This window comes from Stomoxys calcitrans, chromosome 4, assembly GCF_963082655.1.
Source record: "Stomoxys calcitrans chromosome 4, idStoCalc2.1, whole genome shotgun sequence".
NCBI lineage: Eukaryota > Metazoa > Arthropoda > Insecta > Diptera > Muscidae > Stomoxys > Stomoxys calcitrans.
In genome coordinates this window covers 46,286,645-46,355,550 of record NC_081555.1, presented here as the reverse complement: position 1 = coordinate 46,355,550, position 68,906 = coordinate 46,286,645, and the positions used below count along the sequence as shown (strand labels likewise).

The window sequence follows — 68,906 nt, the reverse complement described above, 5'->3', positions numbered from 1 at the left end:
GTCGGTACAAAAACCAAGCCGTATTTTTTTGGGGATCAAAGGATGGCTCATGGAGTACGTGTGGATTGTTGCCTGTCCAATAACGCACATTTTGCTTATTGGCGAAGTCATTCAGCCAGAAATGAGCCTCAGATGATTTTTCGATGATAACGATGAGGCCACTAACTCCGAATTTTGGTAGCAAATTTTAACAATTTCGACTCGTTTATAGACGTATATTTCCATTATGAACTGGCAAACCTAACTAAAGAAAAATGTCAAAAACTCGGCAAAAAATATAAGAAGGTCTACTTTTGTAACGCCCTTGAAAAACCCCTAGATATTTGAAAAATATAAGAAATCTATCTCGGATTTTGCAAAAATTACGTATTAGCAGTATTTAAAAATGTAAATACGTCATCAGGATGGATGGAGGATGGATTTCTCACAGTCTATTCCAGAAATACGTGGTATGTCTACGATTATGTTTCAATGAAAAATGAGATGCCATAAAGTCTGTAGCACCCATGATTGCATTTGCAAATAATTTTTTGCCATATATTTTTATTTGGACAAAGCGTGGCCAAGGTGGCGTATGACGTATGGTATATCTGGGAATAATTACTCAAAAGTAATCATACACCCCTATGTCCCATGCTGTGTCAGAGGCTTCCGCCAATTCACGAACTAAATGGCGCCTGTTTGGAACTGGACCATAACCAAGCATTTCTGCCATACATTATGAGGAACGCATGGTAATTCATAATGATGTAATTCTATTTTAAAGTGCTGCTAATACCGTGACATGCCTGGCCGTATCGAAATCCTTCGACAGGTCAAGAGCCTCGAGGACTAATATCAGCAGTAATGGTGAGCAAAACGGTCAATATCCTATGGAATTACGAAATCCATGTTGTTGCTCCCTCGAATCCATTCCTGGCTTTAGTTGGGGTGCCATTTTTCTAATTTTCAGATATTTAGAAATATTGGGTTGCCCAAAAAGTAATTGCGGATTTTTTAAAAGAAAGTAAATGCATTTTTAATAAAACTTAGAATGAACTTTAATCAAATATACTTTTTTACACTTTTATTCTAAAGAAAGCTTAAAGTAACAGCTGATAACTGAAAGAAGAAAGAATGCAATTACAAAGTCACAAGCTGTGAAAAAATTTGTCAACGCCGACTATATGAAAAATCCTCAATTACTTTTTGGGCAACTCAATATATGAGTGGCCAGAAACAAGTCGGATTTTAGTCCTAATCAAAGTAGAGATTCCGTGAGGGCCCAACGCCCACCACCGAGTACACCTCACAGAAACAGATGAATGATGGATACAATCCCGATAAACTTAACCAAGGTCCGGATTTTTTTCATTCTGGCGCCGACGAGAACTATAGGGAGCCAACGCGGGATGTGCCTCTTTTAAGACAAACTAATGGTTAATCAACCGTCAATTTATTGAGCATTCCGAGAGTGGCAAGACAAGGAGGAGAGCCATGCGTTGTATTCGTGATCTCCGAGCCGATGAACAACTACCACAATTCGCCGAGGACGAATTTACAAATGTCATCTGCAGCACCAAGTCGTCCAAGGCGCTGGGCTCAGACGAAATCTCAACACTGATCCTGAAGAACCTGGATGTAACGCAAGTCGAGTAAATGACACTGATCCTCAACCTGTCTCTAAGCACTCTCAACGTTCCCGATGTGGGGAAAATGGGCAGAGTGGACCCGCTACTGAAGCGTGGAAAGGGCATGAGTAAAGGAGAGTCGTGCAGACCGACCTCTCTTAAAGAAACTCTCCACACGAGCCTAGTTGGAGAATTTTCATTTGCTAAGCGCCAGCACGGATCCCGTAGATTACATAACACGTCGACTGCTTTGAACGCCATCACTACGTATATTAACCGTGGTCTGAATTAGGTCATGCCTATTTTAGACCTGTGGACCTCTCGAAGTATTTTGATACGGTCATCTGCAGCGTCAAGTCGTCCAAGGCACTAGGACCAGACGGAATCTCAATACTGATGCTGCAGAACCTAGATGTACCGCGAGACGAGTAAATGACACAGATCCTCAACCTGTCTCAAAGTTACCAATGTCTGGAAAATGGGCAGAGTGATCCCGCTACTGAAGCGTGAAAAGGGCCCGAGTAAAGGAGAATCGTGCACACCGACCTCTCTTCTCGCGCAAATTGCCAAGACTCTTAATGAACTTCTCTTCACGAGCCTAGTTGGGGAATTTTCACGGATTTCGTAGATTCCATAATACTACGACTGCTTTGAACGCCAATACTACACATATAAGCCGTGGTGTACATTTGGCCATGCCTTTTTTAGGCCTCTGGACCTCTCAAAGGATTTCGATATGGTCAGATATGTCACATTTTTGGTTTTCAAAAACCACCGGTTTTTGGCAACTCTAATCCAGACCTGTCAGAATGCTGACCTACATACTCATTAGTTCTCATGTGGGCCAATGTCATCAGGAGACAAAGATGAGACGTTGGAGCATTTCCTTTGTCATTGCCCGGCTTTCGCGTCTAACAGACGTCTGGTATTGTTTCCCCACCTAGAGCACAACAAGCCGATTACTGGCTTAGGTGTATGTCTATAGTGGCAGGGGGCAGATTAATATCTGCATCCTCTTTTCAACCTAACCTAAGATTATAGTCGTGCGAAGGTTATGGGCTGGGCGGCTTTAGCAAGGACTAAAGGTATGCAGCACGCGAGGCGTGAGTCTACTTACCGTTAGTGGTGATTTTCTCGTGAGTTGTAAGTATCACGTGAATCTTGAGTGTCTCGCAAGCGTGCGTAAATAAAATGCTTGTCTCGTGAGAAAAAATCACTTATGTGCACATCTCTAGTAGAGACCATCCCAATTAAATTGATAAATGGTATCGTATGACATCTGTTTAAGTGCCCCGCCAATCCTATTCGACCTAATACCTCTTAACGCACCCCAACTTAGTCGCAGAGTAAGGTTAGGTTTAAATGGCAGTATGCACTCAAACTCACTTAGAGGTTTTCGTCCATTTTGATACCACAGCAACAGGAGAAGGAAGATGACTTTTAGTTTCCATGGTAAAACCATTCAGATCGCTTTAAAAAATGTTTACATCCGCCAAATCCGAGAAGTCCTTAAAGAAATGAAAACATAAAGTGGAACTCCTTCTGCCTGACAATGCGGGACAGCCATACAGCAGATGTTCTATGGTCTTCTCTTCCATGACGTCCTTACAGTTTCTGCAGAAGTCTTTACTTTACAAAGCACTAGACATCTTCAAGTCTATATTGGGCCACATAGTTTTAAAGTGTTCACAAGTCGCACTTTGGATCCATCTATCATTCGTTGACCTTCGGGCCTTTCCCTAAAAACCCAGCTTACATGTCGCTAGAGGCTACCCACAGACTCTAGTTTCCCATGGAATGTGTTAGGTAGGTTTTTTAATTCAGAAATACGTTCTTCAGGGATTAAATGACTGCCTGGCGTTCTGAGACGATATTAGTAGTTCAATTTCATTCCCCTTAAAGCTGCAGTTAGGTCAGGGCTGCCAAATTTGCCGATTTTTCTGCATTTTGCCGATTTTTATCTGCAAATGCCGATTAAAATTGGAAAGATATGTATATTTTTTTAAAAAGTTATTTTTATTTTGGGCAGATAAAGTTGGAAGAAATGCCATATCGTGATACCAACCGATCTTCAGATTCGGCTAAAATTAAGTGACCGTTTTAATAAAATTGCCCTAAATACTGGTCTCCTGATGACATTTTTTGCCCGGCACGGGATAACTGTGTGTAACACAGAAGCTGGAACTTTGAGGTCTAATCTGTGTGGTGTTCTTTGCTGTAGCGAGAAGTTTAGCCACAGGTTGCGGATAGTGGAATGCTCCATACGGAGTAGCTGTAACTGCAGTCGCGAACAATCAGCGGTCTCGAGCGGAGAGTCTCAGTGAGAGGTCGGGTGGCACCGGCTCTTGTACAAATACTGAGTGCCTACAACGCTCGATGTGATAAGGCGAGCATCATTGGTTTAAATAACCAATGGCCACTGTGTTCCCGCGGCGATCTGGCCTTTGTACCGAAACGAGCTTGCTCACCTACAGGAGCTTGACGAGGATCGCCACCTCCACATTGAAATGTGGTTACAACACAACAACATTTTTTGTTCTCTTTTAAAACCTATATTTTTCCCTATATATACTCCCTATATACTCCAAATCTGAAGTAATTTAGACATAAGTGCCATGAAAATCGATTGTTTAGACTTCTGAGTTCATTTGCCACGTATTTTTGTATATGGCCATAGTTGGAGATCACATAAGGTGTATTTTTACCCGGGTTAAAATGTATCTATTATGGCACCAAACGTCTCCAGGGATCTTTGACCCAAGATGTGTTTCTTCATCATAAAGGACGAAATCGACGAAAATCGTTCATCTTCATATGGAATTCTGAATAATAATTACCTTTGTGTATCTCCATCCCACAGGTATATACAATGTGCTGATACAAACAGAGTATACCTTCCAAAGCCAAAGAGCCAGTCTATCAGACACTGCATGTAAATCAACCAGTGATACATCATCAGGACATGGCAAATTTAAGGAGTCAACACTTTTTATCTTCCAAAGGATTTTGGACTCAGAAACAATTTTCTCAACAACCCCTGACAAATACATATCAGCAAGTGGCTCTAGTGTTTTCTCACTAGACATTGTCCAGACATTCTCGCAGAGTCCCTCGATCTAGATATTTAACAGAACCCAGCAGACAAATGAATGCAGCACAACACACTGCTATAACTACTACACCAGATGATGGTGTGATTGATTGAACATCATCAGAGGACGGACGTGTAAAAGTAGGCTCCTTTCAAACGGCAAAAAAATAAGGTAAACAAGCCGAGATTCCCCTTGTTTCGCACTTCAAAACACACCCCTTCAAACTCGTCACTGGATTCATAAGGAAGAACCTCTTGTAAAGTTCGTGGTGAGCCGATAATTTGTTTTCTTTTATCAACAAAATTTTCATAAATATTGTCACTCAAAATACAAAACAACGAGTAGACAAACACCGACACAACAAATAAGCATATCAGCTGACCTTATCCAACCAAGTTTAGTGATGGTAATCTACCGATAACAACAAAGCAAAAGTTATCGATATCTAATCTACTACACCAGAACACGTATGTATACTGAGCCGGCAGCCTCTGGCGATGAACCTGAACATTAATTGCGCAATACCATGGCAGCCGGTTGTACGCACCGGATTGACCCGATGGAATCCTCATCGGCAAGGGCTGCCGTCTCAGTGTACGTGTTCGTCTTTTTTCGTCATGGGAGAGGCACATCCCGGAGTGTCTTCTCCGTACGCTTCTGGTCCGTGCCGGGATTGAAAAGAACCCCGGACACTGGTTCTGTTCGGTTTGCCAGAACCGCCTTCATCATCGGTCGGTGTCGGTGAGGTGTAACCGGTGCTTGGAGTGGGTACATTTCCGTTCTTGCTCTAGCCTAACTTCGCTACGAGAGTATAGTCATACTGGCTATGTCGCTAGGTGCTGTGCGAACATAGTCAGCAGTGGGTCACAAGCGTCGCCGTCGTCGCCTTCGGCGTCCTCGTCGTCGGACTATGTGACCCCCCCGACCTCTCCCGTACGGCAATTTATGCAACGACAGCACCCTAGCCCTACTATTGCCAGACCAGTGCCGGGAAATGTATCGTTCCTGCAGTTAAACTGCGTGGCAAGATTGATGAGATCGTAGATTTTATGAGTCGGAAGAGCATATCGGTCGCAGCGATCCAGAAGACAAAGCTGACTAACACCTGCAGCTTGCACAGTTGTCACGGCTACAATGTGCTACGTAAGGATCGCTCAAGGAATGGAGGTGGGGGATTGGCCTTCGTTATACACCATTCCGTGCAGTATAGACCTATCTCGCCTGCGCTTGACGCTAGTGACCCATACATGGAATGTATGGGGGTAGCAGTCAGGTCTGGTACTGCCGAGATAGAGATATACAACGTGTATATACCGCCGGTTGGTAGCTGTGTCCCGATTAATGGCCAGGCCTACAGCCCCGACATAAGTGGGTTGCTATCTGGCCATGGTCGTCTGGTTCTGGGGGATTTTAATGCACATCACTCGTCATGGCATTCTCCCCTAGGTAACGACCAGCGTGGCATGGCTTTGGCAGAGCAGATAGATAGCTCCACGTTTTGCACGGTGAATGAGGATGCCCCCACTAGGATTACGAGGAGGTGCAGCAGCTCGCCAGACATCTCAATTGCATCCCCTGATCTCCTGAGTGACGTATCCTGGCAAGCCGTCATCTCTTTGGGGTCAGACCACCTCCCCATAATCCTCACCATCGACCGACCACCCGACTTCATAACCTCTGATCGCCGGACGTTCATCAATTACAAGAAGGCCAATTGGACCGGCTTCAGAGAGTATACCAATCGCCGCTTCAATGAACTGCCACCCCTCTCTGATGTGCTTGTGGCCGAGAGGAAATTCCGAGACATCATCAACGCAGCAGCCGCTCGCTTTATACCAGCCGGTCGAATACCGCAAGTGCGACCCAATTTCCCGGCGCAAGCAGTGGTACTCGCAGACGAGCGTGATGGGATTCGTGCTATGGACCCCGCTAACCCCAGAATCAGCGAGCTGAATCTGGAAATAAACAGGGTAGTCAACGAACATAAGCGGAATTTGTGGCTGGAACACTTGGAGCAATGTAACTTAGGCACCGGTGCAGGCAAACTGTGGGCCACTGTTAAGTCTCTCTCGAACCCCGGTAGACGGGACGGCAGGACCTCAGTCACTTTTGGCGAGATAACCGTGACTGATCCGAAGAGATGCGCCAGGTTGTTCAACCGTCGATTTATTGTGCATCCCGAGAGAGACAGGGCAAGGAGGAGAGCCATTTGCCGTATTCGTGGTCTCCGAGCCAATAAACAGCCATCACAATTTACCGTGGGCGAAGTTACGAATGTCATCCGTGGCGCCAAATCTTCCAAGGCGTTGGGCCCCGACGGAATCTCTACATTGATGCTGAAGAATCTGGATTCACCTGGAGTTGAGTACCTTACCACTGTCCTTAACCAGTCATTGAACACTCTTATAGTTCCCGATGTCTGGAAAATGGGCAGAGTGATCCCGCTACTGAAGCCTGGAAAAGACCCGAGTTTGGGGGAGTCGTACAGACCGATCTCCCTTCTCTCACCAGTGGCTAAGACGCTTGAGGCATTACTCCTCCCGAGCCTCGTAGGAGAATTTCCATTCGCCGAGCATCAACATGGATTTCGGAGACTGCACAGCACAACAACAGCTTTTCATGCCATCACCACACACATTTGCCGTGGCTTCAATCAACCCAGGCCATGTGATAGGACGGTCCTCGTGGCACTGGACCTATCGAAGGCATTCGACACGGTCAGCCATCCCAAATTATTTGAGGATATCGCCAACACGTCCCCCAGCCAGGCCTGAAACGTTGGGTCGCGAATTATCTGTGTGGCCGCCAGTCATTTGTGGAATTTAGGGATAAGAAGTCAAAACACCGTAGAGTGAAACAGGGAGTTCCCCAAGGTGGGGTGATATCTCCGGCTCTGTTTAACCTCTACCTATCCTCCATCCCACCTCCTCCAGACGGCATAGAGATCGTATCATATGCGGACGATTGTACGATCATGGCATCAGGCCCCCCACCCATTGTTGACATCTGCAATAGGTTGAACGTCTACCTCAACGAGCTTGCCTCATATTTCGCTGCAAGAAATCTGAAGATATCCGCCACCAAATCTTCAGCCACACTGTTCACTACAAATACGCGTGAGGTGAATACTGAGCTGACTGTGATGGTCGATGGAGAAATGATTCCGACCATCAAGTGTCCCAAAATACTTGGCGTCACATTTGTCAGCTCTTACACTTTCTCCCCACATGCCACAGCAATCTGCAATAAAGTCAAAAGTAGAAACAAGGTCCTCAAGTCACTCGCTGGCAGAACTTGGGGTGCAGACAAAGAAACCTCGTTGACCACGTACAAAGCAATTGGCCGGCCTGTGGTAAGTTATGCAGCGCCAGTGTGGTCACGTCAACTTTGTGACACGCAGTGGAATAATATTCAGATCTGTCAGAATGCCGCCCTCCGAACTGCGACGGGCTGTCTCCTCAGTTCTCATGTGGACCACCTCCATCAGGAGACAAAGATCCTACCAGTGTGAAGACGAAACTACATGTTGTCTAAGCAATACCTTTTGGGCTGTTATCGCAGAAATCATCCAAATCGTTATCTTGTGGATAGATACCCACCGCGCAGAAGCCTTAAGGTAGATCTACACGATCTAGAGCGTGAGGTTCAGCGCTACAAGAGAGAACCTCTAGATCAAGCGGCATATCAAGCGGGTCTGAACAACATTCATGCAGACACGGTTTCAGACGCGTTAATTGGCTACCGGGTGAATGTAGTCCTTGGAGAACGACCGCCACCCATTGCACCCGAAGAAATCGACCTCCCCCGGCAAACCAGAGTAGTTCTGGCTCAATTACGTTCCGGCAGATGCAGCCGCCTCAATTCCCACAGAGCTAGGATTAATGCCGACGTGCAAGATGTATGTCCCGATTGTAACAAGGGACCGCACGATACACGTCACCTGTTTAACTGCCCGGCCAGACCCACTCGACTCAGACCCAGATCCCTGTGGACGCACCCCATCTTAGTCGCGGAGTTCCTGGGTCTTGACACTCAACAGAATCAAGCAGACGAAAGATAGTACACAATAAACTGCTACAACAACAACAACATTAATTGCGTCTACCTTTTGAAACCAAAACAGAAATAACTTACGTCTACTGGCATAGCTCAAGTAAAAATCTTAAAGAAATAATTTACATTTTTTTGTATGTTTGTATGTACTTTCTTATACTCGCATTTAGAGCTATAAGAAGTACCCCAAGCATAAGGCAATTTATTAAAATTTCATACTTAGTAAAAATATAATGTGAAAACTTGTGCACTTCGAGCTGGAAACGTATTGGGCCACGCTTGGCTATTTAGGCCAATGCTGTGTTATGTATGAATCAATACAATTTAGATTACTCACAAATCCGGCTACCGGCATGTAATTATAAGTGCGACTTGACATACTTTTAACTGTGGTGAAACACAAACATTCGGTATGGTCAATAATGATTGTTACAAAATTAAAAACATATAGTATTTCCGACTAGTACTGGTGCTGGTACATATAGCAAAACTTAAACGGCTACTCCTCCATCGTACGCATAGTCTGCCTTATTGTGCATCACAAGTCGATTGTCAACAAAGTAGAAACTGTCTGAACGCGTTTCAAATGGATTTGATATCATCTCGGCAACTGCAAGAGAAACAGGAAAATATTGTGGAATCAATGAATTGATAAAATTAAAAAATAATAATAAATACACCTAAGACAGTATAGGTTATCAAATTTCGGATGGGGAGCCTAGGTGGGCCGCCCCACCCTAAAACCTACCAAACATATATTTGGACCAATCACGACAATATGGGACTCAAATGAAAGGTATGTAGGATAAGAAAACGTATATAATATCCAATTGTCGGACCAAGTGTTAGGGGAACGAACCAAAACACCCCTAAATCGGACATATTTATCGACAATGGCAATATGGGACTCAAATGAAAGGTATTTGCGAGTAGAGTATGAATCCAAATGTGGGACCACGTTTCTGGGAGTCCACCCTTTCTCCAAAACACCCCCAAACAGGACTTATTTACTGACCATGGGAATATGGGGCTTAAATAAAAGGTATTTGAGTGTAGAATACGAATCTGATATCCAAATAAGGGGCCAAGTGTTTGGGGGCCGCCTCTCCCCAAAAACATCCACAAAGGAAACAAATGTACGACCATAGCAATATGGGGCTCAAATGAAAGGTCTTTGGGAGTAAAGCACGAGTCTGGGAGTAAAGCACGAGTCGAGAAAAGTGTCTATGTGGCCATCCCACCCCCACAACACCACCCAAATAGAAAGTATTTGCTGACTATTGCAATATGAGGCCCAAATACGAGTTTTTTTAGAGTAGAACACTGAGTGCCGGCCCATCCCCCAAAACGCCTCCCAAGCCGGTCAAGTTTACCGACTATGGAAATATAGGGATAGAATGAAAGGTATTTGGGAGTAGACCATGTTTCTGTTTCAATGATCGGAGATTTTCTTTGCAAATGGAAAAGGAAAGCCAGAGATAGGAACACACACCAACCACTATGGGAAGCGTTTCGTCTTTGGTTAGAAGACTTTTCAACCATATTAGGTGTGATGGTTTTAAGGGTCGTGCATTGGTATGTTGTATTTGAATCGTATTAATTGCAAATGATACAATTACCACATTAACCACGCTCGACAACCCTGTCTATTAGCTGTACTTTTCCCCAATGTATGTTGTTTTTTTTGGGTAATGACAGATTTTTTGTCTACGACAATTACTCTATTTCCGTGATACACATGATTCTGTGCATCTGTTAGAAGTTGTATTGATGGCTTCGAACGCTAGACAACGGCAAAGGCTCTCAATATTGCTCCGTGTGTCCAGGTTCGAATCCCGGCCGGGCTTTTTTGTCAAGTTTTTCGTCTATTAGGGCAAGGATTATTAAGTTTTACAATTTTGGTTTGTTTCTCTTTCGAGACGAGCTCAATGATCGGAGATTTTTCTTATTTTTGTTCCGTTACCATTGGGTTGCCCAAAAAGTAATTGCGGATTTTTTAAAAGAAAGCAAGCTAAAAGTAACAGCTGATAACTGACAGAAGAAAGAATGCAATTACAGAGTCACAAGCTGTGAAAAAATTTGTCAACGCCGACAATATGAAACATCCGCAATTACTTTTTGGGCAACCCAATACATTTCATGTGGTTGGGGAGCCCTAAGTTTTTACCTTTATTCAGTTTTAATGATAGTTTAGTAGTTTTAAGTTTTTCACATCCGGTTGTACATCGTAATTTACTGGAATACATAAATAATTGGCCGATGTGGACTTTCTTTGTATTGGTATAGTATAAATAAATAAAATAAACAAATAACTAGTCCACAATAAACTTTCGTGGCGACGCGTTAAGGACGTGGGCAGCGAACGCTAACACTGTGGAACAGCGAAAGGGTCAGTAGGACGACCAAACTCCCAAGGGCAAATCCGGATCGAGAAAAGACGAAGCTATTACTGAAAGGAAGTAAGAAAGAGGTCAGTATAGTTTTCGGCATCATAATGGGGCACATAGGACTACCCTCTCACTTATGCAACATCAGTGTGGAAAGTGATAGCATGTGTAGGGAATGCGGAGAAGATGATAAGACGTTGGAGCATTTCCTATGTCATTGCCCGGCTTTCAAGGCTAACAGACACCGGCACAAAGGTGAGAACACAATACCAGATTGAACCAACATAGGGACGGAGTATGGAAATCAAATAAGGATTTTGTAAGTAGCACGAAATTCGACTAAGATTTTCTTTTTTGACGTTAGTTTTTAGTATTTAGAGTTTACAACAAGCCGATTACTGGCTAAGGTTTATGTTCATAGAACGAAAAAAAACGAAGTAAGTCCTGATTCTGCTAAAAGTGTGCACAAAATGCATTTAGTTGTTGTTGTTGTTGTTGTAGCAGTTTATTGTGTACTATCTTTCGTCTGCTTGATTCTGTTGAGTGTCAAGGCCCAGGAACTCCGCGACTAAGATGGGGTGCGTCCACAGGGATCTGGGTCTGAGTCGAGTGGGTCTGGCTGGGCAGTTAAACAGGTGACGTGTATCGTGCGGTCCCTGGTTACAATCGGGACATACATCTTGCACGTCGGCATCAATCCTAGCTCTGTGGGAATTGAGGCGGCTGCATCTGCCGGAACGTAATTGAGCCAGAACCACTCTGGTTTGCCGGGGGAGGTCGATTTCTTCGAGTGCAATGGGTGGCGGTCGTTCTCCAAGGACTACATTCACCCGGTAGCCAATTAACGCGTCTGCTACCGTGTCTGCATGAATGTTGTTCAGACCCGCTTGATATGCCGCCTGATCTAGAGGTTCTCTCTTGTAGCGCTGTACCTCACGCTCTAGATCGTGTAGATCAACCTTAAGGCTTCTGGGCGGTGGGTATCTATCCACAAGATGATGATTTGGATGATTTCTGCGATAACAGCCCAAAAGGTATTGCTTAGACAGCATGTAGTTATGTCTTCGCACTGGTAGGATCTTTGTCTCCTGATGGAGGTGGTCCACATGAGGACTAAGGAGACAGCCTGTCGCAGTTCGGAGAGCGGCATTCTGACAGATCTGAATATTATTCCACTGCGTGTCACAAAGTTGACGTGACCACACTGGCGCTGCATAACTTACCACAGACCGGCCAATTGCTTTGTACGTGGTCAACAAGGTTTCTTTGTCTGCACCCCAAGTGCTGCCAGCGAGTGACTTGAGGACCTTGTTTCTACTTTTAACTTTATTGCAGATTGCTGTGGCATGTGGGGAGAAAGTGTAGGAGCTGTCAAATGTGACGCCAAGTATTTTGAGACACTTGATGGTCGGAATCATTTCTCCATCTACCATCACAGTCAGCTCAGAATTCACCTCACGCGTATTTGTAGTGAACAGTGTGGCTGAAGATTTGGTGGCGGATATCTTCAGATTTCTTGCAGCGAAATATGAGGCAAGCTCGTTGAGGTAGACGTTCAACCTATCACAGATGTCATCAATGGGTGGGGGGCCTGATGCCATGATCGTACAGTCGTCCGCATATGATACGATCTCTATGCCGTCTGGAGGAGGTGGGATGGAGGATAGGTAGAGGTTAAACAGAGCCGGAGATATCACCCCACTTTGGGGAACTCCCTGTTTCACTCTACGGTGTTTTGACTTCTTATCCCTAAATTCCACAAATGACTGGCGGCCACACAGATAATTCGCGACCCAACGTTTCAGGCCTGGCTGGAGGGACGTGTTGGCGATGTCCTCAAATAATTTGGCATGGCTGACCGTGTCGAATGCCTTCGATAGGTCCAGTGCCACGAGGACCGTCCTATCACATGGCCTGGGTTGATTGAAGCCACGGCAAATGTGTGTGGTGATGGCATGCAAAGCTGTTGTTGTGCTGTGCAGTCTCCGGAATCCGTGTTGATGCTCGGCGAATGGAAATTCTCCTACGAGGCTCGGGAGGAGTAATGCCTCAAGCGTCTTAGCCACTGGTGAGAGAAGGGAGATCGGTCTGTACGACTCTCCCAAACTCGGGTCTTTTCCAGGCTTCAGTAGCGGGATCACTCTGCCCATTTTCCAGACATCGGGAACTATAAGAGTGTTCAATAACAGATTAAGGACAGTGGTAAGGTACTCAACTCCAGGTAAATCCAGATTCTTCAGCATCAATGTAGAGATTCCGTCGGGGCCCAACGCCTTGGAAGGTTTGGCACCACGGATGACATTCGTAACTTCGCCCACGGTAAATTGTGATGGCTGTTCATCGGCTCGGAGACCACGAATACGGCGAATGGCTCTCCTCCTTGCCCTGTCTCTTTCGGGATGCACAATAAATTGACGGTTGAGCAACCTGGCGCATCTCTTCGGATCAGTCACGGTTAACTCGCCAAAAGTGACTGAGGTCCTGTCGTCCCGTCTACCGGGGTTCGAGAGAGACTTAACAGTGGCCCACAATTTGCCTGCACCGGTGCCTAAGTTACATTGCTCCAAGTGTTCCAGCCACAAATTCCGCTTATGTTCGTTGACTACCCTGTTTATTTCCAGATTCAGCTCGCTGATTCTGGGGTTAGCGGGGTCCATAGCACGAATCCCATCACGCTCGTCTGCGAGTACCACTGCTTGCGCCGGGAAATTGGGTCGCACTTGCGGTATTCGACCGGCTGGTATAAAGCGAGCGGCTGCTGCGTTGATGATGTCTCGGAATTTTCTCTCGGCCACAAGCATATCAGAGAGGGGTGGCAGTTCATTGAAGCGGTGATTGGTATACTCTCTGAAGCCAGTCCAATTGGCCTTCTTGTAATTGATGAACGTCCGGCGATCAGAGGTTATGAAGTCGGGTGGTCGGTCGATGGTGAGGATTATGGGGAGGTGGTCTGACCCCAAAGAGATGACGGCTTGCCAGGATACGTCACTCAGGAGATCAGGGGATGCGATTGAGATGTCTGGCGAGCTGCTGCACCTCCTCGTAATCCTAGTGGGGGCATCCTCATTCACCGTGCAAAACGTGGAGCTATCTATCTGCTCTGCCAAAGCTATGCCACGCTGGTCGTTACCTAGGGGAGAATGCCATGACGAGTGATGTGCATTAAAATCCCCCAGAACCAGACGACTATGGCCAGATAGCAACCCATTTATGTCGGGGCTGTAGGCCTGGCCATTAATCGGGACACAGCTACCAACCGGCGGTATATACACGTTGTATATCTCTATCTCGGCAGTACCAGACCTGACTGCTACCCCCATACATTCCATGTATGGGTCACTAGCGTCAAGCGCAGGCGAGATAGGTCTATACTGCACGGAATGATGTATAACGAAGGCCAATCCCCCACCTCCATTCCTTGAGCGATCCTTACGTAGCACATTGTAGCCGTGACAACTGTGCAAGCTGCAGGTGTTAGTCAGCTTTGTCTCCTGGATCGCTGCGACCGATATGCTCTTCCGACTCATAAAATCTACAATCTCATCAATCTTGCCTCGCAGTCCATTGCAGTTTAACTGCAAGAACGATACATTTCCCGACACTGGCCTGGCAATAGTAGGGCTGGGGTGCTGTCGTTGCATAAATTGCCGTACGGGAGAGGTCGGGGGGGTCACATAGTCCGACGACGAGGACGCCGAAGGCGACGACGGCGACGCTTGTGACCCACTGCTGGCTATGTTCGCACAGCACCTAGCGACATAGCCAGTATGACTATACTCCCGTAGCGAAGTTAGGCCAGAGCAAGAACGGAAATGTACCCACTCCAAGCACCGGTTACACCTCACCGACACTGACCGATGATGAAGGCGGTTCGGAGAAGGCACTTCGGGATGTGCCTCTCCCATGACGAAAAAAGACGAACACATACACTGAGGCGGCAGCCCTTGCCGATGAAGATTCCATCGGGTCAATCTGGTGCGTACAACCGGCTGCCATGGGATTGATGCATTTAGTAGAAGGGCAAAGTTGTACTATATGTTACAAATTCTTGCAAAACCAGGCAAAAGTTGAAGCTTATAGGGGCCGTTGTTGCTGTTGTTATAGCCATATTTTTGTACGTTGAGGTGGCGATCCTCGTCAACTCCATAGGTGAGCAAGCGTTAACGATCTAAGAAAAATCGAAAGTTTGCCCAACGGGAACATTATGACCATTGGTTATTTTAAGGTGTCAATAACTCGTTTTGCCATATCGAACATCATAGACAGTCAGTATTTAAGTATTAGCCGGTGCCGCCCGGCCTCTCACTGAGACTCTCCACTCCTTATTGCTGATTGAGTATATGAAGCATCCCACTATCCGCAATTTATGGAGGCGCCGGTATCTCTCAGCCCGTGTAGTATTCAAAGCCACCCCGTACCAGTCATAGAAGACTAATGGGGAGATCGATTTATATGCGAGCTTAATCAGGTTACAGACCGATTTGGACAATACTTATAATGAATGTTGGAAGTCATAATTGACATCTACGTGAAAAATTCAGCACAATTTAATAATAATGGAGTCTTCTAGGGGCTTAAGAAGTTAAGTCCAAGAACCCTTATAAAGTGTGATTTTTTAAGAGCTAAAAAAAGTTAAAAAAAAGCACACAAAATTCAGAAAAATGCATGAAATCTTTATTTGAATCGGTAGTGCGGTCCATATAATTTAATGTTTGAAGATTATTTCATGTAAATGTTGACCGTGACTGCGCCTCAATGCAATTTTGACATACTCTTTCCAACATTTCAATGGTTCAATGTTGTCTTCCAATGCGTCAATTGACAATCTAAATAGACATGAGCTTTAACATAACCCCACAAAAAAAAGTATAAAGGCGTTAAATCGCACGATCTAGGCAGCCAATTGACCGGAGTTGAAATAAAATATTCACCGAACTCGTCTCTCAATAAATCCGTCTGTTGTTGTTACGCGTCTGTAATCATTGGTAGTTTTGCAATGCTTCTGGCTGATTTTCACTCCAAAATCGACAATTCTGCTTTTTTACGTACCCATTGAGCTTAAAATGGGCTTCATCGCTCAATGGAAGAATCGCGCGATGAACTTTCTTAAAAGAGCACGCATTTTGATAATAAAATTCAATAATTGAACGCTTGCAAATTCGTTTGTAAAACGATTCATGGTTAAATTATAGACCAAACTGAAGATGTTTGGCAGTGAAACAAATCATGAAACGTGCGTGAGCTGTTTAAACCAGTGTTGCCAAAAAGCTTAAAGCTAAAAACTCACCCTTTGTATGGGAACTTTATATAAATCTGAACTGATATGAGTCATTTGCAATACCCAACGGTATATGAAAAAGAAGTATAAGTGGACGCGCCCAGTAGCTCACAGCTAAGCTTCTTGTGACAGCGATGAACACCACACAGATCGGACGTCAAAGTTCCAGCCTGTGTCCCGTGCCGGGACGCGTTCAGTAATTTTCAGCTGACAACGATGAACACCACACAGATCGAAACCTAAAGTCCCAAAGTGTGTGATGCCCGAGTTGGTACATATTAATCAACTACTAGTGGAAAAAGGAGGGTCAAGAGGAGATTGAATTTGTTCTACATTCCAGTCGCAACTCGTTAGGACGGAGTTAGAGATTTAGGTCGGAGACGGTTTCGATTTTCCCCTACGATCCGCAGTGGCATCGGGCTCTGTATAATTTTGCAGGATGGTCGAGAAAGAATAGGTAACAATGACGGTGCTTATCGCTACAACAACGAGAAGAGTTACTGAATGCCTTGCTCTATCTTAGGCCTTTCCCCTGTATGTGCGGTGTTTGGCTGCGAAGAACACGCATTGACTGAGAAACCCGGCGCTTCTTGAAATTTGCGCTTTCTTCTCTTCTACTGGGTGAGGGTGTGGAGTCAGGAGGTCGTTTCTTGTTGACGGATTGGACGTCAAATTTTCGGAAATCGATCTCTGGGCTACTGGTGCCACTTCTTTTCCGGGAGCTTCTGTATACTCATCAGAGTAGTATTCATTGCGTTCTTTGGAATCAGGGAACAATATAGGCTTCTGGACGAGTGTAGCAGGTAGTGCTTTGCTGTCCAAAAGGCACTGGATATAATTTTAATATAGGATATACGTGAACAGTCAGGCGGTGTCGTCCATAGGGCGAACACAACCACGGATGTTAGTCGCATGGACTCAAACCTGCCTAAGCTAGCCAACTACCATTTACATCAATATCCAGAAGATATTGAAGATCACAGCTAAAAAGTTTTTTTTTACCCCTTTGACATACAAAGGAAGTCAATAGCATTTACACATGGTACATTTATGCAATTGTCTTGTACATCTATATTTCAATTCCTGGTGCTAAGATTCGATGCAAATTTCTTTCTTTAGTCTTTTCATCGAAGTTTCGGTCTTACCATTCTCTCATTAAAGGATGCAACAGTAAATTTGCCCATGAACTCCATTAAGGAACTGGGGCAAACATTGAATGATAGACTGTCAAACTATTTCATTGTCAGCTTGTGGTTCATACATACAAATATTTAAAATCGTTGACTAACTTCTTTAAGTTTAAGTTTGGAGTTAAAGGACCAAAAGCAAAAACAAAACATCGGCATAGAAATCTACAAGTTCGTTGCGCTCGCCTGATAAAAAAAGGATCGTTCGGGTAATTGATGAACTCTGCCCCGGGCTTTGCAAAAATGTCATTGTTATGCATTCACATGGACTCCATTTACCTGTGTTGGATGCTGGTAAATAGTTTTCATAGGCCGCGTCACAGACTACGCGCCCTATAGATAAGCAACTTCGATTACGAGACTCTTTACCCATATAGGCCTTTAGACAATTGAGTTTATAACCGTAAATAAATAGTAGTAAGCAATTATAAGGAAGTAATCAGGGACAAAAAACAAAACCAGCGCGTTTCACAAAAAAAGCAGCCCTAAGATCCTCGGCCTGAACTTGCAATTGATTGACCCAACTATTGTAATGTTGAATCTGGAAATCTGATAGGGGAAATCTGAATCTCAATCGCGGTTGGTACTTATCCTTATGATTATAAACGCCTTTTGATGGAACTTCATCTGATGGCTGGGAAGAAAAGAACCGGTGTGCTGTAAACTGAGGTGGCAGCCCTTATCGATGAAGGACTCCATCGGGTCAATCCGGTATGTACCGGTCGTTGCTCAGCCCGGTGTGCTAAGTCCTAAGTGGAAAATTGAGATTTCTTCAAATATTTTTAAGCTGGGGCCATTGATGTTTCCAGAATTTCAGGGCTAGGAGTTATTCTAGGATTCTAATCTATAATCTGCAATAGCTTCCAATGCATGTTGTATAAGAACCAAATACCTTTTCTTCGAGTTTCATATTGTCCCGATGAAACTCGCGTACTACATTTTTGTTTGGTCACTTTTTGGAAGTCAGACTGCCTCTGAGTCTGCCCCTAAAGACCATTTACTCTCAGACTCTTATATCCTTAAATGGGTATCAGATTTAAATCCCACTTCTAAATTCTTGACATTTGTTAATGTGTTCAACAGATTACTTGACCGAATTTATTTTTTGCTAGATTTGTGTTTTTGGGCCACTGGCACTTCCATTTCTGAGATCTGGAGATTTTTTTTAATGATAAAAGGACCGCAATTTTGTTAATCTTATTTGTTAAGACTTGTTAAAGCTGAGCCGCACCGTAAAATCTCCTTTTGCAATATCGCAAACAAGAAGTACTTAATTTGTTCCTTATTGATTTGCAATGAATTACAGTATTGGGTCGACAAACCCTTAGAGATAAAATAGCTTCAGCCTTTTTGAGTCCATAGTTGACAATGAAAAACGTCCAAGTTCAAAAATATCTATTGCTGCTCCAATTTTGCAGGTCATTGTCTAATTAGAAATTATGCTGGGGAATTAAGTTGGCAAAACAGCATAGTTTCTCAAATGAATCATTGAAATATCCTTGACCTACATCATACCTCAATATCAACAATATACATATTTGTATTGAACAGAGTTAACAAACCCCACCTGCTCACGTAATTGCTAGTTCCCAGTTTGCTTTAAGGGAGCTTATTTACTTACCAAGCTCCGGAGGAAGATTGGGAAACTCGTATATGTGTTCGCAGCTGTTTTTGGAATATGGTATGCAGTATCCAAACTCAAAATCAAATGTTTTCAATAGGCGGTCTCGGAAAAAGTGCCTTTCGATCATCCTAAAGTTATTTACTGCTAATTTTCCAACTGTAAACTCCACACTGAAATGAAACATATTCATGAGTACAAACAAAATACCACAACTAAAAGGATAACACATTACGTTGCGCCAACTCTGGTCAAACTGAGAAAGGCGGGAGTGAATTGATAACGAACGTAACGTCCAGCGTTAGGATCAGTTTCTTCGATTGTTAGATCTTCCGTTGCTGTCATCAAATCCATATTTGCTTCGACGTATTGTTCACTAGGAGGCTTCGCTATTTCGAATAGCACAGCCCCACTTTCCAAATCGCGTATCTTGAAACGGGTAAAATCGATATCGTAAATGTTTGCATTTGGTGAACACAAGTAATCTTCGCTTATTTTGTTTAGTCTTAGCACATCGTCGGGAGTTATTGTGCATGATTGAAGATTTTTTTCGTTATCAGCAGGAGGGGTTGCAGTGTTACTCGACTGCAAATTATTCAATTGTTTTCCAATAACACTCATTGTACAAAATAACCAACTTTAGTTTACACTCCCGAAGAGCCAAATAATAAAACCAGCCAATAAAATAAACTGTTTGTTTGTGACAAGTGAATCAATCTTTGTCCTTCGGCTCGTTCTCCTAAATTTATGCTACGTTAAACAGCATAAGAGTCTAAACCCAATCAAAGTGTCGGCGTCAATTCGTTTTAAGTTGCCATTAGACGATTAGACTTGTCATATGTAATTTCAAAAATAACAACTCTGAAAGTTGTACACATCGTGTGATACGTAAAAAATTTTAATATGACAAATGGATTTTGGAATAAATATGCAAATGTTTCGATCAAATCGAGCTTTTATTTCATCGAACATACATGTATACACATGCCTACAAAAAAAAAGTACAATACATATGAGAATACATGACGATAAGAGCGCGTTCTATTCGTATTTGACTTACTTAAGACAAGCCTCATAATTAGAGAAAGTGACTTGTCGTATGACATGTCTGCTCTTGTAATGGGAGCTTTACAAGCATTTCATGTGTGACTCTCACGGTGGAGTTACATACCTAGTATTTATGCTTACTTACGCGTGCATGTCAGAAAAAAAAAATAAAATGGTTTGGTTTGTATTGTGTGAGTTACACAACATATGCACGCACGCATCTGACGGAATACATTAACAAACTTTCAACTTTGAACGCGTTGGGCGCAAAACATATGATTTGAATATGTTTACTGTTCAAAAATTGTTTTGCAGTCCGTAAATTATTTCCATTGAAAATAATTTTGAAAATGACAAGTAAGCTGATTTTTAGAAATTCGTGCGCAGCAAAAAGCGCATGGTATGTAACTCAACCCAAAGATCGCATGTGTAACTCAACCCACCTTTAAGGCCTAAACATTTACACTTTCAATACACATCACAAATGCAAGCTTCACAATATCTGTTATAATTTACACAAACATACGGACATAGCAGAGCATGCCACGCGTTGAGGCAAAAAATCAACTCTCAAAAGTCCTTACATTTCACAGTTGCATTTGTTCAAAACTATAATGATAATGTATGGCGAAACAAATAAAGGTGGTCTCATTTGTACAACAACCACAAATCATCTGCAATCTGCCATCTTGTCTTCAAGCTGATCGTACTTTTGGTTAAAGCACTCAAAGAAATATTTGTGCGTGTGCATACGTCCGCGTACATGTGTAGAGAATATGCGAAAAAGAAGATAACAACAAAGAGAATGCATACAAAAATCTGTCATCTTAATACCGTCAAACCTGGCAAGCTGTTAACGGCTGTTCGCGTCAGACCAACTTTTTAAATCCACCTTGAGTGCAGATAAAGAAACAATTAAAAGTTTCAGTGGCTATATTAAATGCAGAATAGAATACCAATCCTTACACAACAAACGCACCCACGCATCTGACACACAAATTTAACCAAGTCTTGCCTTTCAAGGGGCAAGACATATGCTTTGGATTTGTTAACTGCCCAAAAGTTGTTTTGTTCTTTTATTAAAATCATAGTAAACTTCATTATTGACAATTTACACTGAAATTAGCTTTGGAAATGACATAAATAAGCTAATTTTTAGAAATTCGGGTGCCGCAAAATGCGCATCGTGTGAACCAAAATGCAATTCAACATAAAGAACGCATGGGGGCGCATTAGATTGCTTAAGCACGCATAAGTGTTTCGAGTGTTATGTTACACCAGTTTAAGAACCATAACACACACAAACAATGAAAAACGGCGCGAAATAGTAAGATGCTCAAAACTAGAGTTGCATTAATCACTGAATTTGATACATGGGGCACTCAATATAGCTGTGAGCACCACACAGGCTGGAACTTTGAGCTGCAATCGGTGTGGTGCCCATAGCTGTCACGAGTAGCTTAGTTGCGCTCCATGGAGTAGCTGCAACTGCAGTCGCGGACAATCAGCGAGAGTCTCAGTGAAAGGCCCCGGGATACCAGTTCTTGCACAAATACTTATGGCCTATGCTGCTCGATATGACAAGGCGGGTTATTGGCGTCTTCGAATAACCAATGGCCACAATATTCCAACGACGATCGGTCCTTTTGACCGAAACGAGCTTGTTCACCTACAGCAGCTGGACGAGGATCGCCATTTTTTTTAATATTGGGCAACTTCTCCTACGTGTAAATGACTTTATCTTTGTATTACATCTGCGAAATGTTTGTGCATTCACTATGTTCTACATTTTTATAGAAAATTTTGACAGCTGTTCGTGCGAAAACACAATCCCATCTCTCTATCCATGACAGGATGCACTAATAAGGTGAGGTCATGCGAATAGCTGAGTACATTTTTTTTTTTAATTTTTGTTTTGATTTTGCAGTATATCCAAATGTCAAAGGCTTGATATCACAGCTGTGAAATTTTTTTAAAATCTTAAAAAAATGTTCTATTTGATTTGATATTCCACATATAAGCAACAAAACAGTGTTATAATGATGGAAATACAAATATAAAACACAGTTTATTTCTAAAACCACTTTGACATGTCAATTTATGGCATTTGCCAATCAAGGTAGTTTCGTTGGGGGTAGTTTTTTGATGTTTTGCTAATGTCACTACCGCTTAGTTGTACCATGATCCATGCGCAGAATTGTATATTTGTGCAAGAATGTTTGTTTTGCCTTGAACCTCTATGGTATTTGCCACCCGTTGCTCGTTTATGAAACGCTTTAGATAAGGGCCAAATAAGCGTCATACGCCAAGTGTTCACGATTCAGTGTACGCTCGGCTTTTTTCATGCGGTTTGTACTTTTCTGAATCATCCTGTGTAGCATTTTGTAGAAAAAACAGGCTTTCTTCTTTTCAGTCTTGTCAGTTTTACGGAAAAAGTGAAAAATTGCTTCAAGAAAATCTGTAGTGGAATATTTGGGTACTTGAAAAAATAATTTGATGTGCCACATTGTCCCAATTGCATCGTTAATTTCATGTTTAACTGATGCTTGTATGCTGTAGAAATCTGCGAAGAAGGTAAGGCTCTGTCGCAAACTATTGGCTATACATACATAATATATATATATATACATATATATATGCATATATTGAATAAAAAAATTATTTTTTACTCCTTTCCAACTACAAGAGAATGTTAAAGTGTAATGAAACATTAAGTCCTTATAAATTCGGTGTTTGTTTGTTCGAAATGATGCAAAGAAATAATTCATACAAAGACAGTACAGTGGTGTATAAAAAACAAAAAGTGCGAAAAAAGTGCAACATTAAAACATGTCGCGAGCAAGTAGTCAGTCAGTCAAATAAATTAATAGTTATTTGAGAATAATTTTCAAAGCAAACAGTGTCCATGTTGTACGAAAAATGAAGCAAAGGTAAGATTATACACAATCCATCCAAAGATTATTTGCCAATAAATAAGTGTAACAAACAACTACATAGGTTGGTGCATTACATCCACATTTATGTATACATATTTATTTTTTTTGTGTAATACAAATGACTTCTAAAATTGAATGGACATTGTTGAACGCTGCAACAAACATCTTCAGGTGGTGTGAGTAAAGTGCCTTCCGCCGCTTGTCTCAGCTTGGTTAAGCACTTCGTTGTCGTCGTCGTCGTCGTCGTCAGTACCACCACCACCACCAGCGACATCAAGCACAAGCAAGGCATCAAGCAGTAGTTAGTTGCTCACAACAATCTCTTTCGCACGCATAACTAGAGATGTAACAATTGTACCTATACCGGAATGTGAAAGCGAATATCAACAAAGTATGAGAGAGCCAGCCAGCAGCCAGCCATTGCAATGGCAAAAATGAGATTTTCGATTTGCTCATGCAAATTTGTAATCTTTTTGGTGTACATGGCTGTTTTGTCTGTGTCGTTTTCATCTATGTTTTGAGAAGCCACCGAATGCAATGCAACGACAGGGCGGTTGGTTGCTTGCTTGCTTGGTTGGCTGGCTGGCTGGCTGGTATAGTGGGGTATAGCCAATAAGTACCCGTTTGCGTCAATTTCAATTTGTGCAGTAAGAAATATCTAATGTAAATCAATGTAGTTCAGCTTTTTTCTTGTACACCGTATCTACAATTGAGTGGACAAAAACACACACACACACACTATGTACGTAATGGCCAAAACGTTAAACGCAAACGCTTACAATTTGTGGCACGACACGAACCCAAATATCCTGTATAATAACGTTATCTTTTGGTTGGTTGGAAAAATTCCATTTCGTTTGCGTTTGCCAAGTACAATAGATTGTGGTTCAGGAAAATATTTGCAGCAGTAGGGACAATGTCCTTTGCAGTCGTGGCTGCATTTCACAATGACTTGGGTAAGTCATTCGTGTCGCCTCCGACAATAGAATACAAGATAGACACATTTAATGGGAGGGGGGGTTTCAAAGTTCGTTAGCCAAAACATAACCTGAAAAATAATCAATGAGTTGGTGCAATGTTTCATGTTTTATAATGCACTATGCCTCTAACAAAAATTTCTTACTGAAGTTGTTATCCAACAACAATAAACTTATATTTTTTAATTTATTTGCAAAGCCACACAATTACTATTGGGCAAGAAATCATCTTCTGGTCGACGCACAATTTGGTAAAGAGGGATGCAACATAGAGTCGGCCATTTGCAAACCCCCAAACAACTTTTTATTCTTTTGAGTGTGTTTGATAAAATGTCAGTGTAAGGAGAATGTGGAACGTTTCTCGTACACTTTTATTGTGGTGGTTACAGAAAATATCTTTAGTTAGTTGAAATTAGAACTAAGAGCTTGTAATTTAATCATATTAGTAAAAATTGGACTACAATTTTATCTAAAAATTTCCATGTACTTTGTATTGTCTTGTGCAGATCCGCATATAATGGTTGTTGTTGTTGTTGTAGCAGTTTATTGTGTACTATCTTTCGTCTGCTTGATTCTGTTGAGTGTCAAGACCCAGGAACTCCGCGACTAAGATGGGGTGCGTCCACAGGGATCTGGGTCTGAGTCGAGTGGGTCTGGCCGGGCAGTTAAACAGGTGACGTGTATCGTGCGGTCCCTGGTTACAGTCGGGACATACATCTTGCACGTCGGCATCAATCCTAGCTCTGTGGGAATTGAGGCGGCTGCATCTGCCGGAACGTAATTGAGCCAGAATCACTCTGGTTTGCCGGGGGAGGTCGATTTCTTCGGGTGCAATGGGTGGCGGTCGTACTCCAAGGACTACATTCACCCGGTAGCCAGTTAACGCGTCTGCTACCGTGTCTGCATGAATGTTGTTCAGACCCGCTTGATATGCCGCTTGATCTAGAGGTTCTCTCTTATAGCGCTGGACCTCACGCTCTAGATCATGTAGATCTACCTTAAGGCTTCTGGGCGGTGGGTATCTATCCACAAGATGATGATTTGGATGATTTCTGCGATAACAGCCCAAAAGGTATTGCTTAGACAGCATGTAGTTATGTCTTCGCACTGGTAGGATCTTTGTCTCCTGGTGGAGGTGGTCCACATGAGAACTAAGGAGGCAGCCCGTCGCAGTTCGGAGGGCGGCATTCTGACAGATCTGAATATTATTCCACTGCGTGTCACAAAGCTGACGTGACCACACTGGCGCTGCATAACTTACCACAGACCGGCCAATTGCTTTGTACGTGGTCAACAAGGTTTCTTTGTCTGCACCCCAAGTGCTGCCAGCGAGTGACTTGAGGACCTTGTTTCTACTTTTGACTTTATTGCAGATTGCTGTGGCATGTGGGGAGAAAGTGTAGGAGCTGTCAAATGTGACGCCAAGTATTTTGGGACACTTGATGGTCGGAATCAATTCTCCATCGACCATCACAGTCAGCTCAGAATTCACCTCACGCGTATTTGTAGTGAACAGTGTGGCTGAAGATTTGGTGGCGGATATCTTCAGATTTCTTGCAGCGAAATATGAGGCAAGCTCGTTGAGGTAGACGTTCAACCTGTCGCAGATGTCATCAATGGGTGGGGGGCCTGATGCCAGGATCGTACAGTCGTCCGCATATGATACGATCTCTATGCCGTCTGGAGGAGGTGGGATGGAGGAAAGGTAGAGGTTAAACAGAGCCGGAGATATCACCCCGCCTTGGGGAACTCCCTGTTTCACTCTACGGTGTTTTGACTTCTTATCCCTAAATTCCACAAATGACTGGCGGCCACACAGATAATTCGCGACCCAACGTTTAAGGCCTGGCTGGAGGGACGTGTTGGCGATGTCCTCAAATAATTTGGCATGGCTGACCGTGTCGAATGCCTTCGATAGGTCCAATGCCACGAGGACCGTCCTATCACATGGCCTGGGTTGATTGAAGCCACGGCAAATGTGTGTGGTGATGGTATGCAAAGCTGTTGTTGTGCTGTGCAGTCTCCGAAATCCGTGTTGATGCTCGGCGAATGGAAATTCTCCTACGAGGCTCGGGAGGAGTAATGCCTCAAGCGTCTTAGCCACTGGTGAGAGAAGGGAGATCGGTCTGTACGACTCCCCCAAACTCGGGTCTTTACCAGGCTTCAGTAGCGGGATCACTCTGCCCATTTTCCAGACATCGGGAACTATAAGAGTGTTCAATGACAGGTTAAGGACAGTGGTAAGGTACTCAACTCCAGGTAAATCCAGATTCTTCAGCATCAATGTAGAGATTCCGTCGGGGCCCAACGCCTTGGAAGATTTGGCGCCACGGATGACATTCGTAACTTCGCCCACGGTAAATTGTGATGGCTGTTCATCGGCTCGGAGACCACGAATACGGCGAATGGCTCTCCTCCTTGCCCTGTCTCTCTCGGGATGCACGATAAATTGACGGTTGAACAACCTGGCGCATCTCTTCGGATCAGTCACGGTTAACTCGCCAAAAGTGACTGAGGTCCTGTGTAAGGAGAATGTGGAACGTTTTTCGTACACTTTTATTGTGGTGGTTACAGAAAATATCTTTAGTTAGTTGAAATTAGAACTAAGAGCTTGTAATTTAACCATATTAGTAAAAATTGGACTACAATTTTATCTAAAAATTTCCATGTACTTTGTATTGTCTTGTGCAGATCCGCATATAATGGTCCTTAGTCGTTTGCGGAGGTCTCATTATTCGTTCTGGCATTTTTTCCCCTTCAAAGCCGGCGTAGAGACCGAACAAGTCTCACCAACTATAGTGCCGCCTCGTCAGCCACCTCGGGCCCTTACAGAAGTCCAAATGGTCCTGGGGGTCGAAAGATTGTAGAGAGCTCAGACAAGAGGAGAGGTGTTCACCCATAATTCTACGCAGATGCTCGAACATCTCCAACCCTTTCTCATCTCCACAGAATTCTCGTTGCGAATCCATCGCGATCAGCGACCTGATAACGCAGTGACCGGTCGGTACTTCCAATAATAAATTTGTCCTTCCCCATCTCAAGAACAATCAACGTCATTGAACCTCGGCTACAGAGCGTTGGCTACCTTGCAGCACTGTTTACTGTCCACATAGATTGTGACAGTCTGAGAGGGATCACATTCGAGTCACTGAGGATCGCAAAGACCACAGGCTTTAAGACATTGCATCCGTCCAAAAGTCTATGTGACTCCCTAATCCCTAGCAATTCATCAAAAACCCCTACCTCGTTGCCCCTAACCAAATTAAAATATATATTAATCACAGTTTGCTCCTGTTCCGTACTGGAATGTTCATGGGCAAAATTTGCATTTGCATTATTCACAGTATTGGATCCTCTAAATGTTTTCATCTCTCTGGCAATGTGTAGATTCTGTACCAAAAGAAATTTTCTGTTCGCCCTGTTATGCCGAGCATCATAAGCACTCAATATTTAAGTAAGAGCTGATGCCGTCCAGCCTCTCATTGGGACTCTCCACTGGATACCTCTGATTGCTCGCTACTGCATTTGCATCTACTTTGCAGGGAGCATTTCACTTTCCGAATGCTGTGGACGCGTCGGTTGTTGTAGCAGTTTGCTGTATTCTGTTGAGTGTCAAGATTCAGCAACTCTGCGATTAAGATGGGCTGCGGCCAGAGGGACCTGGGTCTGAGTGGAGTGGGCCTGGCTGGGCAGTTAAACAGGTGACGTGTATCGTGTGGTCCCTGGTCACAATCGGGACATACATCTGGCGCGTCGGCATCAATCCTAGCTCTGTGGGAATTGAGGCGGCTGCATCTGCCGGAACGTAATTTAGCCGGAAATTCTCTGGTTTGCAGGGGAAGGTCAATTTCTTCAGGTGCAATGGGAGGCGGTCGTTCTCCAAGGACTACATTCACCCGGTAGTTATTTACCGCATCTGCTACCGTGTCTGCATGAATGTTGTCCAGACCAGCTTGATATGCCGCTTGATCTAAATGTTGTCTCTTGTAGCGCTGAACCTCACGCTCTAGATCATGAAGATCTACCTTGAGGTTTTTGGGCGGTGGATATCTATCCACAAGATGATGATTTGGATGGTCTCTGCGAAAACAGCCCAAAAGGTATTGCTAAGACAGCATGCAACTGATGAGACAGCCCGTCGCAGTTCGGAGGGCGGCATTCTGACAGATCTGGATATTATAGACGAGACCGGCCAATTGCTTTGTACGTGGTCAACGAGGTTTCTTTGTCTGCACCCCAAGTTCTGCCAGCGAGTGACTTGAGGACCTTGTTTCTACTTTTGACTTTATCACAAATTGCTTTGGCATATGGGGAGAATGTGTAAGAGCTGTTAAATGTGACGCCCAGATATCCTCAGATTTCTTGACGTTCAACCTATCGCAGATGTCATTAATGGGTGGGGGCCTGATGCCATGATCGTACTATTGTCCGCATATGATACGGTCTCTATGCCATCTGGAGGGGGTGGAATGGAGGATAGGGAGAGGTTAAACAGTGCCGGAGATATCACACCACCTTGGGGAACTCCCTGTTTCACTCTACGGTGCTTCGACTTCTTATCCCTAAATTCCACAAATGACTGGCGACCACACAGATAATTCGCGACCCATCGTTTCAAGCCTGGCTGGAGGGACGTGTTGGCGATGTCCTCAAATAATTTGGCATGGCTGGCCGTGTCGAATGCCTTCGATAGGTCCAGTGCCACGAGGACTGTCCTATCACATGGCCTGGGCTGATTGAAGCCACGGTAAATGTGTGCGGCGATGGCATGCGAAGCTGTTGTTGTGCTGTGCAGTCTTCGGAATCCATGTTGATGCTCGGCGAATGGAAATTTTCCTACGAGGCTCGGGAGGAGTAATGCCTCAAGCGTCTTTGCCACTGGTAAGAGAAGGGAGATCGGTTTGTACGACTCTCCCAAACTCGGGTCTTTTCCAGACTTCAGTAGCTGGATCACTCTGCCCATTTTCCAGACATCGGGTACTATAAGAGTGTTATTAACAAAAACGGGTTGAGGACGCGCCGATAGTTTTCAGTTGTGTGATCACCACAGATCGTACTAAAAGTCCCAAGCTATGTGATGCTCATTGTTATCACGTGGCAGCCGGTTGTACGTAACGGATTGACCCGATGGATTCCTTCAACGGCAAGGGCTGCCGCCTCAGTGTACAACACACTGCTACTACAACTGTTTTTGAGTTATTAAAGCGAACAATGGGTGAAGGGGGATCAGCCCGTATTGCCCTCATAGGGTTACAATGTTATCGAGTGTTGTAAATGCCTTATTTTATATTGGGTTTTCCAATAAGGACTTTGATGACTAGGCCACACATTTCAGCCGAAACGGTCGCTATTTCCCGTTCAATGTTAGCTCTTAGCTCTTCAAATGTCGTCGGCTTGTTGGCATGACCAATGACTTGACTTAGCCCCAAAGTAAGTAGTTTAGAGGCATCAAATCGAACCAAGGAGGCGGTCAATCAACTGGGCCATTACATGAGATAACACGCTCCTTAAACTTATTCTGTAACGTGTGGTTTGTGGCATCGTCATGTTGAAACCACATGTCGTCCAGGTCCATATCTTCCCATTCAGACCAAAAATAATCAGTGAGCATAGTGCGGTAGCGGTGTCCATTCACGGTTACGTGACTATTAGCATCGTCGACAAAGAAGTATGGCCCAATGATACCGCCGGCATGCAAACAGCACCAAACAGTTATTTATTGTGGATGAAGTGTTGAATCATGAAGCACATGTGGATTTTCACCTCACCAACAACGCATACTTTGCTTATTGAGGAACCCTTAAAGTAGCGGTCACCGATTCCGAATTTTCGTATTTAATTTCTATGATTTCGTTATTCGTTCGTGTATTTTTCCATGGTGGAAATGTTGAATTTACCGAATAAATTTACAGTGACAGTTCGATTACTAGTTTAAGAGTGCGTTCACAAATTGAATTCAAAGCTGTCAAGTCCCTATTGGAAAACCCCTTATGGATATAAATTTTTGGCAATATTTTATAATATTGTTTTTGATAAAATCATGAAATTCTCCTTCCAGGAAAACGCGACATAATTTATATCAATGAAAAGGTTTTCTTCTGTAGATGTGCACAATATTTATAGAAAAATGTTAAGAAAATACTTTAAAATGTTTTTAACAAACTAAAAGTTTACTACCATAGTAACCAAAGATGCTTACAAAAGCTGTATATGAAGATAACAATTGTGATTTTGTTAGAGAACAAATTGTCGAATCACTGTGGTCGCAACAACAATTCATATTATGTGGGCATATTGCTTGGAGAGCAATTCGTTTTGCCTCCCAGTGACAATTACACTGAGATAAAGCCAGAAAAAGAGAGTGAGAGTAAGAGAGGTCAGAGGAAAATCATCAGCATATATTTAATATATATATGTAAGTGAGACAGCGTGCCATACTTGGATGAGTTAGAATGAGAGTAAGTTTAAAGATCTCAACCATGGTGGGTGGAAGTTCTTTAATATATCACATGGAGAAAAATAAAATAAATGGTTAAGGCTTTCATTGTTGTATTTGAATTGCAGATAGGTTGATGGCTTGATTGCAATAGATTTCGTAAATTGCGATTGATTGGTGACTAAGATAATAACGTCATCTTTTCTTTAGTAACTCGTCGAAATATTGATTTGAGAAACTACACTCTAAGATACATATAAAAATCAAAATTTTTTTTAAACGAACGACGCCCATTGTTGGATGCAGTAGTTTAAAAAAAAAAACAAACTTATAGGTCATTTATAAAGGGTGATTTTTTTGAGGTTAGGATTTTCATGCATTAGTATTTGACAGATCACGTGGGATTTCAGACATGGTGTCAAAGAGAAAGATGCTCAGTATGCTTTGACATTTCATCATGAATAGACTTACTAACGAGCAACGCTTGCAAATCATGGAATTTTATTACCAAAATCAGTGTTCGGTTCGAAATGTGTTCAATTTTTGACAAATTTTGTTCAGCGATGAGGCTCATTTCTGGTTGAATGGCTACGTAAATAAGCAAAATTGCCGCATTTGGAGTGAAGAGCAACCAGAAACCGTTCAAGAACTGCCCATGCATCCCGAAAAATGCACTGTTTGGTGTGGTTTGTACGCTGGTGGAATCATTGGACCGTATTTTTTCAAAGATGCTGTTGGACGCAACGTTACGGTGAATGAACACATTTCGAACCGAACACTGATTTTGGTAATAAAATTCAATGATTTGCAAGCGTTGCTCGTTAGTAAGTCTATTCATGATGAAATGTTAAAGCATACTGAGCATCTTTCTCTTTGACACCATGTCTGAAATCCCACGTGATCTGTCAAATACTAATGCATGAAAATCCTAACCTCAAAAAAATCACCCTTTAGTTAAAACATAAACTGCCCCTGCGTCGCTTCTGTATTTGTGGTGCAGAGTACGGATCACTCTGAAAATATTCCTGATTCGTTTTAACCATGTCCGTCTGTCAGCATAAGTTTTCTGTGCCATATGTCGCTTTTTGTCCGAAGATAGAGTCCTTGGATTTTGGATTAAAGGCAGTGTTGTGTCCAGAATAAGGCGAAAATTATAGCTTAATTGTACGAAACATACTCAAATGTACTAAATTCCTTCCCAATGATATTAAGCGAACGGAAAATTATGTTCTTTCTATAAAAACTTTAAAGACATTAATGACAAAAAAATTTTTTGAGTACCAAATATGTAACTGAACACTTATAGTTACATTTCTACAACTCTTACAACGAGAAAGAAGTGCTAGATTTTACCATTCTTATTCCAGCCTGATCTTTAAAAACTAGTGAAACTTTATATAGTTGTTTAAATAGTTGTAAACTCTTTAAATATTGTTGTTAGAACGCGGAAGCTCGAAGTGTGTTGTGGTCTATCTTTGGTCTGCTTAGTTGAATATCCAGATCGAGGAACTCTGCGTCCAGAGGGATCTGGTTCTGAGACGTGTGGATCTGGCTGGGTTGTTGAACAGCTGACTTGTGTTCTATGGTCCTAGGTCACAATCGGGACAAATATCCTGCACGTGGGTATCAATCCTTAATCTGTAGGGGTAGAGGCGGCTACATTTGCCGGATCGTGATAGATCCAGAAATACTCTGGTTTGCTGGTGGAGGTCAATTTGTTCAGGTGCAATGGAAGGGACCACATTCACCCGGTAGCTATTCACCGCATCTGCTACCGTGTCTGCATGAATGTTGTCTAGACCAGTTTGATATGCCGCTTGATCTAGAGGTTCTCTCTTGTAGCGCAGAACCTCTCGCTCTAGATCATGTGGATCCACATTAAGGCTTCTGGATGGTGGATACCTATCCATAAGATGATGATTTGGAAGGTCCCTGCTATAACAACCCAGAAGTGGAGACAGCCCGTCGCAGTTCGAAGAGCAGCATTCTGACAGATCTGAAGTGTCACATAGCTGCGTAATTTACCACAGACTTGCCAATAGCTTTGTACGTAGTCAACAAGGTTTCTTTGTCAGCACCTAAGTTGTTGTTTTTGTCGTTGTAGCCACATTTTCATGTGGATGTGGTGATCCTCGTCAAGCTCCTGATGTGAGCAAGTTCGTTCTGGTCCAGAGGACCGATAGCCGCGGGAACAAGATGGCCATTGGTTATTTAAAGGAGCCAATAATTCGCCTTGTCACATCGAGCATCATAGGCCCTCAGTATTTGTGCAAGAGCTGGTGTCTCCCGGTCTCTCAATGAGACTCCGCTCGATGCCGCAGATTGTCCGCGACTGCCGTTGCAGCTACTCCGTATGGAGTATTTCACTATCCGCAATCTGTAGGCGCGCGGTAGCTCGCAGCTAAACTTCTCGTGACAGCAATGAACACTACACAGATCGGGCCTCACACAGGTTGCGGATAGTGGAATGCTCCAAACGGGGTTGCTGCAACGGCAGTCGCGGACAAACAGCGGTAAAAAGCGCAGAGTTTCAGTGAGAGGCCACACGCCACCGGTTTCTGCATAAATATTTAGGGCCTATGAAGCTCTATATGACGAGGCGAGTTATTGGCGCCTTTAAATAACCAATGGCCACCTTGTTCCGGCGGCGATCGGTCCTTTGGACCGGAACGAGCTTGCTCATCTACAGGGGTTTGACGAGGATCGCCACTTCCACATGCAGCTCCAACAACAACAACCTTTTTTCTACTTTTGACCTTATTACAAATGTCTGTGGCATGCGGTGTAAATGTGTAAGAGCTGTCAAATGTGACACCAAGTATTTTGAGGCGCTTGATAGTCGGTATCATTCTTCTGTATATATTCAGTATATGATACGTTTGGCATGGTCAACCGAATTCCTCCAATAGGTCCAGTGCCACGAGGGCCGTCCTATCACATGGAATGTGCTGATTGAAGCCACGCGAAATGTGTGCGGTGATTACAAATTACAAACGGGAGATCTCGAGGATAGGTGGTATAGTAACCTAAAAACAAAAATTTGGGGTAGGGGAGCCACCCTACCACCAAATATATACGTCGCCAAAAGTGACAGAGGTCCTGTCATTCCATCTACCGGGGTTCGAGAGTGACTTAACAGTAGACCACAGCTTGCCTAAACCGTTGCCAAAGTTACATTGCTCCAAGTGTTCCAGCCACAAATTCCACCTATGTTAGTTGACTACCCTGTTTATTTCCAGATTTAGCTCACTGATTCTGGGGTTAGTGGGGACAGTACAATGAATTCCATCACGCACGTCTTGACGGGAAGTTGAGCCGCACTTGGGATATTCGACCGGCTGGTATAAAGCGAGCGGCTGCTGCGTTACTGATGTCTCGGAATTTCATTGAAGCGGCGATTGCTGCACAATCGGACTTCTTCTGATTGATAAACGTCCTTAGCTCAGAGGTTATGAAGTCGGGTGGTCGGTCGATGGGGAGAACTATGGTAAGGTGCTCTGACCCCAAAGAGATGACGGTTTGCCGGGATACGTCACTCATGAGATCAGGGGATGCAATGGAAATATCTCGCGAGCTGCTGCACCTCCTCGTAATCCTAGTGGGGGCATCCTCATTTGCCGTGCAATCTGCTCTGCCAAAGCCATGCCACGCTGGTCGTTACCTAGGGGAAAATGCCATGAAAAGTGAAACGCGTTAAAGTCCCTTAGAACCAGACGATTATGGCCAGATAGTAAGCCACTTATGACTGGGTTTTAAGTTTGGCAATTAATTGGGACACATCTACCAACCGGCAGTATGTACACGTTATATAGCTCTATCTCGGCAGTACCGGACCTGACTGCTATCCCCATGCACTCCATGTAGGGGTCACTAGCGCCGGCAGTATGTACACGTTATATAGCTCTATCTCGGCAGTATCGGACCTGACTGCTATCCCCATGCACTCCATGTAGGGGTCACTAGCGCCAGGCGCAGGCGAGATGGGTCTATATTGCATGGAATGGTGTAGGCCAATCGCCCACCTCCATTCCTTGAGCGATCCACAACAATCCACGCAACACAACTATGCAAGCTGCAGGTGTTGGTCAGCTTTGTCTCCTGGATCGCTGTGACCAATATGTTCTTCCGACTCATAAAATCCACAATCGCGTCGATCTTGTCACGGAGACCATTGCAGTTGAGTTGCAAAAATGATACACTTCCTGGCACTGGCCTGGCAATATTGGGGCTGGGATGCTGCCGTATATTGCCACACGGGGAGGTCGTGGGGTCACATAGTCCGACGACGAGCAGAGTCAGAGCAAAATCGGAAATGTACCCAGTCCATGCACCGGTTACACCTCACCGACACCGACCGATGATGGAGGCGGTTCTGGCAAACCGAATAAAACCAGGGTTCGGGGCTCTTTTCATTCATGGCACGGACCAGAACCCTCCACCATAGTGAACGAGGCCTAGCTGATCTCAGTCGGTGACTCGTCGGCTCGTGGTGGCTAAAATTGAACCGCAAATTTCATATTTTTCCGTTTATCTCTTCTTCTTTCTTTGAATATTTTTCGTAACACAAACTTAAAGATAAATCATCAAAAAAAATTCAACTTTATACACCCGCCCGTTTGAATTTTTGAATCGGCTCAGCCGACGAACCGCCCCCGATCAAAATTTTGGCCATGCTGCCGCCGCCGACCTCGTCGAAAGTACTCATCTTCGTTAACTGATTCGGTGTAGCATCATTCCGTTTTCTAACAGAATTTTTCCATGAACATTCCATTAAGGAACAGGGGATACTTCCTTCATATCAATGAGTGCAGTCCGATTAAAGTGTAAGTTCGATGATAAGGGCCCTCCTTTTTATGCCGAGTCCGAACAGCGTGCCGCAAAGCAACATGACTTGATAGAGATGTTTTAGCATGGCTGGATAACTCACAGATGTAGCCAGCATTAGTAAGGGGATAACCACTGCTGAAAATTTTTTGATGTTCACGTCGTGATTTGAACCCAGTCGTTCGGCGTTCCATTTGTAACACATCGAAATATCGATAGTCTTGACATTCTAGTCGATTTAACCATGTCGAAAGCACGCTAACTTTGGAAGGAGTACTTACTATTAGTGTATGTTGGTTGGGATTGTTAATTTACACGTATCCGTTTTGATATAGCTGCCATATAAACCGATCTCGGATCTTGATATAGCTAATTTATATTTGAAAAGGTCATTCAAATAACATATCACATAAAATCCATGGTGGAGAGTATGAAAGATTCGGTCAGACCGAACTTAAAGCTTTTTTACTACTTTGGCTTTTTTTCTACTATTCAACTTTGGTTTACAAGCTCCTGAAATAATGTTTCCAAAACAAAAATTTCATTCCACAAAAATGCTGAGATTGGTTAGTGTGTAAAAAATACAGAGGTGGCCACATAACTAGGGGCACTTTCGAATGTTCCATAGTGGAATGTTCATGGACAAAATTTGCATTTTTGCAATTTGCATTTTATTTGCATCAAAATGTTACCAAACTAAATATTTAGATCCTGAAGAATAACCCGAAGAATCACCTTCCACCATATAATGCGGGATATACTAACTTTGTCATTCCGTTTGTAATACATCGAAATATTGATTTGAGATCAAACACAATGTATACTAGCACTGTCCCAAAAGTAACCGACCCAACATTGGAAACACAACAAATTTGGAAACACTTTTCTTTATTTCTCAACATATCTCTTTATACGATACACTTTTTCTCTCGATTTTCAATAGCTTCGATAACCTGTTTGCAGTATGAATTGTCTATCTTTCAAAATTGTTATCAGCCGCATCATCCACCTCTTCAGTGTTGGCAAATATTTTTCCGTGGAGCAAATTTTTTTAAGTTTGGATTCAAAAAATATTTCGATAAGGTTCGTGCTGAGGCAATTCGAACTTTAATTCATGGATATTTGCCATCGCAATGGTAGATTTGTGAACGGCGCTGTTTACGTTGTTGTTGTTGTAGCAATAAGTTGTACACTGAGGCGGCAGCCCTTGCCGATGAAGGACTCCATCGGGTCAATCCGGTATGTACAACTGGCTGCCATGGGATTGTTGTTGTTGTAGCAGTGTGTTGTGTTCTATCTTTCGTCTGCTTGTCTCTAATGAGTATCCAGTTTCAGGAACTCTGCGACTAAGATGGGGTGCGTTCCATAGGGATCTGGGTCTGGCTGGGCAGTTAAAAAAGTGTCGTGTGGTCCCTGGTCATCACCGGGATACACATCGTGTACGTCGGAATCAATTCTGGCTCTGTAGGAGTTGAGGCGGCTGCATCTGCCGGATCGTATATGAGCATGAACTATTTTGGTTTCCCGGGGGAGGTCAATTTCTTCATGTCTAATAGGAGGCGATCGTTCTCCAAGGACTACATTCACCCGATAATTATTCACCGCATCTGCTAACGTGTCTGCATGAATGTTGGCTAGACCCGCTTGATATGCCGCTTGATCTAGAGATCCTCTCTTATATCGCTGAATCTCACACTCTAGATCAAGTAGATCTAACTAAAGGCCTCTGGGCAGTGGATATCTATCCACAAGATGATGATTTGAATGGTCTTGACAATAACAGGGACCATCCAAATCATTATCTTGTGGATAGGTATTCGTTGACAGATTTCCGTTGTATTGAAAGGAGGCACACATGTTGCGCACACCTTTCTGATCCGCTTATTTTCCGTTGATTGAGACCTTTTCAAATTTGCTGAAATTGTTTGCCTTCGAGTTCCTCAATTAAAAAAATATTATACCGTGGCGGCTTCAAACTTAAAAAAAAAGATTGTCACCTTCCACCAAAATATTTATTTTTTTATAATACTATCGCCATCTATATGTCATGTCGGCTACTTTTGGGACTGCCCTCTATATTCTTCATCGTCTTTATCACTGTGTTCCTCCTAAAAATAAATTAAATAGGAGAGAACAAAGGCGAATGCCATTAGAAAAATATAAATAAAAACTAAAAGTCCGGTATAGAGACCGAAAGAAGTCTCACCGACTAGATCCTTGCAGAAGACCAGAATGACTCGAGGGTCTAAAGACTGTAGAGAACTCAGTGAAGGAAAGAGGTATTGAGCCATAAACCTACGCCTTCTCCCCGTATTTGCAGGGCAATTGCAGAAGTCCAGAATGACTCGAGGGTCGAAATACTATAGAGAGCTCAGTCCTCAGTCCCCGTCATTGTAGGGCACTGGCACACCAGATGCTCAACCCTCTTCAACCCCTCATTCCACCAGACCCTGCAGAAATCCTCTTCTCGAGCCCATCGCCAAGTCAGCGACCTGACACTGTAGTGGTCGGCCGGGACTCCCACCTACAATCCAAGGTCATGCTTCCCCAACTCGAGAACAATCGACGTCCTCGTTCCGGAGTACCTCGGACACAGGGCTTTGGCAACCTTGCAGCCTATAACGACAGCCTAAGTCAGCAATTCGTCATAGTGGGAATCCACCATCGTAAATAATCAACACACAGGGTTGTCACCATCGGCGTAGCACTCCCAAAATCCATCCAAACCTAGCCAGTTGGTCAGCCGCTCCGTTCCCGGTCAACCCTTGAACGCCCGGAATCCATCAAAATCTGACAGCAACCCCCAAACGTCCGATATGCTCCTTGCAACTGCCGAAAAGCCTCGAGCTCACGTGCCTCGCAGCCAGGGCATTCGGCGCGTGCCCGGCGCATCCAGGGCATTGTTATGTAATGTCCACATAACAAATAAAGCGCCGCCGCTCCTAACTCAGGATCAAAACCAAGCCCTGAGAATTGCAAAAATCTCTGCCTGAAAAACACTACACCTAATTCCTAGGAATTCAACAAAAATCCCCGCCTCGGTACTCCAACTTGGACCCACTTTGTTGACAGAGAGGCCCACGAATGGCGGGACGCCCCCAGACCAAAGCTCTACCGCCGGGTAGACAACCTCCAGGTCGCCATCGAAGAAACATCCGTCTGGCAAATAGACCTTCGCGTTGTTCCGGCACGAGATAACTATAACCATCACACAGGCTGAAACTTTGAGCTCCAATCTGTGTGGTGTTCTTCGTTATCACGAGAAGTCTCATTGGGTGGTCGTGTAGCATCTGCTCTTGCTTAAATACTGAGTGCCTATGATGCTCGATATGACAAGGCGAGTTATCGCCGCATTTAAACGACCATTGGCCATCATGTTCCCTCGGTGATCCGTCGTATAGACCGGAACAAGCTTGATCGCCTAAAAGAGCTTGAGGAGGATCGACCCCTCCAAAATGTTGCTAATGTCACGTAGTCGTCCCACGTCAGTGGCAGAACAAACGAATACACCATGTCCCTGACTCCCTCAGTCTGAGGGCAGTCTTCAACACCGTGCACGTACCCATAGGTGAGGATCGGCCGAACCACAGCAGTGTAAATCCAGTGAACCGCATTTGGCCTAAGCCTCCAACTCTTGCCTCCCGAGTAGCGACATGAGTAGAGCGGTTTCAGACCCCGTTTGATCCTCTCCTTTATGTTTCTTCCTCATTTCAATTTCTGATCAAGAATAATGCCCATAATACCACTCCACAACAACGTGAACAACACCAGCTCTTTTTTCTTGGGGTTTATGCCAAGCCCATCGGTTCTCGCTTATCCCGACAGCTTATTCAGCGAGCCCTGAATGATATCCGTGACAGTAGAGAGAAAGCGCCCGCCCAGAGCCACAAGAGGGGGATAAACCCCTTCGTACGTCCGTTCGTCCGCATAGAAACTACATTTTTTCTCTAATCTGAGAATATCACTCCGTTCCAAATGATTAATTGTTGAAATTGGAGAACGTTTAAAAATAATGAAGTCCTTAACTTTCAGGTTTTCATTGTGTGAATACTGAAGTCCGGTACTGTATTTAAAAAAATGGTAATTAAAAAAATCTGATAAACTAAAGAATCGACGGTTTTGCATATAATGACGTCCCCCAATACTATATGCCTATGAAACAACGATCGAATGTTATGTACGCAGCAAGTGTTTATAGAGACCATTGGTGGCTTATAATCATTTCTCTCCCATATGTACTACATTTTTTTTGAAGCAAAAGTCTGACGACAGTCGCTCCTACTAACGCTTTGACAAACTCATATAAATTGTAAAAATAAAACAATCTATTTCTCTATTAACACTTTAATAGGAACGTTGGCAATAAACACAAATTTGAACAAACATGGATTCGGAGGACTCTCGACCTGCATCGTCTGCATCAAACTCATCATCGAATTCATCGCACAATTCTGAGCAATCACACCCTTTCAACAATTCAGATGAAAAGCCAAGAAGCCCAGAAGACACAAACGATGCTGCAGCTAGTCCCGCCAGTAGCTCTAGAAGTAGACAATCACGCCGCTCTCGATCAATGAATGGCGGTTCACAACGCTCACAATCGAAATCCGATTCTGATTCGTCATCTTCGTCCATGAGTGATAATGACGATGAGGAGCCAAATTTTGACAACGCCCAGGCGGCGCCATCGCCTAGTATGGAGCCAGAAAAGGCTGAAAATGAAACGACAAGACAGTCTTCAGAGTCGCCTAGACGAAGCGCTAGAGGATCGAGATCTAGATCGGCATCTAGTTCTTCCTCCAACCCCAGCAGGAATAACAGCGAGGAACGTCACCATCAGGCATCCGAAATGAACTTAAGTCACGAAGATCTAAGCGACGTCAGCGATTTGGAGAGTGAGAAGCGCACTTCTATCTTCAACAATAGTAAACAATCGGTTGACGATGACAGCACGAATGGCGTAATGGATGATGGCCTATCGAAAGATAAAATGAATAACGAAGACTCCAAATCCCATTCGCCAATAATGGACTTGCGCCAAAAACTAGAAAAGATGAAAAGCCAATCTAACGTAAGTTTTGGGAAGAGTTCTTAAGAAAAGATTTTTGACTTTTCAATAAAGATGAAAATGTTGCTCCCATTTAGTTTCAGGTCCATCATCAGTTTCTTTGCAGTGTAACCTCATTGTACATGACTTTGATTTCTAATGATTTTTTTTTCTTTGACAAACTTTCTTCTTTGTGTTTACCATTCAAGGAGGCCGAAAACAATGCAGCCCAAAACGAGACAGAAGGCAAAGCATTAAACGGCAAAGGCATGGTTGGGGAATCCTTGGAAGATCTAGTTAAAACTCATGACGATGATGCCTTGGACTTTGAGGCGGAAGAGGGAGAATGTAATGATGTGAGTAAAGATGACGAAAAATCAGAAGATAAAGCAAAGACGAAATCGAGCGAAAAACAGTCTTCCCCAAAGAAGAATGATGGCGAGGAAGAAGAGTTGGAGGAGGGAGAGGTTTCCGATGAGGACGAAAAGCGCCCTGAGGAAACAGAACCCAAGCCGGTATGCAGGTTTTACACCAGAGGCCAGTGCACGTGGGGAATGAGTTGTCGATTTCTTCATCCTGGCGTTACGGATAAAGGGAATTATACTATGTTTGATCTGGTGAGGCCTGTGCCATTGCTGCAAGGTGGCAGCGTTACTGGCAATAGGCCATCCGGGTACAATTTGCATACTCCCGACTATCATGATTATCGAACAGAACGTCCATCACTACATCACAGAAGTGCTATACCTCATACGCCGGCTGTATTCGCTCCAGCTCACGAGGCCCGACCAGCAGCAAGCGAAGGTCCAGTTGTAGTTGAAAGTGCTTGGGAACGTGGTCTGCGAACGGCCAAAGAAATGATGAGGAAAGCCAATAAGAGAAAAGAACAGGATATGGACTTTGAGGATAAGAAGATGCATTTGACTTTATCGCCCGACGAGTTGGAAAAGGATCCTTACTATGCAAAGGATAGATTATCGCCAGCGGAGGTAAGTGGAGCAAAAAGACTAGAGGCAATCCGACATATACAGGAACAGCTCAGAAATTATTCTACTTTGATAATGAATTTGAATTTTTTTTGTCATAATTCATCTTTTTCTAAACCAGGCTGTTCGCCACCCCATATATCCGGATGCTATTAGCGATGCGTATGCATCCTCTGATCGTTATGCAAGAGGACCTCCAGCTGCCCATTACGATGAAGTTGATCCATATGGACGTTCTGCTCGGTACAGGGAGCTTCCGCCTCATCGTATGCCACAATATGAGGATGACAGGCGCCTGCGGCCCGCCAGGGAGGTTATTGTGCAGAGAGTAGAACCTGTGGGAAGAGGTGATGAATGGAACGATCCTTGGATGAGATCAAAATCTCCTGGGGGTAGAGGCTCCTCCCGCGATAGGGGCGATAAGAGGCGTAGGGACCGGCGCAGTTACAGCAGCAATTCATCGTATTCAAGCTCAAGCAGTTCACAAAGCGATTCAAGTTCCGATTCCAGTCGTTCATTAAGTTCACGTGACCACCATAGACGTCGATACGCCAGCAACTCCCACAAATCACCACCGCCATCGTCACGCAGGCCTGGAGGCAGATCTCTGAGATCGCCATCTCCACCACCCAGACGTTCAAGACGCACTCCAAGTAAGTTAATTCAAAATTTTGTGTATATTCTAAAATTGTGTTTCATTTGATGCGCATGCAGCTATTGATGAACTCAATAATGATATTACGGAATTGAAATCGAATATCGTCGACAAAGAGAAAAGTTTCCTAAAAGGTATAACTGCTAATAACATGTGTTTCCATTTCTCAATTTTAAAAATAGACAGGTGCAGCAGAAGCATTTTCGTTTATTAAGGGGTTTTTTTCACCACCGCATTGTGAATCGTTTGATTGCTTACCTAGGCACTTCATTTTAAACAGCCCACCATTGTTTCATATCTATTTTCATTATCTTCTTCCACAGGTCTACACCACTCGCCATCATCTAAGCGAAGAACAAATACTTCGATATCGCCAGTGTATAACAGAGGCAGTGCATACAGTCCGGTGCATAAGAAAAAACGAGTGTCGCCGGTTGTGAAAAAAGCACATGCAAGTCGAGCCAAGGTGCGTCGTCGCCATTCATCTTCCTCCTCAGATTCTGGTATGTACCTAGTTTCCCGCTATTACCTGTTCCTTAAAAAAGAGATCTTAATTTAAAACAACAAGTTTCTTTAGATTCTACAGCTTCCGATTCAGAATCCGATACAGGCTCATCCTCATCTGGAAGCTCTTCTAGATCCAGGGAAAACACACCTCCCAAACGTTCGCGCGTAGTTGATAAAGCAAATACAAACGAGCGCAAGGGAGTCAAAAAGGGTGAGTACTCAATCAAACTTTCAATATTGCCAACAACACGTATCTGTTATTAACTGTTATTCACATTCCTTCATAGTGGATCCACCGAAAAAAAGATCACCCATAACCATAGAACTAAGGAAGCCTGCCGCCGTGGGTGTTTCCGCTCTTGCGTCGCCGACTCATTCATCCACATCGGAAAGGGATTCTAAGAAATCCAGACGCGAGGAACTCTTGAAGCAATTACGTGCAGTTGAGGATGCAATTGCAAAAAAAAGATCAAAACTTGCTTAAGAGAAAAGAAGAAAGGGAAGAGAGTCGTCGACATCAAATTATTCCAACCGCAGAAGCATGCGCATACTTTTTGCAAATGCGCATACAAATACATACATATATATATTTTTTCCAATTTAAGCCACATTGACTAAATAATAAAATAAAGTTACAATAAGAGCTATTATCTTCTGTCTGTGTGTGTGTGTATGTGTCCAAAATAAACCAACAACCATTATCGTCGAATGCTTATATGTATCATATATTTATATCTATATTATATCTATATTAGAATACAACCATATACAATACATTATAGTCTCAAGAAGGAAGTAACAACATTTTGTTTCAAACATGATTTGTCCAACCGTCCGTCCGTTAGTGTTGCTTGCATTATGTGGATGATAGTGTTGCATGCGAATTGACTTTCCACAAATGCTGCAACACGTCTAAAATCCTTAGATTATAATCTGTATTTTATTTTTTTTTTACTATGAAATAGTTAATCATAAAACTGATGAAGGGGGAAATGCAGTGAATATTTTGCTGGAGTCTTGTACTTTCATAAGGATGTTGGTGCAAACTTGACCAGCGAAAGCTTCATTTGTTAACTTATTAATTTTGAAAGTGTAGCTGCCATTCTGAAGTTTTCTGCGTTTTTGTATTTGTTTCTTTTGTAAAGTTTCGACTTTTTTTAAATACTCAGATAATTTGATTGAAACTTCAAGCTCGAGGCCAAAAGGTAATTTGATTTTATTAATCAATTTATCTCTTTGTCTTGAGCTTGAAGTTACAATCAAAATAATCCGAACTACAATATTTTTATCTGGATTTTTTAATAATCATTTTTTTGATTTCAACAGCTTGCTGGCTTCAGCCTTCACCGCCTTAGGAAGCTGAATTGGGGACGCAATAAAATCGACGTCGCTAGCTGCTCTGTGTGTCATACATACTGCAATTTTGTCCAAGTTCTGTACAAATGGATTGTGGAGTTGGCAAACCTCATCAAGCTCCTATAGGCGAGCAAGCTCGTTCCGGTCCTAAGGAGCGATCGCCGTGGGAACAAGGTGGCCATTGGTTATTTAACTCGCCTTGTCATATCGAGCATCATAAGCACTTAGTATTTGTGCAAGAGCCGGTGCCGCCCAGCCTCTCACTGTGACTCTCCGCTCGATACCGCTGATTGTCTGCGACTGCCGTTGCAGCTACTTCGTATGGAGCATTCGACTATCCGCAAAGTGGCACCAATTTATGCTCCGGCACGGGATAGCTGTGAGCACCACACTGGCTGGGACATTGAGCCCGATCTATGTGGTGTTTATTGCTGTCACGAAAAGCTTAGCTGCGAGCTACCGGAGTGCTCCATACGCTCGATACCGCTGATTGACTTCGACTGCCGTTGCAGCTACTTCGTATGGAGCATTCCACTATCCGCAAAGTGGCACCAATTTATGCCCCGGCACGGGATAGCTGTGAGCACCACACTGGCTGGAACATTGAGGCCCGATCTATGTGGTGTTTATTACTGTCACGAAAAGCTTAGCAGCGAGCTACCGGAGTGCTCCATACGAAGTAGCTGCAACGGCAATCGCAGGCAAGAGTCTCAGTGAGAGGCTGGGCGGCACCGGCTCTTGCACAAATACTGAGTGCCTATGATACTCGATATGACAAGGCGAGTTATTGGCGCCTTTAAATAACAAATGACCACCTTGTTCCCACGGCGATCGTCCTTTGGACCGGAACGAGAGAGATAGAAAGGGAGGAAGAGAGAGGGTGAGAGTGAGCTAGAGAGGGAGGAAGAGAGAGGGTGAGAGTGAGGTAGAGAGGGAGGAAGAGAGAGGGAGGGTGAGAAAGAGGTAGAGAGGAGGGGAAAAGTGAGAGAGAGTAGGTGAGAAAAAGTAAGAGAGAGAAGGTGAGAAAAAGTAAGAGAGAGAGAGAGGAAATGCCGGCGCACACGGCACAGGAACTGAAAAGCCTCCTCGACTTAAGCTGCTATTACACGATAAGGCTGTTACTTTCTGTATTCATAAGACTTGTCTTATGTAGAGAAAGACCTGTCTTATGTAGAGAGAGACTTGTCTTATGTAGAGAGAGACTTGTCTTATGTAGAGAGAGACTTGTCTTGTGGAGAGAGAGACTTGTCTTATGTAAAATTCGAATAGAGCGCACTCTAATCGAAATACAAATTGACCGCAGGTGTACCACAAGACTCTGTGCTTTCTCCCTCTCTTTTTCTTATTTTGATTGACGATCTACTGGGTCTTACTTTGAATCCGATGTACTCGTTCGCGGGTGAGAGCACCTTTGTCATTCATTTTCATTCGAACATAGGCCGAGTCTTCGAGAGATTGAAGATACGAGGCGGATTATGGACGTAACACTCAGCTAGGATTTCCTTTTTGCAAATTTTGCCCAGGAACATATAACTAAGGAACAGAGAGATTGAAGATAGGAAGCGGGTTATGGACGTAACACTGTGTCAGGAGTTGCTGGCCATTTCTGAGTAAGGTCGAATGAACAGAGTAGATTTTAATGCACGCAAGACGCAGTGCTGTTTGTTGTCCCACAAACGATTCACTGACATTTTTTGTAAATTTTGCGCATGAACATTCCACTTAGGAACAGGGGCAAACTTCTCACATATCAATGAGTGCAGTCCGAATCCAGTTTAAGCTCAATGATAAGGGGCCTCCTTTTTGGGCATGAGTATTCAGTGTGATGTCCGTTGGTCAAAACATGTATTCGAAGTGTCGAAAGAAGCATTCAAGTGCTTGCGCTGTCTTAGGCGGTATAAGAAATACTTCACTCCCTCTGATTTTTTTCATATTTACACTATATATATATAACTCGCCTATATGGGCCGGAGCTCCATAATCATCCTTGGGGCACCTTGACCGTGTATAGAGACGAGCTTTGGTGTTGATTGGAGATGGTAGGGTAACCAACTCTATTGTTTCCTTTGACCATCGTCGAAATGTGGGTTATGCGGTGCTGTTCTATCGATTCTTCCACGGTGTGTGTTCCTCGGAAATCCGGAAATCAATCTTCTGATTCCTCACTTGAGGTTGTTTTTTAGAAGATTTTCTAGAAAAGCGCACCGGTTTGTAATCGATTGGCCAGCTGATCGGACCATGCACTACCGAGAGAATTCTTTTTTCGCATTATAGTTCCACCTCTCCATTAGTGTGACAATTTTATTTGTATGCAAATTTGCCCATGAATATTCCATTAAGCAACAGGGTCTAATTTCTTACATATCAATGAGTGCTGTCCAATTCAAGGTTAAGGTCAATGATAAGGGACCTCCTTTTATTGCCGAGTCCGAACGACCTGCCGCGTGCCGACATCTCTTTGGGGAGAAGTTTTTACATGGCCTAGACCTCACAAATGTCGCCAGCATTAGGAGAGATAACCACCGCCTAAATTTTTTTTTTGATGTTCTCGCCCGGATTCGAAACAGGGCGTTCAGCGTCATAGGCAGACATGCTAACCTCTGCGCTACAGTGGCCTCATATTGGTTACTTAAAGACGCCAATAACACGCCTTGTCATATCGAGCATCGTAGGCACCCAGTATTAATATTAACATGTGGACACACCCGGAAGCTCTTATCTGATGTTTAACAGAGTTCCAAACCGTGTGGTGCTCATAGTATTTCCTGTGCCTGGTTGATAATTGGTCTGACCATAGGTGTGTACATAGAGTACTGGTTTAGGTTCCCAACTCTTCCCTACCGAGTTGCGGCAAGAGTGGAGTGCCGCTATACCCAGCACCTTTTTCAGCACACCTTGAAAACTCGCCCTCTCGAGGGCCCTTAGAGGTCTCAGACCAAGTGTCGCATTCAAAGTCTCCGCCTACTCGCCCCCGACATCAGCACCGCCGCAATACCCTGCACCTTCTTCGGCAAACCATGAAGCCTCGCCCACTTTAGGGCCCGATGCCACACCAGGCACCCATAGGTGAGAATCGGTCTAACCACTGGTGTGGACATAAAGTAGACCGCTCTTGGCCTACGTCCCTAACTCCTCCTTACAAGATTAGAACGCATTCAATTCCCATTTGACTTTCCTCAACTTTCCTTCTCCAGTGCAACTACTGGTCAAGAAAATCGCCTATGTATTTAGGCTCCTGATAGAGCGGTAGCTCCATTTTATTCTGTGACCGCTGCTGTTTATATACTTTGCTTCGTACGCATGAACATAGGTTTCCTATGTCTATATCATCCTCGGCTGGAGGGATCTCCATTGTGGAAGGTCCAGCAGCTTTTCGGTGTCGTCGATATCATAATTATAGTCGTCATCATGCGGACTCGGCGGCGGTAAAATCTTTACCATGGCCTCCCTTAGATCACAGAATAGCTTGTTTCGAAATTTCTCAACGGATGCCACACCAGACTCCGAGTGATTGCCAGTCTTCCACAAGAACACACTTGTTCATTGCCGCTAGACATTTCAGTAGTTGAGGACCGTCGCACTTCTCTCACTGACTTTCTGGGCCAGCATCAGCCTGAGTTTAATCGCTAATTTTAAAAGTGCTACTTTTTGGAACATTTTCGTTAATGCATTGAGCGTTGACCACAAACTTTTTAGTAGAAAGGAGCTTGAATTGGCACTGAACCTGCTGACAGGAGCAGTAGTTAGAGACCCAGCCGGCTAAGAGATCGATCGCAGTCTCTTTGGTGGAACGGGACTTGAGGTGACTTAGACAGATTACGAGGAGGTTCTTTAATAGGACGAATAAAACTCAAGTTGCGTGCGGACAGAGACCCGACCTGTATAAGGAATCTTAAAAGCGGTGGTCCGATCAGACTCACGATATATGTTGACACTGGCGTCGAGCCATGCGAGTAGATAGAGGGAGCTTCTTCGAAACATTGGAAAGATTGTCAGGCTTTGCTGGGTCCCGGGCTATCAAGGGATGGCTGGAAATGAAGCATCCGACAGGCTAGTCAGAAATGGATCGCTTTACGCTCATAAGCGTGATTCTTAGGTTGGACATTTTTGAAAAAGGGCGACAAAAGGACTTGTGGCCAGGTATTTCGTGAAACAGAAAGTCACTTAGACTGAGGAAACATGTTCTTAGGATTGCTGATAGGCGTCATGACTGTTCATTCTAATGTTACACAGTTACACAGAATTTAAAAAAAAACTATCGTTCGAGAACTTTTTTTATTTTATTTCACTGTGCGTCAGCTCCTTGCCCAAGCGTTGGACACATGAAGGGCTACTGCGACGCTGTTCCACATTAGCGAGGAGAAGACACAAGTTAATGGGTGAACAACTTTTCTGTACCTGGATCCCCTTCAAGCACTTATTCATCTCGTTATTCTAGAGTTCTGTATCTTACTTTTTTTTGGTCTTGTGCGTTGGTTTCATATTTCTGTCACCAACTTTATTGCTGCTGTAGCAGTGTAAAGTAGACACATTTTCATGTGGAGGTGGTGATCCTCGTCAAGCTCCTGTAGGTGAGCTAGCTCGTTCCGGTTCAAAGGACCGATCGCGGCGGGAACATCGGTTATTTAAAGGAGCCAATAACTCGCCTTGTTATATCGAGCACCAAGTAGCAGCCTGCCATCAGACTCACTTAGACGTTTTCGTCCATTGTAATACCACAGGAACAAAAGAAGTAGGAACTAGAACTAAAACCATCCTACTACAACTAGAACCATTGAACCATCCTGATCGCATTAAAAAGCCCAATAAGGCTCACATTCGCTAAAACAGACAGGTTCTCAAAGAAACAAGGACGAGCATCATAAGCAAAGTAATTAAGCAAATGCCGGTGCCGACCGGCCTCTCCACTCGAACTGTCCGCGACTACCCACTGACTGTCCGCGACTACCGTTACAGCTACTCCGTATGGAGCATTTCACTATCCGAAACCTGTGGACGCGGCCGGTAGCTCTTAGCTAAGAGTCTCATGCAATGTGCTATGGTGTATCTCCAACTGTTTTTCTCCGTCTTATTTTTCTCTTCTCCCTTCTTCTGTGGCGAACACAATCGACCTAAGGTCTCTGAGTGAACCGGCTGAGGTTGAGGTTGCTAGTTGCGTGTCCTCCCACCTAACGTAAATTTATTACTCTACAGCAGTGGTGGGCAAATGCACACACATACTATTACACATGTGCTTGGAAATACTATGCACTTGTGTTAGTGTGCCCACCATTGCACGTTAAAGAAACGGTGAATCTCGCTAGAATTGAAATACAGCACAGGAAAATCCTTGCTGTTAAGCGCTTGCAGACAACTTGGATACAACTGGGTGATGTGTGACAATCCCCATTAATGATGCGTGACAATCCCCATTTTTTTCGTTCACAAGTGCCACTATTAGTCGGAGAAAAAACGAAAGCTACCACATCAGGAGATAATGTTTCGTTTTACACCTCTAAGCGCTTTATCGAACTCCTCTTCAATCTTTGAGTATTTTATCTTGTCCGCTTCATTACGTGGGCCAAATGGCAAACAGAATTGGAAATAAGTCTATAACTTCTTTTTCGTTGATCTTAGCGGTACAAAATGTTCTAGTCATTTGTAGTTTGTAGAGGAGGACATAGGGTTTCAGGAAAGTGCTGCTGTAGGTCCATATCTTTAATACAGGGTGTCAAAGTTTACCACTTTTAACTTCTCCAATCTCCTGGGGGCCATAACTTTTGATCTACTCAACCTATTTGCATGATTTAGGACTTTAGAGAAAGAACTTAGGTTAGGTTTAAAAGAGGGTGCAGATATCAATCCGCCCCACGCCACTATGGACATCATCTAAGCCAGTAGTCGGCTTGTTATGCGCTCTTAAAACTACAAAGTAACCTCCACAAGGAAAATTTTAAGTTAGGAATTCCGTGCTACTTACAAAATCCTCAATTGTTTTCAATATCACTCACCTAAGTTGGTTCATGTCTGGTATTGTGTTTCCACCTTAGTTCCGGTATCTATTACCTGCGAAAGCCGGACAATGACATAGGAAATGCTCCAACGTTTCATCATCTTCTTCGCGTGCCCTACATATGAAATCACTTGCCGCACCGAGCTCGTAGTCGTATGTGTCCCGTTATGATACCAATAGCTATACTGACCTCCTTCTTGCTTCCTTTCAGTAATAGCCTCGTCTTCTCACGATCTGGATCTCCCATAGGATTTTCGCTGTTCCACAATGTTGCATGAGCATTCATCGCTCACTCCCTTAACTTAGACTTCGGGTTAACCAAGTTTATTGACGGCAGTCCTCTAGCCTTCACCGCCAAATCGTCTGCCCTTTCATGCCCCCTTACTTCGTTATGGCCCGGCACCCAAACGATGCAGATTTTTCCATCCTCAGAGAAGGCGTTAATCTCCTTCTTACACTGTAAGACTGTTCGTGACCTTACCGTCCTGGTTATTATTGCCCTTATGGCAATTTTACTGTCGGTAAAGATGTTCACATTCGACGTCCTCGCGTTAGCACCACACCACTTCACGCATTCCGTGATAGCCCGGATTTCCGCCTGCAGTACCGTATTATGGTTAGGCAGTCTAAAACAGATCTCAGTCCCTGGATTCTCAATGTTAACTCCCAGGCCCACTCTGTCCTTTAGCTTTGATCCATCCGCCCTATCCTATACATAAACGAGGTTGCTGCAGCCAAAATCTAAAAAAAAGTAAATTTTCAAATAGTGCTATTTTTACTGTTAGATACCAAGTACTACATCAAATTTTATTGCAATCATTTGTTAAAAGCTTTTATTCTGTATAATTTCTTCTACAAAACTCAAAAAGTTAAAATATCTCTATTCTATCCGATTTTATGTAACCGGCAACATAAAAGTCAATTTTTGAAATAAGTTGAATTTTCCAAATTTTTTATTTTCGTCACCATTTACATATAAAAACTGAGCGCCTTATTTTCGAAATATAACTTGTTTTAAGGAAAAATTTTCATAACTTTCCAACTATGTATAACATCTTTGCCAACTCCAATTCTATCTACTCCAAATTCAATCTAGACTTCACTAAACTCGGTCGGTAAATTTTTACTCTTTGGAGGGTGTTTTGGGAAAGGGACTCTGCGCCAAATGCATGGTCCCCCATTTGGATATCAGATTTGCATTTTACTCCCAAATACCTTTATTTTAGCCCCATTTTGCTTTGGTCAATAAATAATTGGTGTTTTGTGGGGTGTTTTGGGGAAAAAGTTGGTCCCCCTTTTCATTTAACCCCCACATTGACATGGTCGGTAAATATGTCCGATTTAGGGGTGTTTTGGGGAGTGGGGTGGTCCCCCAAACACTTAACCCTGAAAATATATTAGCATCGTGCTCTACTCTGATATATCATTTATTTGAACCCCATATTGCCATTGGCCTCAAAATTGGGTATCAAGTTGGTCTTTTAATTTCAAATACCTTTCTAAAATCCCTTATTGCAAAAGTCGGCAAATGTGTCCGGTTTGAGGTATGGACCCTAAAAACTATCAATATCGAACTTCACTCTCTTTAAAGCCCAAATTGTCATGGTGAGCAAATACGTCCTATTTGGGGGTTGTTATGAGGGTGGGTCATCCTTTAGACAGTTTGTCAGATTCGTGGTCTACTACCAAAAACCTTTCATTTGAGCCCCATATTCCCATAGTCTGCCAAATGTCCGGTTTGGGAGGTGTTTTGGGGAGTGGGGCGGCCACTCAGTGACTTGGCCCTGAAAATATACATCAGATTCGTGTTCCAACCTAAAATACCTCTTCCTCCCCATATTGTAATGGTCAGCAATTACGTCGTATTTGGGTGGTGTTATGGGAGTGGGGTGGCGCCATAAACACTTTTCCCGAACATTGATATAAGATTCGTGCTTTACTCCCAAAGACCTTTTATTTGATCCCCATATTGCTTTAGTCGTATATTTGTCTTCTTTGGGGGGTTTTGGGGGCCCCCCAAACGCTTGATCCCACATTTGAATATCGCATTCGTATTCTATAATCAAATACCCTTTATTTAAGCCCCATATTGCCGTGGTCCATAAATAAGTCCTTTTTGGGGGGTTTTTTGGGGAAGGGGTGGACCCCCAGAATCTTGGTCCCTCATTTGGATATCAGGTTCGTAATCTACTCTCAAATACCTTTCATTTGAGTTCCATATTGTCGTGATTGGTCTTTATATATACTTGGTTGGTTTTGGAAGTGGGGCGTCGCCCCTAGGTATCCCATCCAGAATTTGGATATCAAATTTTTGTTTTCACACAAAATTTCGCTTAAATCGCACCGCCCATCTCCGAGACCTGGCGTTTCTGAAAATTAAGGTAAGGGGGATGGTCCGCCCCATCCAGAAATCAAAAAATGTAGTACCCTATTTTCACCACGGGATCATTATGCACCATCTGTGAAAATTTCAAGAAAATCGGTTCAGCCGTTTTTGAGTCTATACGTAACAGACAAACAAACACAAATTGATTTTTATATATAAGAAGAAGCTCTATCGATGTCAAACGGTTGCCGTTCGTTCGACTGGACTTCTTTTTCCGATCTATATACGTCTATATAGACGGTTTTCAGTATTTCTTATTGATGCGTTTTTAGCTCTTTTGACTTTAATGAATCTGTTTATACATCGTAACTCCTCCCCTTTTGCTCGAATTGCAGTTCAAACAAATTCTTGAGTGACTTAGACAAACAAGCTATTAAGATGCCGCTTAAGATATGGACAAGATTTTTGTGAAATTTGAAGCATACAACTTAAAAATTGACGGAGTTAGTGAAAAGACACTGAAAAAAAACAAGGCAAAATTTTGATATTTTGAAATTAAACAATTCATACCTCATTAACGGAGCTAATGGCACAGTATTTTATGCATTTTATTTGAGATCTTGACCTCTTTCTCCAGAGTTATGGCTCCCAGAAGATTGGAGAAGTCAAAAGTGGTCAACCTTGACACCCTGTATTAAAGATATGGACCTACGGCAGCCTATGTCCTCCTCTACATTCTAGAACATTTCAACAAAAATAAGTTATAGACTTATTCCCAAGTTTTTTTTTGCCGTTTGGCTCACTGTTCGTTGTCGAGAATGAATTTCGCTTTTGATACTGCGCCGTCCGAACGTCGGTATGTTATTTTGAACCAAAATACTATTGGCATCCATCCGATTTCCCTTGCCCATCTCGGCCTCCTCGATTTATATGAAAGCTGTATCAGGCTATGGGCAGGACTAGATCAACTTATACCCAATATGCGAGTATTCATTATGCGTTTTCTACTCTTTGAGCCTTGACTCACCATTTGGCGACGTTAGGTGTAAATTAAAAAAAAAAAACTTTAAGATCAGATCTCAAATAAAACCAAAACCCTTTACACTGCTCTTTAAATCCGGATTTAATGGTTCGATCATCTGTTTTCCCTTGATAAAATCATCTGACGAGAGCCTTAAATTCGAATTTAAGGGGCAGTGTAAACGGGGTTCAAGGCATCCTGCGAAGACTGTCACTATATTCAAACTAAAGGTGGGCACGTGAGTTGCGAGTAGTCTTGTCCCGCGTGAATCACCCGTGAGTCACGTGTTTCTTGAGTGAGATTCAAATCTAATCAAGTGATCGTGCGTGAGCGTGATTGAATTAAAATTCTTCGTGAATGAGTGTGAATCACGACTCACGAGAAAATCACGAACCACGAGATATCACGACTTATAAGAAAATCGCGACTTAAGGTTGGTATTCTATTCTGCGACTAAAAAAGACTCTAAAATTCGTAATTGTTTCGCGAGCGAAACTAATATTTTTTCTTTAAGCAGGGTATTATTTTTTCGCTTATTTTTATCATACTTTTCGCCGACGTTTGCAAAAAGAATTATTATTCGCTTCAGGACAAATATTTTTTTAACCGTGATTTGTAAGTTTTTCGTGAGTCGAGCGTGACAAATCACTCACGTACACATCTCTAATTCAGTCTTAAGTGAATTAATTTATTTGAACATTAAGGCATACGAACTAGAAATATCCACAATCCCATTGCAGTCGGTTTTTTGTACCGGATTGATCCGATAGAATTCTTCATCGGCATTATCTACCGCCTCAGTGTTCAACACACCGCGTCAACAGCAACATATATCGAAATCTATTTTATAAAAACGAAATTGTTGGGCTTTGTTTGTGAGTTTGTTTGTCTGTTCCGCATAGGCTCAAAAAAGGATGAACCGATTTTCATGAGATTTTCGCAGATGGTGTAGTGTGGACCCTCCCCCTTACCCCACTTTTCAAAAGCACTAGATCTCGGAGATGGGGTGCGCCGATTTAAGCGAAATTATGTTTGCCCACTTCTGGTAACCCAAAAACACAACATTTTTGTAAAACTTTTGGGTTAAACGGGCATGTTTATCAATTGGCGAAATATGGGCATTAAATGGTATTTAAGATTAGAGTACGAACTTTATATAAAAATTTGACCCTAATTATTCAAAAAACGTGTCCTGTAAACGTTTACAGTTTTGCCCCAAATCAAACCCACCTATAAATCTTAAAGTCACCCCATTCACCCAATTCAGATCCCGCATCTGCGACCCAATCTGCTACCACCGAATCTCCGGCACGAATGAGCTGCGATTGCCTTTCTTACCATTTAATTATCCACATTAACCCCATGGAATCTTGCCGACTTTGACATTTTTAAGGCTGTCCCTTGCATCGTCGGCAGTCCGAACTCAAACACCTTTCTCCTCATGAACAATACCAACTCCGTCTTCCCATCGAACCCCCAATAGTGCAAGCAGTCGTAATCCCAAGAGCGGTGTCCAGAACTTCAGACAAATTATCCTAGAACGTTCCGATGGCAATAATATGAGCTCGTCACCATAAGTTTGATCCCTAGCGTCTCCAATCTCCGCACACTTCCTTCTATTACACCATTAGATGCCATCTTGACCAGGAGACTTATAAGGTTTGAATGTGTGTAATGCTCGATGAACTCTCTCACGGGTCGTCAAATCCTCTGCCAAGGTTCATTACCATTATCTTGCACAGGTCCTAATATCTCTCATCGTAACCCGCAAGACCACAGCAGGGAGAGTGTGTCTCCAACAAATAATCCGACGGACAGTGGGATAGAACCGAAAAAAAACTAGTAAAAAATATGCTGTGTGAGAACGTGTAGAGATAAAGATCGAATAGTTAGAGCTGAGGTGTTAGCGATATCTTGTGCAAAATTTCAACGCGCTATATGGCGGTCCTGCTTAGATTATTTGGCATAATCACGTAAATCGAGGTATTACTGTATTCCATTATGGACCGGTCTATAATGTGTACGTTGTCCCTACGCTATGGGGATGAGCCCTCTCGGTCGGTCGGGGCGGGTATGAGTGGCGGCGATGGGATCGTTCGTTATACAAAGTATTATTTGCCATTTTAGTTGCTCGAGTTGATGATAAAATTATACCTATCTCTTTCTTGTAAAATCGAAAAGCCGCATAACCGCAAAACGCTGTCGTAAAAACCCCGCTTATTTGGAAAGAACACTTAATTTTAGGTTTTGTGTGCTGCAAATGAGTTCACTTTATAAGAATATCGATTAACTGTTAAATCGATGCCGGTTAAATGAAAGTTATGCATAATGGCTGGTACTATGTTAGTTTTTCACCGTTGAAAACCCATGTTTTTGGCGATTACTTTTTTGAAACACTACGCAAATATTAATATTATTAAAATTTTCACATAGGTAATGAGCGAATGTCCGTTCCACTGTATGAAATGAAGAGTTTTGTTGCTTTAAAATCTATTATTTACAAAATGTAATCGACGAAAAATATAGCGAAAAGCGAACGTAGTACCAGCCTTGAAACCAAAGTTTATTCTTCAAATAAATTACATATCTTGCCAAAAAAATGTCTTACTCGGTTTTATTTATGCTTAATTCGCTTAACAGGAAATAATTTTCGTTTATCCGAACTACTCTTAACTAAAATTACGGATAAATGAAATATTTTTGTACCCACCACCATAGGATGGGGGTATGAAAATATTTCATTGTCATTTCGTCTATAACACCTCGAATATACGTCTAAGACGTGAGTCAATCTAACCATGTCCTTCCGTCCATCTGTCGAAATCACGATAGCGGTCCAACGCGTAGAGATAGCCGCTTGAAATTTTGCACGGATATTTGTTATTGATGTAGGTCATTGCGGATTGCAAATGGGTCATATCTGTTCAGATTTAGATATACCTCCCATATAAACCGATCTCCCGATTGGACTTCTTGAGCCCCTGAAGCCGCAATTTTTGTCAGATTTGACTGAAATTTTGCATGTAGTGTTCTGTTTTATGACTTCCAACAACTATGGCAAGTATGGCCCAAATCGGTCTATAACCTGATATAGCTGCCATATAAACCGATCTCCCGATTTGACTTCTTGAGCCCCTGAAGCCGCAATTTTGTCCGATTTAGCTAAGATTTTGCTGAAACTTTAAATTTTGCTGGTTTGCCAGAAGTTTGGAGTTTATGTCCTTCAACTAAATTTATGTTGAATAATTTTTTTAGCAGAATCCATGGTGGTGGGTTCCCAAGATTCGACCCGGCCTAACTTAGCACGCTTTGTTGTTATACAGAGAATAATATTCGAAGTCGATTAAGGCACGTCCTATATCCATGCAACCCTCTCGGCCAACGATGGCAAGCGACAACCTTATGTGTACAAAGTTTTTCTATAGTCTCTTCTTCCTCGACTTCCTCATGGCTTCTACAAGTCATTATTTGTAGCGTGTTTTCTGATCAGATAGTGACCTGTCATGACGGGCACAATGACTCTGAGACGTTTGGTCTAGCCAGCGGCAGCGCAGCGGTAGACTTTTTCTAGTCCATGTTAGGCCACATTATTTTAGAGTGTTCAAAACCACCCTTTGTGACCATTTGTGATTCGTTGCCCTTCGGTTCTGATCCTGAAGACGTAGCTTACATGTCGCTGGAGACATCCCCACAGATGTCAGTTTTTAGTTTCGCAAAAGTAGTTCCTAGTCTCGCAAGCTCGTCTGCTCTACAATTCCCTGGGATATCTCTATGGCCTGGTACGCAGAAGAGGGGAATTTCCATGGCAACCGGCTGTACATACCAGATTAGCCCGATGAAGTCCTTCATCGCCAAGGGATGCCGCCTTAGTGTTAGTTTTTTTTTCGTCATGCGAAAGGCGCATCCTGGAGTACCTTCTCTGCACGCTTCTGGTCCGTGTCGGAATTGAAAAGAACCTCGGACCATGGTTCTGTTCGGTTTGCCAGAACCGCATCCATCATCGGTCGATGTCCGTGAGGTGTAACCGGTGTATGGAGTGAAAGCTGTTGGGATTTTGCTCTGGCCTAACGTCACTACAGGAGTTTAGTTGCACTGAATATGTTGCAAGGTGCTGTGCGAGCCTATGTTCACACACACAGTGGGTCACAAGCGTCGTCATCGTCGTCTTAGCCTTCTGCGACCTCGTCGTCGGACTATGTGACCCTCAGACCTCTCCCGTGCGGCAATATACGCAACAGCAGCATCCCAACCCCCATATTGCCGGGCTAGTGCCGGAAAGTGTATCTTTCTTGCGATTGAATTGCGATTGTCTGAGAGGCAAAATCAAGGTATAGCGGATTTTGTGAGTCGGAAGAACGTATTGGTTGCAGCGATTCAGGAGATCCTGTGCTACGCAAGGATCGCTTAAGGAAGTGGTGGTAGGGACATGAACATCGTTATACACCTTTCCATTCCCTACATGGAATGTATGGGGATAGCAGTTCAGTCCGTTACTGCCGAGATAGAGCTATACAACATGCTCATGCCGCCGGTTGGTTCTTGTGTCCGGATTAATGGTAAAATTTACAGGTCCGACATTATTTGACCATAATCCGTCTGGTCATAACCGCCTGGTTCTAGGAGACTTTTATGCGCATCACACTTCATGGCATTCTCCCTAGGTAACGACCAGCGGGGCATAGCTTTGGCCGAGCAGATTAAAGGCTTCACTTTCTGCACGGTGAAAGAGGATGCCCCCACTAGGATTACGAGGAGTTGCAGCAGCTCGCCAGACATTTCCATTGATTTCCTGGGTCGGCTTCAGAGAGTTAACCTAGCGCCACTTCAGTGCGCTGACTCCCCTACTCAATTGTACTAGTTGCTAAAAGAAAATTCCGAGATAACATTAACGCAGCAGCTGCTCGAATACCCCAAGTGCAGCCCAATTTCCTGGCGCCAGCATAAGCGAGTAGTCAACGAGCATAAGCGAAATAAGTTGCTGAAACATTTGAAGCAATGTAACTTAGGTACCGGTTTAGGCAAACTGTGGTCTACTGTTAAGTCACTCTCTAACTCCGCAAGGTGGATTAATACAGATACAGTGTATATATTCTTGATCAGCGTAAAAATCTATGACGATCTAGCCATGTCCGTCCGTCTGTCTGTTGAAATCACGTTACAGTCTTTGAAAGTAGAGATATAGAGCTGCACAGATTCTTTTTTGTTTTGTCCATAAGTAGGTTAAGTTCGATATATCTTGATATAGCCCACATATAGACCCATCCGCCTATTTAGGGTCTTAGGCTCATAAAAGCCACATTTATTATCCGATTTTGCTGAAATTTGGCACAGTGAGTTGTGTTAGGCCCCTCGACATCATTCTTCAATTTGGCTCAGATGGGTCCAGATTTAGATATAGCTGTCATATAGACCGATCACCCGATTTAAGGTCTTGCGCCCATTAAAGGCACATTTATTGTCCGATTTTTCCAAAATTTGAGGCAGTGAGTTGTCTTAGGCCCTTCGACATCCTTCTTCAATTTGGCCCAGATCGGTCCAGATTTGGATATAGCTGCCATATAGACCGATCTCTCGATTTAAGGCTTTGGACCTAAAAAAGGCGCATTTATTGTTCGATGTCGCCGAAATTTGGGACAGTGAGTTAAGTTAAGCCCCTCGACATACTTCTGCAATATGGCACAGATCGGTCCAGATTTGGATATAGCTGCTATGTAGACCGATCTCTCGATTTAAGGTTTTGGGCCCATAAAAGGCGCATTTATTGTCCGATTTCGCCGAAATTTGGGACAGTGAGTTGTATTAGGCTCTACGAAATTTTTCTGCAACTCGGGCCAAATCGGTCTAGATTTGGATATAGTTGCCATATAGACCGATATCTCGATTTAAAGTCTTGGCCCCATAAAAGGCGCATTTATAATCCGATTTCACTTAAATTTGACACAGTGACTTATGTTATGCTTTTCGACATCCATGTATGTATATGGTTCAGATAGGTTTATTTTTGGATAAAGCTACTAAAAAGGTCAATATTTTGTTATACACAATTGAACAATGACTTGTACTTATTAGTATTTGGTCCAAATCGGAACATATTTCGATAAAGCTGCTTTGGGGCATAAGGATTTTGACGAAAGGTGGCTTACATATTTACATCCCTTGCACCGGGCTGAGTAGGTGCACATTTGAGAGGCAATCCACCAGACCACAACACTATATAGCATTATAGGTCTGACAACTGCAGTATATACCCAGTCCATCACACCCGGTTTAAACCTTCAACTTTTGCCAATGGCTCTCTTGCAGGTGTATAGAGCAAGAGTAGCCTTTTCAAAATTTTAGATTTGAAGTTAAATTTCCTGTCCTGCAAAACATACAGGTATTTTGCGCTTTTAGTAAATAGAAGATTCCCTTCTCCCAAGGAGCCATCTGCAACCCGTCCTTAGGCCAACCACGTTTGGTATTGAAAAATTCGTAGAGGTTCCTTCTAATTTTGATTAATGAACGTGTGTTAGGGTTATCATACAAAAGCGTATAATTTTTTCAGGGATAAAAAAACTGAGTCTTGGCTTGAAATATCGTTGACCATATATGGCTGTTAAAAGTGGTTGACTTTCTTTAGTGTTTTCAAGACCCAATTATCACTTCTGAAATATTTCTACTGGCAACCCATCGACTCCTGCTGTCTCTATCGGATACTAGCATCTGCCTCTATCGGATACTAGCATCTGGCAAAACTGGTATTATTCAGAAAATAGTTCCTCAGAGATTGAACGGCTGCCTGGCTGTCTGAGAAGATATTTATACCAATAGTCGTTATGACTTTATATCAATGCCATCACTTCATTTGATACACAATATAGTGGTCGCGTCACCTGCTTGATATGACCAGTCCTTGTTCTTCAGAGGTGTACCCTGGACAGCAGTATTTTTTACTAAAACAGCAAACATTTTCCACAATTTTCATATCGAAAAAAAAAATCAGCCTAAAATTTTCAAAAATACCTAAAAAATTTGTATATTGCGTTATATCTTTTCATTTTAGAGATTTATATATACCATGTAGGTGGCCGTGTCCATTTACAGGGCCCGCTCTGCTGCGCCTTCTTTCACTCTGTTATTTTATCTGAACCCTACACTGGGACGGTCAGGAAAAAAACCTGTTAGGGGATGCTGGCACGGCGTTTCACATATTTGGCCCCAATATGGATATCAATTGGTGCTCTACTTCCAAATTTCTTAATTTTAGCCTTATATCGCTATGGTCGGTAAATATGTCCGGTTTGTGGGTGAGGTGGACCCTCTTGTATCAGATTCGTGCTCTAGTCTCAAATACCTTTCATTTGAGCCTTATATTGTCTATTTTTAAGTTAATATGAACCAACTAAATTTCGCGTAAATCGCCCCATCCAACTTCTAGATCTGGCGTTTTTGAAAAAAGGGTAAGGGGAGGGCTTGGCTATTAAAGTTTGGATGTTAGACCTAATTCATTTTCTTGATTTTGGTGGTGGATTGGAGCAAACAACCCTTTGCCCCGAAAGTGTATATCAGATTCATACACTACTCCCAAAAATCATATTTGAGCTGCATATTGCTATAGTCGGTATATATGTATGGTTCAGGGGGAGTTTATGAGACGATACGTTCCTGAACACTAGGTCATAAAACAGATATCAGATTTGAGTCCCTTTTTGCCATAATCCACAAATATGACCAATTTAAGGTGTATGTAGGGTGGGGCGGCCACCCACGCACTTAGCCCACACACATCAGCATTGTGCTCTACTGTTAAATTCCTTTTATTTGAGCCGCAATTGCAATTGGTTTGGGGGAGTTTATAGGGTGAGACTACCCCCAAACACTTGGTCTCAAAATTGGATATCTAATTCGTTTTCTACTATCAAATACCTATTACCTATTCTACTATCAAATGTCTGCCGGTCATGTTTGCTAACTATGTCAATAAGGGTCTCATTATTGCCATAGTAAGCAAATATGGCCGGTTTGAAGGGAGTTTAGGGGGCGGTCTTGAAATAATGTCAGCATCGTGCTAGAGCCCTGTTTTTGTTTGGGCCCCAATATCAAGCATTTTGAAAGTGGCGATCAGGATATTCGGTGCTACGGGTCTCGTTAAGATACACACTGATTATTTTTTTTTTGTAGTGGTTATCCGCATTCAAAATTATATTTCAAAGCTACCACTTAGGATACCACATTTTTAAAGATCCGGAGGTTCTCCTAGTGTCTAGGAAATTTTTATATCAGATTCCTGGTCAACTCTCAAAGACCTTAAATTTTATACTCATTTTGTGGCGTTTGACATTCATGCCCGTTTTTGGGGTTGGAGAGGCTCCGCAGACCCCATAGTCCCCTTGGACCAAATTCGCTTAAATGGGTGCACCTATCCTCGAGATCTGGCGTTTTTGAAAATTGGGGCAAGGGGAAGCTTCTAAAATTTTGGACGTTGTGTTTTATTATGACTTCCAACACATGGTAAATATTGTCCAAATCGGTCCATAAGCATATATAGCTTCCTTGTATACCGATTTACCAATTAGTCAACGGCCACAAGAAGCTTCCATTTTTGTCTGATTTGGCAAAAAGTCGTATGTTTTTTCATTCCCATTTATGGGCCGGGACCTAAATAATGAGGATAGTGGCCTCCTCAGAGAAGGCGTTTATCTCGTTCTTCCACTTCAAGACTTTTCGTGGCCTTTCTGTCCTGATTGTTATAGCCCTGATGGCCAGAAAAATTGTTCACAATCGACATCCTCGCATTAACGCCACACCCCTTCATTATGCAATAGCCCGGATCTCCGTAGACTAGCAGGTCCACATTGTCCTCTAGCTTTGATCCATATGGGTGGCATGAGCTCCAAATGGCAATACCAGAATTCCGTTAATTCAAGACTGTACCGCTGGCAGTAGCACCTCGCACTAGACCTCAAGGGTCGTCTCAGGTATCCGATCGCAAAACTCTTCCACTCCCTCTAAGTTTCCTATCGTCGCCACCACTATGCCGCGATGGAGTGACCTACTCCAATCCTCCATCCATTCTCCTATCGCTTTAAGCCTAAAGGCCGTAGTAGCTGCCTCACACTTAATCTGCATGTCTCCAATGTCCTAATGGTCGAGGTTCTCATCGCTCCGCTCCAAGACAAAATTTTTTCTGAACCCCGTGTTATATGCTTATTCATGCAACTCACAAAACTATTGAGGCGCAATTAAGTTTTGGTCCAATCACGCTCCTGTAGAGCCAATGTACCTTTTTGGCACGCTCTTGAATATGACACTTCCAATACAGATTCCTTTCCCAGACCACTACTAAGTATTTGACCTTGTCAATTTGGCCTATCTTCGTCTTCCTCGTGAACTGGCATATTTCAGACTTCTCTGGGTTAACATTAATACTCCCAGGTCTAGCGCAGTCGTATGCCATCTGCATGACGCTTTCGGTCTTTCTACATAGCTGGTTCAGATCCTACACCAAAGAAGTAAGGATCCGAACCAGCTATGCAGAAGGTCTGAAAGGGTCTTGCATTACTCATATGAATGGGCTAGACCCACCACGTTTCCTCAATAAAACGATTCCGATATCTGACAAGTTGTCCTGGCATAGGCGGAGCGTTGAGGACCACACCCACTAGGGCACTGCGGCTATGAGACTTAAAGCGATGTGAGAATAGATTGAGGATGGGAGCAAGGTTTCCGATCGGATGCCTGAGACGACACTCGAGGTCGAGTGCGAGACACTGCTGCCATCGGCACAGTTTTGGATTGACGGAACCCTAGTATTGCCATCTGGAAGATCATTATGCACGGATGGATCAAAGCTAGAGGACATTGTGGGCCTAGAGGTATACATTAAGAACCCAGGGACTGAGATCTGTTTGACTATAGCACGGTCCTGCAGGCGGATATCGGGGCAATCACGGAATGCGTGAGGTGGTGTGGTGTTAAGACTGTAAACAGGCCATAAGGGCAATAACACGAAGACGGTAAAATCAGTTTTGGGATGCAAGAAGGAGAATAACGCCTTCTCTGAGGATGACACGATCCGGAATAAGAAAACAGACGATTTGGCACTGGCCTGGAAAATGCCATCAATAAGCTTGGTAAACTCGAAGCCTTTCAGGTCGATGCCGTTCGAGTTGAGTTGGGACGAATGCACATGCAACCCTGTGGAACAGCGAAACGGTCGGTAGGACGGCGAAAATCCTATGGGAAATCCATATCATGAGAATACGAGGCTATTACTGAAATGAAGTAAGAAGAAGGTCAGTATAGCTCTCGGTATCATTACGGGACACATAGGGCTACGAGCTCACTTATGTAAAATCGGTGCGGCAAGCGATAGCATGTGTCGGGCATGCGGGGAAAAAGATGAGGCGTAGGATTATTTCCTATGTCATTGTCCGGCTTTCGCGTCTAACAGATGACGGTACTTTGGTGGAGACACAATACCAGACTTGAACCTACTTAGGGGCGTGGTATGGAAAACAACTAAGCATTTTGTAAGTAGCACGAAATTCGACCAAGATTTTCTTTTTCGACGTTACTTTTTAGTATTTAGAGCTCACAACAAGCCGATTACTGGCTTAGGTGTATGTCCATAGTAGGATAAATATCCGCACCCTCTTTTCAACCTAAACTAGCCTGTCCCTAAAAAGTAGTTCATCACGCGCTTCTTCCTTTGAGAGACGTAGCTTATTTTTGGTTCAATGGGTACGTAAATAAGCAAAATTGTCGATTTTGGAGTGACGGCCAGCCAGAAGCATTGCAAGAGATACCAATGCATTCAGACAAAGTCACAGTTTGATGCGGTTTTTGGGCTGGTGTCATCATTGGACAGTGCTTCTTCAAAGATTATATGAATGTTGAGAGCTACTGTGAGATGATATCCAAAAGTAGTTTTTTTTCAGCAGGAGATACAAGCTGCCTATAGTGGAACCTGTCTCCTTGGAAGGAGAGACTGTTCCATCTACAATAAGCGAAAAATACCTGGGTATTTTGCTGGACAGGAAATTGAACTTCAAATCCAACATTTTGGAAAGGGCAAGAAAGGTAACTCTAGCCCTAAACACCTGCAATAGAGCCGTTGTCAAAAGTTGGGGGTTTAGACCTCGTGTCATCCATTGGGTATATACTGCAGTTGTCAGACTTATAATGCTATATGGTGTTGCGGTCTGTTGAATGGCGCTTCAAAAGTCCACCTACTCCTTATACTTAACCACATCCAAAGGATGGGTTAATGCTTCGTCTTATGCGTCTGGACATTGTGGCTAAACAAATTGCAGCGACCACTGCCGTGAGGTTAAGGGAGCTTTCTCATTAGTCATGTGGCGGCTACGGACACTGTGTTTTCCTTGATGCAGTATCCGATGTTCCACTATTCCTGGTAGAATTGATTGGAACTATGATATCCCTGATAACAGAAGTTGCATAGACTTCTATACGGATGGTTCCAAACTAAACGACCAGGTGGGCTTTGGGATGTACTCTAATGTTCTAGAACTGGTCATACCGAAAAGGTTACCCGACCACTGCAGTGTGTATCAAGCGGAGATCCTTGCAATTAAGTGGTGGAATGCCTAAGATATAATGTCATTGCGACGATTGGCATACATATCTTGTCAGACAGCCATTAAATCCCTGGAGAACGTATTTCTGAACACAAAACCCGCCCTCGACTGTCACAGATCTTTCAACGAGATGGCTGAACAGTTCAAAATTGAACATTTCTGGCTTCCGGGCCACATAGATATCCCAGGAAATTGTAAAGAGGATGATCTTGCGAGTGTAGGAACTACCCTACACATTCCAAGGATACTGGAATCTGTGGGTGTGTCTCTAGCGACATGTAAGTTAAGTTTTCAGGACCAAGCCCGAAGGACAACGAATGATAGTTGGTCACAAAGAGGGAGCCTTCCAAAACTTTGAGGCCTAATCTAGACTTGAAGAGGTCTACCGCTTTGCTGTCATTGGCTAGAACAGACGTCTCAGTCATTGTGTCCGTCATAATAGGTCACTGTTTAATCGGAAAACATGCTGACAGACTGAAGGTAGCCAGCAACGACTTTTGCAGAAGCTGTGAGGGCATCGAAGAAGAGTGTCCCCCACTAGCAGTCAGAAGGAGTTCCACTTTAGGTTCTCATTTCTCTTAGAACCAGTCCGATTTAGCGGGTGTGAACATTCGCAAGTTATTAGGCTTTTTAAAGCGATGTGGATGGTTCAGCGGTAAGAACTAGAAGGCATCTCCCTTCTTCTGTTCCTGTGGTATCACAATGGACGAAAAAGTCTAAGTGAGTCTGATGGCAGACTGCCACATAAACCTAACCTAAGGCATCAGGTAAGTAAGATTGACGCGAAAGCTGAAGAACTGTTATGTATATTAAAACATAATTCAAATACTTTTTTTCAGAATTTTTAATCAGTCAGTAACACAAATTTGAATTAAAATGCTTGGTAGCGCGAATATCCGGACAATAAATGAGCTCAGATTTGTGGTTTCACACATAAATATGTTCTAGTTAATGTGGTATAACTGAAATTGATTTAAATCTTACCTTCTAGGTTTCGAGAAAATGCGACGTGACGTATGTAGATAATAGTTTACAACATCATAAAAAGCAGTTGGAAAATTTACAGGATGATCGATTATGCCATCTGAGCACAAGGATCTGCAGTACCACAGAAATGCCGCGGTTTGCCAAGCAACACCCAACGCCATCTTTTGCCCCAATTTCTATGCCACCATCACCACCCCCATCTTCGTATAATTTAGCTGTGCCAGCAATAGCCGCTTGCGATCTGCCAACAGCGTTGCTGCCACATCCTGCAAAATTTGCAATCCAGCCCATGTGGTCCACCGCAGCCATGGCTGCAGCACACATTCAAGCTGCATTTGCGGCAGTTTCGGTAGCTGTCAACAGTGACCCAGCTAATAATAGTGAAATTGCTGGAAAATTGCCAAAGGCTGATTCTCTTATGCCCGACAACGGTACGTCATTGATACAAGAGGCGTCCCGTTTGGTAGAAGGGGAGATACTACCTGGGCCTGACACCGAATTGAAGTTGAGCGAAGTCATCACCAAAGCCGCCGCTTTATCACCATCACACATGCGTGGCGTTATAAGCAATAGCCGATTGGTTGTGCCACCTCCGATCCAGACAGCCTTAATGGCAGATAATGCGACTATTCCAATTGTTAGCGAACCCGAGTGTGGAGTGGAAGATGAGGTGGACGAGTGTGCGGACACCATAGAAAAGGATGACTCCAAGTCATCCTCTCAACGTAATTTACTGGTCATAACAAACAAAGCAAAGACTTACAATAGCGATGGTACAGATGTGCCTTTGAATTTATCAAAGCCTCGATCCTCGTCGAATGCGCAGCACCAGGAGAGCGGAAGTCTTACACCCGTATCCTTGGAGAATGTATCTTGCAACTGGCAGGCAATGTCCAGCGAAGATACGAAACTTCTAATATGTCGTCTATGGAATATACCGCCCATAGATGAAGTCGAACCTGTAGTGCCACCAGTGGTCCCCGTAGCACCCATGGTGCCCATGGCTACTAATGACAGTGAAAATACAACATTGCCACAGGCCATATCCGGCAGAGGTGCCAAGTTAAAGACATACACTTGCTCTGGCAAAAAGAGCACCCCCATGGAACAAATGAACGCTGACCAACATGAAATCGAAAACCAGCATTCGATTTCCTTTTTGCCCAAAGATGCGCGACCCAACTCACGAGAAGGGGGTCACAATTATGGTCATATTTATCATAAGCCTCACATCAAACGCCCCATGAATGCGTTTATGGTCTGGGCAAAAGATGAACGTCGCAAGATTCTGAAGGCCTGTCCGGATATGCACAATTCGAACATTTCGAAGATATTGGGTGCTCGTTGGAAAGCCATGTCCAACATTGACAAACACCCCTATTATGAGGAACAATCACGACTCTCCAAACTTCACATGGAGAAACATCCCGACTACAGGTACAGACCCAGGCCGAAACGGACATGTATCGTAGACGGCAAGAAGATGAGGATATCCGAATACAAGACTCTCATGCGAACCAAGCGTGCTGAAATGCGGGAGATTTGGTACCGTGATGCTGCACCAGGAGCCAGTGTAACACCACCCGCAGACAGACGCTACTGTCACCTTGCACATGGAGATGAGGAAGACTTTCAGACTTCTATGATGACATCCGTGGGTGGCAAACCAAAGGACATAATGAAATATGAAACGCCACCACCACCACCAGTCAGCGTCGCCGATTGCACTTCGAACATCATGGATTCCCCGAATCCGAATAATAACGACATCAACACCAGTTACCATTCGAAATGTCTGACACGTCCTGGGCTTCCCCTAGATGACAATAATCTCAGCATGCAGTCACGCGACGACGACTGAGTCGTTGGCATAGGCAATTTTTTGATAAATCAAGCATGTATCACGATCAAGCATAAGGGACTGGACTTTGAAAGCATGAAGATCTGTATCTTAATCTTTACAAGCAAATTTTATGGCGCTAAATCTAAAATAACAATAAATAAAACGAAGAAAATTACCAACACATTCAAATAAAAACGGAACCAAAAATATTATAACTGAATTTTAGATTAGATCTGCGTAATGCTGCCTGTCTTCGTTAAAAACACACCAAAAAGTATTTCAGCAGTTAAGTACGGTGGGTTATGTGTTGCGATAAAAACTTTGACTAATATTAAAATTCAAAAACCTCGATGAATGCTGCTTTTAAAACTCATTGATAGAACCCAATTATCTTGCCGACCTTACAATTTAATCTCCCCCACTGTAAGCTCGAAAGTATCTTGTATGCGATAGGAAGGAGACTTATTTTTCTATAGTTGGCACATACTGCCTTGACTCCTTTTTGGTGTGTGGAATATAGTACGCTAAGGTTTCAAACATCGGGCATGAGTTTTTCCAGCCAGATCGCGCAGATGCATTTATTCATAAGCCTCATCATCGTGTCGCTTCCGGTCTTAACTGGTTCAAGAGGTATTCCATCGGCTCCCGCTGCCTTGTTGTTCTTCAGCCGGGTAAAGCTATGTGCGTCCTTTCTACTTAAAACCATGGAACGTTTAGTGGACACTATAGTAAAGAGTAGCACATATAGCAGCATGCCTTTTTAAAAATGTGAGGACCCACACATTGATCCAATCCTTAGACCAGTGCTAAGGAACAGTTGGATAAATTGTGTGTAAATATAAGGGAGAGAGAGACGAATTCTGATTGTGGTGGGATTGTACCCGTCCACTACGCAGACTATGTTTTAATACTTCAAAGCGGCAGGGATCGGAGTAAGCAATACAAAAAGACCGAAAGGGCCTTCGAGATGGCATACGACTCGCCAAGATCTAGGGGTCAGAATGTTACCAAGAAAAGACAGAAATTTGCCTGTTCACGAAAAAGACAAAGGTGATCCGTGGCGCATCAACCTCGTTGCCTCAACAACGATTTCGATATCCGACAAGTTCAAATACTTAGGAGTGATCTTGGACAGGAAATTGAAGTGAACGTGTTACAT

The 68,906-nt window shown here is 43.3% G+C and overlaps 2 protein-coding genes across 7 annotated transcripts; one reads left to right on the top strand and one right to left on the bottom strand.

Annotated features, from left to right (window-relative positions):
• Positions 1–8,873: 8,873 nt before the first annotated feature.
• On the bottom strand, positions 8,874–19,980 carry LOC106086980 (protein unc-119 homolog). Its single transcript, XM_013251827.2, has 3 exons — positions 19,464–19,980; positions 19,229–19,401; positions 8,874–9,365 (listed from the first exon to the last, which is right to left on the bottom strand). Exons 1-3 carry the CDS (start codon positions 19,847–19,849, stop codon positions 9,247–9,249), a joined length of 678 nt encoding a protein of 225 aa, XP_013107281.1. The 5' UTR covers positions 19,850–19,980; the 3' UTR covers positions 8,874–9,246.
• Positions 19,981–22,657: 2,677 nt separating this feature from the next.
• On the top strand, positions 22,658–43,293 carry LOC106086987 (zinc finger CCCH domain-containing protein 18). 6 transcript variants are annotated; one of them, XM_013251841.2, is made up of 9 exons: positions 22,658–22,849; positions 22,962–23,205; positions 39,800–40,519; positions 40,705–41,484; positions 41,603–42,134; positions 42,196–42,270; positions 42,460–42,639; positions 42,705–42,854; positions 42,931–43,293. In XM_013251841.2, exons 3-9 carry the CDS (start codon positions 39,833–39,835, stop codon positions 43,125–43,127), a joined length of 2,601 nt encoding a protein of 866 aa, XP_013107295.2. In that variant the 5' UTR covers positions 22,658–22,849; positions 22,962–23,205; positions 39,800–39,832; the 3' UTR covers positions 43,128–43,293. The 6 variants fall into 6 exon arrangements, with proteins under 6 accessions (XP_013107295.2, XP_013107297.2, XP_013107294.2 ...); XM_013251843.2 differs by lacking the exon at positions 22,962–23,205 and having other exon boundaries at positions 42,714–42,854; XM_013251840.2 differs by lacking the exon at positions 22,962–23,205.
• The last annotated feature ends 25,613 nt before the right edge of the window (positions 43,294–68,906 follow it).

Excerpts from the sequence above, each read along its gene's own strand:
- LOC106086987 (XM_013251840.2), top strand. The coding sequence starts at position 39,833 with ATGGATTCGGAGGACTCTCGACCTGCATCGTCTGCATCAAACTCATCA. Across the intron at positions 40,520-40,704 it reads AGATGAAAAGCCAATCTAAC|GAGGCCGAAAACAATGCAGC; the intron begins GTAAGTTTTGGG and ends TTACCATTCAAG. Across the intron at positions 41,485-41,602 it reads ATAGATTATCGCCAGCGGAG|GCTGTTCGCCACCCCATATA; the intron begins GTAAGTGGAGCA and ends TTTCTAAACCAG.
- LOC106086980 (XM_013251827.2), bottom strand. The coding sequence starts at position 19,849 with ATGAGTGTTATTGGAAAACAATTGAATAATTTGCAGTCGAGTAACACT. Across the intron at positions 19,402-19,463 it reads TTGACCAGAGTTGGCGCAAC|TGTGGAGTTTACAGTTGGAA; the intron begins GTAATGTGTTAT and ends GTTTCATTTCAG. Across the intron at positions 9,366-19,228 it reads CAATCTTCCTCCGGAGCTTG|TTGCCGAGATGATATCAAAT; the intron begins GTAAGTAAATAA and ends TTTCTCTTGCAG.